Source organism: Balaenoptera borealis, assembly GCF_965194805.1.
Source record: "Balaenoptera borealis genome assembly, chromosome: X".
Lineage (NCBI taxonomy): Eukaryota > Metazoa > Chordata > Mammalia > Artiodactyla > Balaenopteridae > Balaenoptera > Balaenoptera borealis.
This window is the reverse complement of record NC_138881.1, coordinates 44719019-44791107: the sequence shown is the minus strand read 5'-3', so window position 1 is coordinate 44791107 and position 72089 is coordinate 44719019. Positions and strand designations below refer to the sequence as shown.

At 39.0% G+C, this 72089-nt stretch overlaps 1 long non-coding RNA gene across 1 annotated transcript; it reads left to right on the top strand.

Moving 5' to 3' along the window:
* The first annotated feature begins 32027 nt into the window (after positions 1 to 32027).
* Positions 32028 to 68267, top strand: LOC309620057. Its single transcript, XR_014239406.1, has 3 exons — positions 32028 to 32102; positions 59445 to 65939; positions 66155 to 68267. It is a non-coding gene; the product is annotated as an uncharacterized lncRNA (long non-coding RNA).
* Positions 68268 to 72089: the final 3822 nt, after the last annotated feature.

Below are 72089 nucleotides of genomic sequence, written 5' to 3'. Positions count from 1 at the left end.
AAACTTGTACTCAACTCTAAGAGATATTTGAATAAATCAAGAGGAACTTTAGCGAAGCTGGGAGATTGGGCTGGTGTCTGCAGGGAGGTGTGGACCAAACAGGCCCCAGCCACATGACAAGTCTGCTTCACAGTTACCAGGTACTATGTCCTTGTCTCACAAGAGGTGCCGTTTTATAGTCTGCTGCATCACTCCCACATCAGATTATGCCTATGCAATATGTCTGTGCCGGGGGTGGGGCATATTTATTGGAAGGGGGAGGAGAAGCAACATTATAATATGGAAGGAGGTAGCGACTGAGTTCCTCCTGGCAAAGTCATAGCATGTTTCTGGATAAAGAGATCCACAGGTTGTAGGTTTAGTGCAATGCCAAGGAAATTTTCAAATTAGTTTTTTTCCAAATTTCATAAAATAATTTTATTTTCCACCTGTTAAAACAATAGGGCAAGACAGTTTTAACTTTTTCTAAAGAAGAGTAGAAATCTTTTTTGGGAGACTAGCACTCTGCTGTCTGGTTTATCTATAGTTCATTGCTTCTCCGCTGATGAACAGGGTTGTTTCATGAGCCACTGTGGTAGCCGACTGTTACAGCAACAGCTGTGATAACGTGCATGCCTCCCACATTGTCCTTGGCCTTGGCATGGAGCTTGCTCTGTGCCATGGGACCACAGCAAGTGTGAAGCAAGCAGAGAATTGAAAAGTGCCTGTGCAATGGGGTTTGCCCTCTCTTGCTGCTCTTGAAACAAGATGACAACAATGTGAAGAAGCCTGGGCTAGGTGAATGATGAGAGATCCACAGTCCATGCATCGCCTTCACCCCACCTTACAGTGGATCCTTTGCCAGAAATGTAGGTGAGACCATCCTAGACCATCCAGCCCCCAGCAGAGCCAGTTAGCCGATAGAGCACCGACCACGGATGCATAAGTAAGCCTTCTGAGAAGAGCAGAAGGACCAGTCACCTGAGCCCAGCTGAAGTCGTTGAGCTGCAGAATTATGAGCAAAAGAATCAGTTGTTTAAAGCCACTAAAATTCGTGGTGGTTTCTTATACATCAAGAGCTAGCTGACACCACCATTAACTGCCATCCATCAAAGTCCAACCAAAAATAAAGTATGTTTCCCAGTAGAAATTCCACCTCTTCTTGAAGAGGTTGCCGTTGAACTTTCCCTGGAGTCAGAAGGAAAGGGATGAAGTTAAGACATGTAATGTTTGTACGTGTCAGTCTTTGTGCCGGACCCTGTGTTGAGCCCTGTATCCTGTGTAACTGACAGCCCGTTAAATCCTAAGGAGTCAGTTATTATTTCCGTTTCGTAGAAGAGAAGGCTTAGAGTGGAGTTAGTATTTGAATCCAAGTCCTCATGTCTCTATAGCTGTGCTCTGACAAAGTCACCATGTCTTGTCAAAAGGATTCTTTTTATCAAGAGCTACGGTTTGTTGGGGCATTTTTAAAAATTTATTTTATTGAAGTGTAGTTGATTTACAACGTTGTGTTCGTTTCTGCTGTGTAGCAAAGTGATTCAGTTATACATATGTATACATTCTTTTTCATGTTCTTTTCCATTATGGTTTATCACAGGATATTGAATATAGATCCCAGTGCTGTACAGTAGAACCTTGCTGTTTATCCATTCTACATATAATACTTTGCATCTGCTAATCCCAGACTCCCAATCCATCCCTCCCCCAGCCTCCTCCCCCTTGGCAACCACGAGGCTGCTCTCTATGTCTGTGAGTCCTTTTGTGTTTCGTAGATAAGTTCATTCGCGTCATATTTTAGATTCCACATATAAGTGATAGCATATGGTATTTGTCTTTCTGTTTCTGACTTACATCACTTCGTATGATAATCTCTAGGTCCATCCATGTTGCTGCAAGTGGCATTATTTCATTCTCTTTTGTGGCTGAGTAGTGTTCCATTGTATATAGGTACCACATCTTCTTTATCCATTCCTCTGTCGATGGACACGTAGGTTGTTTCCATGTCTTGGCTATTGTGAAGAGTGCTGCAGTGAACACTGGGGTGCACGTATCTTTTCAAGTTATGTTTTTCTCCGGATATATGCCCAGGAGTGGGATTGCAGGATCATATGGCAACTCTGTTTTTGGTTTTTTTGAGGAACCTCCATACCGTTTTCCATAGTGGCTCCGCCAGTTTACATTCTGTTGTGGCATTTTTGGATGACGTTCAGAGTTGGCTTCTTAGGTAAGGTGTTCACTTGCTAAGGGTCACTGAGTTCAAAGGAAGCTATTTCCGCTCTGGATGTTCTTCTCCTGAAAACTGTAGTGAAAAGCCCACCTGAGGGCCCATCTCACTCCCACCAATGAAGGGTGTCACCTTGACATGTTACTTCACAACTTGAAGTTCAGTTTCCCCTGCAAGCATAAAATGGAATTAGCGTTACAGAGAAGAAGACGTTCTATTTTGTCATCATCCTGGGCATTGATTTTGGTTTGTCGAGGGTCCGCTTTACGCGTGTAATATTTATTTACCAGCAAAATTGAAAAATGAGTATCAGAATCTTCTTTCAACAGATTAAGAGACAGGCTGAGATGGGTTTAAGTAAGTGAGGCAGCAAGTGATGGAGCTGAGTCACACGCTGGTCTGCCTGACACCAAAGGTAATCTTCACTGTGACAGATTTCGCGTGTGTTGAGAGTTGCTGAGATACACACACAGTACATGTCATTCCTTGTGGCACAGACTTCCTCCGCTCTCACTTTTTTCTGCCTGGGAGATCTGGGCACCCAGGAGAACACAGCTTCTCTGTAATGTTCTAAAACTGAGAGGGTCTGCTCTGAGCGCAACAAGTCTAGGATACACATTTCCGCATGTTTTCTGATTTAGGAAAGAGCAGGCAGATTGGAAAGTGACAGCAACATTAGAAGCATGGTCCTGGGAAGTTGGGTGCCTTTCTTGGTGAGATGGGCATGGAACCTAGAGCTGCCTCTTTTGCGATTAATTTTAAGTGAAATGCAATTCTAAGAGGGAGGAGCTCTCCAGAACAGCTGTCACTGCAGATGGAGAATGTTACAGACCTTCTGAGAGCCTTGTGGTCTTCACAGCTGGACCCAGCTTTCAGGAGAGTGACCACACATACCTGGGAGGATTTCTAGATGTACTAAAGGGAAGCAGAGTTGGGAAATTTGATTTTAGTAGTAGTCAGTGAGTGGGAAAGAATTGGTGTTTTGTAAACCGAATGCCCTAGAATTTAAATCTGGCTCTCTCAGTAGCTATGCAGCCTTAAGCAAGTGAGTATCTTGGACCTTGATAGTTCTCATCTGTAAAATGGGGATAATAAAAGTACCTACCTTATTAACTTCAACCCTCCCCCAAAGGCTTTCCCGACCATGTGTACTCACCCACCCCTTAGACTGCGATTAAATGACCCTCCTCCATTTTACCGGGCTCCCTTGACTTTAATTCTGTCATGGCTGTAATCAAGGAGTGTTGTGATGATCTGTCTGTATGTTTGTGAGAAATTGAAAGGCTAGGGTCCAGCCTGATACATACCTGTTCCCCCTGAGTCAGCACAGTGACCTGAACTTGGCATCCAGCAGGGGTTCAAAATACATTGATTGAGTGAAAGAGTGTGACAAAGCCTACATGGATCATAGAGGATGGTTCTCATTGCACCTAATAATTGTTTATTACAAATATAAAATGAAAGACGAGTGAAGAGAGGCAACTCCACACATAGCTTTTCACGTATGTGAAAAGGGAGGCTTCATCATGTTCCTTGGATAGTCTGTTTTTCCTTGAAGCACAACAAGGGCTTCAGAGTGGGGCTACAGTAGGTAGTTCAGTAGAAACTTCTCAAATACAAAGGGATTGGAACAAAAAACTACCTCCCCATTTTTTTTTTTTTTCTTTGCTTAACGGATGAACCATGGGGATGAATACGGGACTTGTAAGTTTGTGATTTTGTGAGTAACGGCACACGTGTGCACAGTCACGGGTGTGAGCCCAGCGGTCAACGGAGGTCAAATCCAGGTGAGTGTTTCCACTCTCTCGCAAAGAGGCAGCGCTCCTTGATTTCTCCTGCTTCTTTGATCACTCCCTCTGGTCCCCTGACTGCTGTATCCCCGCTTTTCAGTGATTTTGTCCTCTGTACAGACCTCTAATTCAGCAACTAAACCCTTCCTAGCGCTGTTCCGTTCATGCCTCAGAGTCAAATGTGAAACCCTCAGAAAGGTGTACGAGGCCCTACAAGATCTGGCCCCATTTCCTCTCTGGCTTTACGCCCCCAGCCTCCCTTCAGTCACTCAGGTCCAGGACTCTGCAGTTTCTGGGTCTTGTCAGCCAGGCTCCCTCCTCAGGGTCTTTGCTCTAGCTCTTCCCTTTGCCCGGATGCTCCTCACCCACATGTGCTTGGCTGACTTCCTCATTTCCCTGGAGGCCTTGCTCAGTTCTCGCCTTCTCAGTGAGGGCTAACCAGGCCACAGGACAGCATATTGCCAAGTGCACCCATCTTTCCCACCCTCCACCCTATCCCTGATCCCCTTTGCCTTGGCCTAAATTGTCCTTTTGTCATAACACTTGTCAACTGACAGACTCTGTTATTTACTTCTTTGTTAGGTTTGTTGCTTACCTCTGTCCTCCCCCAGAGCTCCCAGCTGTGAGGTCCTTGGTCTTAGGGATCTTTGTCTCTTGCTCACTGGTCAATCTCCAGCAGCCCAGAACTTTGCTGAGCACACACTGTAGTCATGCAGAGGATATCTGTTGATGTAATGAGTGTGTCTGCCTCCCTTGGTACATTGTGATACCCTTGAGGGCAAGGGCCATGTTTCATTGGTCTTTGTCAGTCCATGATCCAGGACACTTTCTGGTACAACTGGGAAGGCACTACTGAATGTTCATTGAATTAATCAATCAATTAATTAATTTGTGAAAGTGATACTAACAGGGAAGACATTTTGTTTTACAAACTGCAGTTATTCCAGTAGGTGCCATCTGTGTGAGCACCATGTCTGTATGAGCTGCCATGCAAACTCTGCTAGTCGGCGCGGCCAGATGTCTGACTCATTTTCTGTGGCTGCCTCCTAGGCCAGCCCTGTGCTGACTACACAGCATGACTTAGGGTGGCGTTTCCAGACCTCAGGCCTTCGTCACCTAAATAGACTTTGCCTTATCTGCGCAGAACACGTACTAAGTTACATAATATATTTTCTTCAAATAAAATTGTATCTTTGAGAATAAAAGATAATCATACAGTTAAACACGGTGAATGCAAAAGAATGTAATGAGCTAGTTGAGATGAAAGTTGAGAGTAATGTGAAGTAATAGTACACGCAATGATGGGCACCAAGCTAGGCTCGTCATTGATCTTCTGTCGTTGAATCCTAGGACTACGGGATTTGTAGTTGAATTCCTTCAAAGGAGATATTGTCATTCCCACTTCATAAGGCAGACTGTTGAGATGACGGACATTCTGTAAGTTGCCCACGATCTGGCAGTAGATAGCCCAAGTGAGCGGGAAACTCGGGGCTCATCGATGATAACACCCCAGAAAGAGTGCAGCATAGGCAGACCCCCGCTTAATTTGCTCCCAGCAGTCCTGTCGGGTTCCCTTCCTTTTTTCACTGATCCAGCTCTCCAAAGCTTTCATCCCATCTCCTAACACTTGCAGAAGCTCTTCATCCCAGAGCTCTCGCCCCAGCTGCTTTGGCCAGATGTTGGCACATTCAACACTGATTCCTGCTGCGGCAGATGGAAGGTGACTATTCTGAGTCCTTGTGAAGGAACAAAGTAATTGTTGTTTACACTCCCTCATGCCTTTTGATGACTGTGGATCCTGGGGAGGGTCCCTTGTTGCAGAGCTAGTTTCCTTGTGTGAGAATCCTGTTCTTGGCAGGATGCCCTTTCCTTCCACAAAGACATCAGACTGGCCCAGGAGGGAGGATCAGGAGTTTACTGATCGATGCTGCTGTGCACCCACAGGCCCAGGCACCGTGAGACCAGTTCCCTCAGAAGCAATACTACAGATTTCTCAGGGTTACCAAGCTGTTCTGCACATTTCGCAGGCTCCTTTGATGAAGACAACAAGTGCGGTGTGGAATCAAAATTGGGGTCAGGAAAACGGCCACATTCTCCCGGTACCCCCAGTAAAATCCACCTGTTCTGGGAAGGTGCACCATTAGTGAGCAGCATGGTAGGGTGGCCCTGACCAGGGGTTCTGAGCCGGGCATCATCCTCTGGAATTCGAGATTAGTAGGAAAACGGCTTTTCCTTTACTTCCCCCCCCCCACCCCATCTTCTCCTCGGGTGTTTATTATTTCAGGGCACATTGGAAAATCGGTGGTTTTGTTAGCAGTTCTCCCCAAATGCGAGATCTCCTAGGAGAGGACACCCATTAGACTCTTAGTTTCTAAACTTCGCTTTAACTTCGATCAAACGGCTTTTAGTACCAGCCTACATCTCAAAGGAAGTATCCTTGATTTGTTGCTTCGGATGAACTTGCTGCTGTGTGTAATTCCCAAAATTCTTGTAAAGGAATCCTTTTTTTCTGTTGTTGCTTTTTCCTAACTACGTATCAGAAGAGATGATAAAATCTCTTTGAGGGCCGACCGTGTGTCAGGTATTTACATATCTCACTGACAATTTTCATAAAATCCCTGTGGCATAAGTACCATTATTCCAGTTTCACAAATGAGGAAATCAAGGCCCAGGAGGGTAGATAACCTTGCTCATCACAGAGCTAGGAAGTGGCAGAGCTGGGATTTAGGAGAACTGCTGTCACAATCCATTGTCTGCATATCTCCACATTTTTAAAAAGTTTTTGAAAAAAATTCCTGTGTTCTTGAGAGTCACCAATGTAAATTTAAAAATTCCACACCGTTGCTGTGTCCTCATTGTATTTATTTTTCGAGGTTTTCTCATGACAAATAGTACCTTCCTTTACAGAAAACGTTAAGCTTATAACATTAGAGTTGGGGGTGGCAGGCATGGAAAGGCTTACACATGACTAAGTTCTGGGAATTGTTGCTTTTAGCCATACTGTGGGCTAAAGCCCGTGCCACGTGCTGTGTGGAGGCACATGGACAAATGAACCAGATCTCGTCCTCCAACACCTCCTAGGTTCTAGAAGAGTTTGCATGATACTCAAAAACCACACACATGCTACCTATATAGAATGCATCTACTGTCCTCCCAGATTGCAAGTGGATGTTTTTGCTGTCAGCGTTTCAGTATGAAAGAAATGCCTTCAGCAAACCTTCAGCAATGCCTACCATGTTTCATGCCGTGTACGTCGTACAGGATAAGCGAAGAGCAAAGAAAATATGGTCCCAGCCCTTAAGGATCTCACAGGAAAACAAACATAAAAAAGAATGTAATTTCTGAATTAGAAGTATCCACGGAGTACATACATTTACAGTGCAAGAGAGGAAAAGAGGAAGAAGAGACAAAGATTTGGGGGATAAAAAAATAGAGGCGGTAGGATCAGGAGTCAGATCAGGGGAACTGAGACCTTGTGACTGTGAACATGAAGGCCTCTAGCTGAAAATGCCACTGTCTGGGGGCTCATGGATGTGATTCCTTAATCCTGAATATTTGTGATTTTCAGCAAAACAATTAAATAATCAAATTATCAGTCTTATATTCACTAATTAATTTCTGCAGTTAAAGTTTTTAAAATGATTTTTGTGCTTCAGTCACTTTTTACTTGCAAAGCCTAGGGGATTGAAAAAGGCTCCCACCGTGAGGACATTTCAGAAACTGAGAGATTGTTAGAAAGGCCGGCACTGATCACGAAGCCAGGAAGTCAGCAGTGCACTGGTACTAGAAGCTGCTGCATACAGGGAGCCGGTATAAAAGTCAGAAAATGCGTGTGTTCCATGTGCCATGGTAGGCTCTGGGGTTAGAGGGATCAGGCAAGCTGATCCAGCTGTCTTAGTACAGAAAGTCACGCAGGCCGATCTTAAACCCAGTGGTCTGTAAAGATTTGTCAGGATTATCGAGGAGGTGTCTCACCTGCACACACACAGGAGCACGCGTGCGCGCGCGCACACACACACACACACACACACACACACACACACACACACTCACACACAGTTAATAAATTAGAATTCCGAAACACAGCTAGGATCACAGAGTGTTGGAGCCAGTCTGTCTACCTCTAAAGCCTCAAAGAATGTCTATGACATCAAACCCTTTTTCATAATAATTTATTTCCATTTAATTCAGAGCCACTACCTGCAGTTCCCCTGACTGCTTGCCTGCTGTTGCCCTGTAGAGAGCCTGGGAACTGAGTGTTCTGCTTTACCTGAAGTGCAGGGACTGAGTGGGCAGCTCCAGTGTCCAAGCCCTTCACACTGAGTATGGCCCTATCTTACCAGGACGTGCCCTCATGTTGCTGTCACACTGCAGGCTGTCTGTCCTTGCCTCTGTATTGCAGTTAATCTTCCAGTACACTAGCGTTAGAATTCTCTGCCCTGCGACTTTGGTGGCGCTTATTTTAATTTGCACCTTAGAGGTTCATGTGGTTATGGCTGGGCCAGAAATGATTCCTCACCCTCGCCAGTAGGTTGGATACTACAGAGAATTACCTTACGCACAACAGATTCAATATGCTAATGACCTGAATAGCGGCGTATCAGCTTTCTAGTGCTGCGTAACAAACTGCCGCAAATTTGGCAGCTTAAACCAGCACGTATTTATTATTTCACGGCTTCCACAGGTAACACGTGTGGCATGCATCAAGTGAGTTCTCTGCTTAGGGTCTCACAAGGCTGAAATCAAGGTGCCAGTGGGCCTGGGATCTTACCTGGAGGCTCCGGGGAAAAAGCAGCTGCCAAGCTCATTCATCCAGGTGAGTGGCAGAATCCAGCTCCTGTGGTGGCAGGACTGAACTATGTCCTTGCAGAATGTCGTCGGGGCTGCTCTCAGATCCTAGAGGCTGCCTGTATATGGTTCCCTCCATCTTTAAGCAAACAGTGGTGTGTCAGATCCTCCTTGGGCTTCAGATCTCTGTTGCTTCCCTCTGCTGCAAGCCAGAGAACACGGTCTGCTTTTAAAGGGCGCCTGTGGTTAGATTAGGCCCTTTTGGATAATCCAGGATAATCTCCTTATTCTAAGGTCAGGGGTTTAATAACCTCAATTACAACTGCAAAATCCTGTTAGCCACGCAGCATAGTGCAAATGTGCACGTGATTCCTCCTCTAATTCACGGTACCTGGGATTATGGTGGGATATGTTGGGAGACCAGTTTTAGAATTCTGCCTACCACAGCCTTTACTAACCGTCAGATGATTATTTGTTAAAACCCTGTTTTGTGACCCTGATGGGGTATCTGTAATTCCTGTGATCATACTGCCCACTCTTTACTGAGTTCCATCATGTCATCATGTAGTTTTACTTGCACCAGGAGCTTGTGCCTTCCCAAGTGTATTGGTCAGGGTTCCAGAGGAACAGGACCAATAGGATATTTAGAGAGAGAGAGAGAGAGAGAGAGAGAGAGAGAGAGAGAGATAGATTGAGAGATTTTTTATTAGGAATTGGCTCCCATGTTGTGGAGGCTGACAAGACCCAAGGTCTGCATTTGGCAAGGTGGAGACCCAGGAGAGCTGATGGTGTAGTTCCAGTCCGGGTCCAAAGGCCTGAGAACCAGGAGAGCCAGTGGTGTAAGTTCCAGTCGCAAAGCTGCTGGCATCGTCTCAAGAAGATGCGCTTTTTCAGTTCAAGTCCGCAGGCAGGGAAAGACCAGTGTCCCACCTCAAGCAGTCAGGCTTCAGTCCCTCCTGCTTGAGGGAAGGTCAGCTTTTTTTGTCCTGTTCAGGCTTTCAAGTGATTGCTATGGGACACCCCCATTAGAGGGCCACCTGCTTTACTCAGTCTACCTATCCAAATGGTGATCTCATCTAAAACTCCCTCACAGACACACTCACAATAATGGTCGACCTAATATCTGGGCATCCTCCGTGGGCCAGTCACGTCGACACATAATATTACACATCACTCCAGGCACCTTGACACAGTCCATGAGTTAACATTGATTTTAAAATCCCTATTCTATCTCAATTAACCGTTCGGTTTCCCAGCTTCCTCGCCTACAAGACGGAGTTGTGAATAATTTCGCTTTGTTAGTTGCATTTAAACTAATTACCTTTAAGGTTATATGTGTGAAAGGGAAAAACGGATCAGGAAGCAGCTTACATTCTTTACCGTAAAGGAGAATTCTGCATCATGTGGCATGCAGATTTAATAATACCTAATATTTATGAAATATTTACCATATTTAGCAAGTCCTCTTGTAAGCTGTTTAAATGCTTTACCTCATTTGTTCAGCAAAACACCATGAGATACATGCCATTGTTAGTCCCCTTTCCATATGAAGAAACTGAAGCACAGAAGTTAAGAAATTTGTCCAAGATGACGGCTGGTAAGTGGCAGGCCCAGGATTGGAATCTATGGCTTCAGAACCAATGTCCCTAACTAATTAGTGTGACCATATAATTTGTCATCCACACCAGAATGAGAGCACTATTAAAAATTATACCTCAGTGGGCATAAAACAGGAAAGACTTAGATGTATGAAGACACTGCTCACTCTGTTAGTGAACATTCTTTGGGTTGCAAGTAGCAGAAACTTCTTTTCTAGATTGGCTCAATCCAAAAGGAAGTTCATGATCTCAGAGTATTTGTGACATCAGCATCACTTTTCCTCCCTCTGCTCGATGATTCCTGTCAGCATACAAACTGGTGTTGTTATTTCTTTTGATTATTATTATTTTAGAAAAACAAACACAAAACAGACAAAAAGACGTTCTTTTTGCCTCACTCCCTCTTACCTCCTGTGGGGCCATTTCTCCTCCCCTTGGTAGCAGACCTCCCATAAGGAGTGTCTACACTCGCTGTCTCCAGTTCCCCTCCTCCCATTCTGTCTTAATCTCACTCTGACCAAACGAGTGCACCTTCACCTAAACTGCAACCGTTCCGGTCAACGTAAGAATGGCATCGATATTTCTAAGTCAATGGCTGTGTCACAGTCCCCTCCTTAAGTGACCTGTCCATAATTTTGGACCCAGTTGATCCCTCCCTCCACCTGGAACTACTTTCTCCCCTGGTGTATTATTCAGCATTCTCTAGAGACGTGGAAACAATAGGATATGTATACGGGAAGTGATTTATTAAAAGGAATTGTCTCACGCAATTTTGGAGGCTGAGAAGTCTCCCAATCTGGTGTCTGCAAGCTGGAGTCCCAGAAGAGCTGGTGGCCTAATTCAGTTTGACTCCAGTGGCCCAAGAACCAAGAGAACCAACGATGTAGATTCCAGTCGGGGTCTGAAGACCTGAGAAACTGTAGTGCCGAGGACAGAAGAAGATCAGTGTCCCAGTTCATTCATTCAGTCAGGCAGGAAAGGCTCAGTTTTTCCTTCCTCCACGTTTTGGTTCTGTTCAGGCCTCGAGGGATTGTTTGATGTCCACGCGTGCTGGGAAGGGCACACTGCTTTCCTGAGTCCACAGATTCAAATGTTAGTTTCACCTGGAAAGAGCCTTACGGACATACCCAGAGATGATGTTTAGCCAAATATTTGGACACCCCGTGATCCAGTCAAGTTGACACATACACACCTGCGTTCCAGGACCGTACTTTCCTGGTTGTTCTCTGATGTCATGTAGCTGTAGCTCCTCAGTCTTCTTGGCTGTTTCTCCTCCTTTTCCTGTGATCTCTTGATACCGACAAAGCTCAGAACTGAATCCTTGTCCTCTTCTCCTCTCTACCTACGCTCATTCCTTTCGTGATCTCATCCAGTACTGGGGCTTTCTATGCCATCTGTACCCTCTTCTCTCCCCACTTTAGATAGCCAACTTAGACTGCAGAGTCTGTTGCCACTGTCCCCTTGGAAGTCCACATGGATGTCTAATAGGCATTAGATTTTAGCCATGTAAAAACTGAACTTACTTCAAACAGTCGACTTCTGTTCTTTGTCATCTCAGTTAACATTAACATTATCCTTCTAACGACAGCCTCTTCAATAAGTGGTGCTGGGAAAACTGGACAGCTACATGGAAAAGAATGAAATGAGAACACTGCCTAACACCATACACAAAAATAAACTCAAAATGTATTGAAGACCTAAAGGTAAGGCCAGACACTATCAAACTCTTAGAGGAAAGCCTAGGCAGAACACTCTATGACATCAATCACAGCAGGTTCCTTTTTGACCCACCTCCTAGAGGAATGGAAATAAAACCAAAAGTAAACACATGGGACCTAATGAAACTTAAAAGCTTTTGCACAGCAAAGGAAACCATAAAGAAGACGAAAAGACAACCCTCAGAATAGGAGAAAGTATTTGCAAACGAAGCAACGGACAAAGGATTCATCTTCAAAACATACAAGCAGCTCATGCAGCTCAATATCAAAAAAACAAACAACCCAATCCAAAAAATGGGAGGAAGACCTAAATAGACGTTTCTCCAAAGAAGATATACAGATGGCCAACAAACACATGAAAGGATGCTCACCATCACTAATCATTAGAGAAATGCAAATCAAAACTACAATGAGGTATCACCTCACACCAGTCAGAATGGCCGTCATCAAAATATCTTCAAACAACAAATGCTGGAGAGGGTGTGGAGAAAAGGGAACCCTCTTGCCCTGTTGGCGGGAATGTAAACTGATACAGCCACTATGGAGGACAGTATGGAGGTTCCTTAAAAAACTAAAAATAGAACTACCATACGACCTAGCAATCCCACTCCTGGGCGTATACCCTGAGAAAACCATCATTCAAAAAGAGTCATGGCCCACAATGTTCATTGCAGCTCTATTTACATTAGCCAGGACATGGAAGCAGCCTAAGTGTCCATCGACAGATGAATGGATAAAGAAGATGTGGCACATATATACAATGGAATATTACTCAGCCATAAAAAGAAACGAAACTGAGTTATTTGTAGTGAGGTGGTTGTACCTAGAGACTGTCATACAGAGTGAAGTAAGTCAGAAAGAAAAACAAATACCGTAGGCTAACACGTATATATGGAATCTAAAAAAAAAAAAAACAAACAAAAAAAGAAATGGTTCTGAAGAACCTAGGGGCCGGAAAGGAATAAAGACACAGACGTAGAGCATGGACTTGAGGATACGGGGAAGGGGAAGGGTAAGCTGGGACGAAGTGAGAGAGTAGCATTGACATATACACACTACCACATGTAAAATAGATAGCTAGTGGGAAGCAGCTGCATAGCACGGGGAGATCAGCTCGGTGCTTTGTGACCACCTAGAGGGGAAGGATAGGGAGGGTGAGAGGGAGACGCAAGAGGGAGGAGATATGGGGATATATGTATTATGTATAGCCGATTCACTTTGTTATACAGCAGCAACTAACACACCATTGTAAAGCAATTATGCTCCTCTAAAGATGTTGAAAACAAGCAACAACAACAAAAGAAACAAACAGAAAAACACATTATCCTTCTAGATGCTCACCTAGAAAGATTGGGGTCAGTCTTGCCATTATATCCATCCAGAAATCCTGTTGCTTCCATGGTCTAATGCCTCCTCCCGTGCTACCACTTGATTCTAAGCCACTACACTTTATTGCCTTAGAACAGCAACAACTTGCAACACCTTCGAAGTATTTACGTGGTCTACAGTTTTCTACAAGATTTGCTCTTGTGTTATTTCTCTGAAATCCAACTACACTACCACTAGATCCCTCCACATCTACCTTAACCCTAGTAGTTACACTTTAACTGAAGCCTCTTGCACTGGCTGTTCTCTGTGTTGCAAATGTTCTTCCTCCACATATTTAATGGCTCGCCCCCTCAACTCCTTCAAGACTTTACTCAAATAATCACTTTCTGAGGAAGGCCTATCCTGACCACTTCACAAAATTTCCAGTTTCTCAGCATTCCAGACCTAGTTTGCTTTTCATAACAGTGTAATCTTCCTACTTAGAGTATAATTTAATCATTTATTTGATTTATTGTTTATACAGTTACCCCAAAATATGCGTTCTGTGAGGGCAGAGACAGATGTCTGTTTGTTGACTACAGTCTCTTCAGGGTCAACAGGAGTGCCTGGCAGTTAGCTGTCAGTCACTACCGTTTGGTCCACTTCCCAAATAGCCTGCAAGTGCAAAGTAGGGTGGGTTGTAGCCATGGCGAAGTCTAGCTCAGGGATGTCATCAAGGGTTCAGATACTTTCCCTCTCGTTTTCTCAGCCACCTCAGTGTCCTCATCATTCTGGTCCCCAGATGTCTGAGGCAGTTCAGGGCTCGTATCTAGGAATGGTAATATTTAGGCAAAAAGGGAAAATATCTTCCAGGGTTCCTTTTCAAAGAGAAAGAAAACTGACATGATACTTTCCGGAAGGTATCCACCCGCATCGACCCAAACATGTGAGACTGAATCTGGTCACATGACCAACCTAAAATCAGAGATTGTCAAGGATATTGGATGCGTCCTGACCGGCTTAGATGAACATGAGATGATGAGGAGTTTATCACAGTGTTCCCTGAAGCACATCTGTGCACTGGTGTGATAAGATGAGAGCGGGGTCGGGGGCGGGGCGGGGAGAGAGAGAGAGGAGAGAGAGAGAGAGAGAGAGAGGTTTTGTGTGTGTACTTGATAGGGGGCGGAATTCTGGTACTCAGTGGTTTCAGATTGTAAAGAAACAGATGATGGTAATTCAGGAGGCAGAAGATGGGGGAAAGTTGTCGTCTTGCATAGAGACTCCTGGTCTGTTAACGGCATGAGGCTAACATCATCTGATATGTCCATCTCATACTAGGTAATGCTTTGACAGAGGCACCAGAAATACTCACAGTCAAGTTGGTAGAGACACTTTTACCCACACAGTGTTTAGATAGGCATTAAAAGTGTTTTATTTCATGGATGAGTAACCAACCCCTTCTGACTGATAACATCTTCTTCACGTAGCCATGTTAATACCTTTATTCAAATCTCAAGGTTTCCCTGTCTTGGGACCTTCCTATTCTCTTTTGTTGGGTTCAGTTTTGAAATAACATATACCTGCATACAAAAGAAGCATAAAACATATATACAGAGATTTATAATGAACAGTTAAAATGTGAAAACCTATGTGACCACCACTCAAAGCAATGAATCAAATAGTATTAAAACCGCAGAGCCCCTGAGGCTTCCCTCCCTGACCACGACCGTGTGTCTCCTCAGTAGAGAAATCTGCCATCCTAATCGTTGTTCAGTATCTCTTTTTTTTTAATATTAATTAATTAATTTATTCATTTTGGGCTGTGTTGGGTCTTCGTTGCTGCGTGTGGGCTTTCTCTAGTTGCGGCGAGCGGGGGCCACTGTTGGTTGCGGTGCACGGGCCTCTCATTGCGGTGGCTCCTCTTGTTGCGGAGCATGGGCTCTAGGCACACGGGCTTCAGTAATGGTGGCACGCGGGCTCAGTAGTTGTGGCTCACGGGCTCCAGAGCGCAGGCTCAGTAGTTGTGGCGTGCGGGCTGAGTTGCTCCGCGGCATGTGAGATCTTCCCGGACCAGGGCTCGAACCCACGTCCCCTGACTTGGCAGGCAGATTCTTAACCACTGTGCCACCACGGAAGTCCCCAGTATCTCTTCTTGTTGCTCATTGTAGCTTCACGTACCACCTATGTAAACTACACTAAACTATCTAGTTTGATTAAAAAACAAAAACAAAAAGCCTTATGGCATCAGGCATCCCTTGTCTGCTTTGAGTTTTTAGTGTACACTCAGAAAACCACCTCATGCAACTTGTTTCTAGAGGCTCCTTGAAATGTGTAAAGAAATCCCTCTTCCCAGGTTAAAGGGACAAACCGTCTTCCCAAATATGTGCTTGGGGGTGAGTTCAATGCCAGGGTATACATGAGAGCTAAACGGTGTTCTCTACCTCCAGTGAGTCTATAGTCTAGGTAGGAAGATGGTGCTTACCGATGCTGTGCACTGGCAGAGCTGAAGACAGCTCAGGTTAGCAGGAAGGCCATGGGTGAGATATTCTATGTGCCGCCTCTCCCTAGTTTGTGATTTGGGGCGAGTCTCGCTACCTCTCTGAGCCTGTGTACTTACTTCTTAAAGAGAGATTTAAAACCTGCTCCCCAGGGTTGCCATGTGTGGAAGCTTGTAGCTCTCTGCAGTAACCCACTGCACTGGTCCGAAGGAAGGGTGAACAATATTTCAGTTCTCCCTCAACAGTCTACACGGCATACATACGAGTCTAGTGACTTTAGTACCTACTAGGTGTTAATGTGAGGATTTCTTTGGCCCCAGGAGCACACCAAGGCAGCCAGGTGGAGTGGTAGGAGGCTGGGCATTAAGATCAGAAATATCGGGCTTAATGATCATAATCATGGTGAAAGCGAACTTGTACTGTGCCCTGTAAGCCCCCACAGGCACAGAGAGTCTGCCTCCTAGCGGGCACCGCAGTGACACAGTAAGATCTGAGTACTGAGACCAGAAGCGTCTAGGTTACTGATGTACTTTCCTTTTTAAAGAATCAAAAACGTTAGAGAGCCTGAAGTTCTGTTGAGTATTCCCTGCATCCAGTCTGTTGCTCAAAACATACTATATGCATCATCTCATTTAATCCTTACCATGGCCTGGGGAGGTAGGTGCGCTCAGTGATTACCCCTATTTACCAGTCAAAAACCTTGACTTCAGAGATTAAGTAACTTTTCTGTGATCACACAGTTAATAATGAAGGACACAGGAAATGATCCCAGTCGCTATCTAGAGCCCACGTTACTTTTTGTGAGGGAGATAACTTTTTTGGGGAAATAATTTCAAACTTAGAGAAAAGTTTCAAAAATAGTGCAAGGAACTCCCATTTCTACTTCACCCAAATTCCTCAATAGGTAATAGTTCCCATATTTGTTCTCTCTCTTTCTCTCTCTCCTCCACCTTTCTCTTTCTGTCTGTCTCACTGTCTTGTTTTCCTGTCCATACACACACCACACGCAGGTGCACATACATACAAACTTTTTCTAAGTCGTTTGAGAGTAAGCTGCAGACATGTCCTTTGACCCCTAAACACTGCAGTGTTACTTCCTGAGAACTAGGGCATCCTTTGGGGTAAGCACTGTACGATTATCAAAGTCAGGAAACTAACATTGACAGAGTACTGTTATGTATCTGATCACAGACCTTATTCAAATGTGGCAATTATCTCAACCATGTCATTTATAGAAAGTTTTATAATTTTCTGTTCTACTCTCCAGTCTAGAATCACGCTTGTATGTATTTGTTGTTTCACTTAAGTCTTCTTCAGTCTGGAACAAGTCCTCAGACTTACTGTCTTGAACGACCGTAACAGTTTTGAAAAGTATGAACCATGCCCCTCAATGTGGGTTTGCCTGATTTTCGATTCTCATGACTAGATTCAGCTTGTGTATCTTTGCCAGGGAAACGACAAGAGTGATAGTATATTCCTTCTTAGTGCATTATATCAGTCAGCACATGCTATTTATTTACTCTGTACTGGTGAGGTTAAATTTGATCACTTGGTTAAGGTTGTATTCACCAGGTTACCCCAAAGTGAAGTTATTATTTTCCCTTTGTCCACTTAAATATATTGTGGGGGGATACTTGGAGACTACGGAAATATCCTGTTCTACCATCATTGATGATTCTTCCCTAAACCCACTAATATATGATGGTTGAAAAATCATGCGTTTCCAACTCCATCATTTCCCCCCATTTACTAGTTGGGATTCTTCTGCAATGAAGAGCTTTTCTCTGACCCTCATTTGTGAATTATTCATGTCTTCACTGATATCCTATGAGCTCATGGACATATATTTTATTCACTGGGTATGTCAACCCATTACCATCGCGATTCAGTTTGACGCTCCAGTTTGCCCAGATTTGGTCAGTGGAACAATGGAAGCCCCGTAAATCTTGTTCCTGTATCCTTTTAGATGTACCCCTATATTTTTCTTTGAAAATTTCTTTTGGTACAGCAAGATATTCCTGGCTCTTCTTGTACTTTCCCTGTTCCGGCCCTGGAATCAGCCATTTCCCAAGGAGCTCTGGTTTCTTTTGTGTAGAATGGTATTTAGAATCAAGTCTGTGCTTTTAACTGTTGTTCTCTTACTGGCAGTATGAATTTACACCCCCGTACATTTCCCTTAACTTCGTTACCCAATATGTGGAATTGGCATAAAAATAGGAATTTTTTTTTTTTTTTGGCCGTGTTGCGCAGCTCGTGAGATCTTAGTTCCCTGACCAGGGGTCAAACCCAGGCCCCAGCAGTGAAAGCGCTGAGTCCTAACCCATGGACCGCCGGGGAATTCCCCAAAACAGGGTTTTTTGTTACTGGTATGTTGTAAGGTTTAGATACAGTAATGAAGCATGTAGTACAGTGCTTGGCACACAGGTAGTTTTAAACAAATAGCATAATTTCAGCATCAAAAAGAATAATAATAACGGTTTATCACCCAATGAATAAAATAAGAATCTATAAGTCCATTTGAAAATGTGTGGTAGCTATTTTCATCATCATTTTTGTTACTACCAAGTACTTCTGACTGTCAATAAGAGATACCTCTGGGAAAGACCTCAGGTTTACAATAGTAGCCTTGTCAAGTCAAGGCCAACTCAATAGCATCACAGAGCTTGCAAAAATAGAAGCATGAAGAATGATTGCAGAAGCAGGCCTCAGGCCTCGGTGACTGACACCACTTGAGTATTAGAAACAAGGGACATGAAGTGAAGGGCACCAGCTACTCCTACAGCCTGCTTCTGGCACCCAGGACCTCCCTTATCATGGCCCTAAGAGCACTGTGCTGTAAACAGTTGTTTGTCTGCTTCATTCATTAGACTGTGAGCTGATGATGGATGTAACTTGTTTATGACTTATTCTCGGCACCTAAAACAGTACCTGTCAGATAGGAGACATTCGGCAAATGTTTGCCGACTGAATGAATGGAAGTGTTGAGCAGTTTCGAATATCTCATTAGGATAACTAAGGAGAGGAGGAAACTAAGGCTCAAGAAGGTAGAGAAGTATCCCCAAGGTCATACAACTAGTAAGAGATAGAGGTGGAATTCCATCCTGGTCTGACTCTAGAAGCCTGAAGTCTTAGTTGTATTGGCCTCTTTGGGCAGTGGGCCTTCCCAGAAAGATTAACTTGTCCAGTTTCCATGTTTCCCAGAGTCAGGTGGGAGACCCCTAGGCCCCAGATTGCATATCCGAGACTGGTTCAAGGATCAGGCATTTAACTCAACAAATATTTATGGATCACTTACTATAGGCCTTTCCATCTCGGGGGACAGAGCTCTGAGCACAATAGTCAGATCCCCTTTGTTCAGCTATATTTCATTCTAGTGTGAAAAGACAGACAGTGAAGATAGGGATAGATAAGAGTTAATATGGTGGATAAGTTATAGCTTGATTATCAAATAAGTAATTATCCATCATGTGTGTGTACAGAAGAGAGAGTGGATGTGGAGGTGAGAGAGAGCTTGCTGGGGTCAGGGAAGTAGGAGTAGTGTGTAATGGCTGGAGGTAGAATGAGATGTAGACTGGGGGCTGAGGTGGGAAATTGGAAAGCAGAATCCACAAGAAAGTGAGTCACTTAACTTCCCTGAGATGAAGTGTTCTTTTCAAGAAAATGGGGATTTGAATATCTGAGAAAATGCATGGAAATGTCTAAGGCTGAAATCTAAAAACAGTAATGTTATTTAATTATTAGCCAATAAAGACAGTAATACTAGCTCGTTAGTTGGAATCTACGGTATGTAGCCTTTTCAGTTTGGCTTATTTTATGAAGTAATATTCATTTGAAGTTCCTCCATGTCTTTCCATAGCTTGATAGTTCACTTCCTTTTAGCGCTAAATATTTCGTTGTTTGAATGTACCACAGCTTATTTATCTATTCACCTACTGAAGGCCATTTATTTCTTCCAAGTTATGGCAATTGTGAATTAAGTTGGTATAAACATTTGCATGCAGATGTTTGTGTGGATATAAGTTTTCATTTCATTTGGGTAAATACCAAGGAGCATGCTTGTTGCATCATATGGTAAAAATATGTTTAGTTTTGTAAGAACTGCCAAACTGTTTTCCAAACTGCACCAGTTTGCATTCCCATCAGTAATGAATGAGAGTTCCTGTTGTTTGACATCCTTGCCAGCATATGATGTTTGTCAGCATTTTGGATTTGGCCATCCTAATAGGTGTGTAATGCTTATTTGCCTTCTGTACATCTTCTTTGGTGAGGTGTCTCTTCCGATCTTTTTTTGTTTTAAATTGGGCTGTTTTCAAGCTTTATTGAGGTATAATTGATATAGAAAAATTGCACATATTTAATGTATATATTTTGATGAGTTTGGACACATGCATACACCTGTTATATCATCATCACAATCAATGTATTAAATATCATATCCATCACATCCAAAAATTTCCTTGTGCTCTTTTCTGGTTTTTTTGATGTGTGTGGGGTAAGAACACTTAACATGAGATGTATCCTCTTAACATATTTTAAAGTACAATATTATATTGTTAACTATAGGTACTATGTTGTACAACAGATCTCTTGTTGAGTTTTAAGAATGCTTTGTATATTTTGGATAACAATTTTTTATCAGATGTGTCTTTTGCGAATATTTTCTCCTAGTCTGTGTCTTGTCTTCTCATTCTCCTGACATCGTCTTTTGCACAGCCAAAGTTTTTTATTTTAATGAAATCTAGCTTATATCAATTATTTCTTTCAATTGTTCATCAATTATTTATTTCTTTTGTTTTCTATCTAAAAAGTCATCATCATATCCAAAGTCCTCTAGATTTTCTCCTATATTATCTTCTAAGAGTTTTATAGTTTTGCATTTTACTTTTAGGTCTGTGATCCATTTTGAGTTAATTTTTGTGAAGTGTGTAAATTCTGTGTCTAGATTTATTTATTTTTCATGTGAGTGTTCAGTTGTTCCGGCACCATTTGTTGAAAAGGCTATTCTTCCTCTATTGAGTTGTCTTTGCTGCCTTGAGGATCACTTCTATTTATTTGTGAGAATCTATTTCTGGGCTTTCTATTCTGTTCCATTGATCTATTTGTCTTTTCTTTCACCAGTACCACATTCTATTGATTGCTGTAGCTTTATAGTAAGCCTTAAATTAGAATAGTGTCAATACTCTGATTTTTTCCTTCTCTTTCAATAGTAAGTTAGCTATGTTGGATCTTTTCCCTCTCCATATAAACTGGATCACTTAGTCAATAACCATAAAATAACCTGCTGGGATTTTGATTGGTATTGTATTGAATCTTTAAGCCAAATTGAGAAGAACTGCCATCCTGACAATATTGAGTCTTCTTATCCATGAACATGGAACATCTTTTCATTTATTTAGTTCTTCGTTGATGTCTTTCATCAGAGCTTTGTAGTTTTTCTTAGATAGGACTTGTATATATTTTGTTAGATTTATATGTAAATATTTCATTTTTGTGTGCTAATATAAATAGTATTGTGTTAATTCCACTTACACTTGCTCATTACTTGCATATAGGAATTATTGACTTTGGCATATTAACCCATATCTTGCAGACTTGCTATAATCACTTGTTAGTCCCAGGAGATTTTTGTTGATTCTTTCAGGTTTTTTGTTGTTTCTTTCTACATAGATGATTATGTCTTCTGACAACAAAGATAGTTTTATTTCTTCCTTCCCAGTGTATATACATTTTGTTCCCTTTTCTTATTGCATTAGCTAGGACTTCTAGTACAATGTTGAAAAGTAGTGGTGAGAGGGGACTTCCTTGCCTTGTTCCTAATCTTAGCAGGAAAACTTGTAGTTTCTCACCATTAAGTATGATGTTCGCTGTAGGGTTTTTGTACATGTTCTTTATCAAGTTGAGGAAGTGCCCCTTTATTCCTAGTTTCTGAGACTTTTTAGCATGAATGAGTGTTGGACTTTGACAGATGCTTTTTCTGCACCTATTGATATAATCATACGATTTTTCATTATTTGCCTATTAATGTGAAGGTTTACCTTAATTGATTATTGGATGTTGAACCTGTCTTGCATGCCTAGGATAAATTCCACATGATTGTGGTGTATAATTCTTTTTATACATTGTTGGATTTGATTTGCTAATATTTTTCTGAGGATTTTTATATTTATATTCCTGAGAGATATTGGTCTGTAGTTTTCTTTTCTCCTCTAATGTCTGTGTAGTTTTTATATTAGCATAATGCTGGCCTCATAGATGGGTTAGGAAGTATTCCCTCAGTTTCTATCTTCTGGAATAGATTATAGAGAACTGATATAATTTCATACTTAAATGTTTGGTAGAATTCACTAATAACCTATCTGGGCCTGTCACTTTCTATTTTGGAAGGTTATTAATTATTCATTCAAGTTTTTATTGATAGAGGCCTATTCAGATTGTCTATTCTTGTGTGAGTTTTGGCAGATTATGTCTTTCAAGGAACTGGACCATTTTATCTAGGTTATCAAATTTGTGGACTTAGAGTTGTTCTTTTTTTTTTTTTAACAACTTTATTGAAGTATAATTGCCTTACAATGGTGTGTTAGCTTCTGCTTTATAACAAAGTGAATCAGTTATACATATACAATATGTTCCCATATCTCTTCCCTCTTGCATCTCCCTCCCTCCCACCCTCCCCATCCCAGCCCTCTAGGTGGTCACAAAGCACCGAGCTGATCTCCCTGTGCTATGCGGCTGCTTCCCACTAGCTATCTATTTTACATTTGGTAGTGTATATATGTCCATGACACTCTCTTACCCTGTCACATCTCACCCCACCCCCTCCCCATATCCTCAAGTCCATTCTCTAGTAGGTCTGTGTCTTTATTCCCGTCTTGCCACTAGGTTCTTCATGGCCTTTTTTTTTTTCCTTAGATTCCGTATATATGTGTTAGCATACTGTATTTGTTTTTCTCTTTCTGACTTACTTCACTCTGTATGACAGACTCTAACTCCATCCACCTCATTACAAATACCTCCATTTCATTTCTTTTTATGGCTGAGTAATATTCCATTGTATATATGTGCCACATCTTTATCCATTCATCTGTCGATGGACATTTAGGTTGCTTCCATGTCCTGGCTATTGTAAATAGAGCTGCAATGAACATTTTGGTACATGACTCTTTTTGAACTATGGTTTTCTCAGGGTATGTGCCCAGTAGTGGGATTGCTGGGTCGTATGGTAGTTCTATTTGTAGTTTTTTAAGGAACCTCCATACTGTTCTCCATAGTGGCTGTATCAATTTACATTCCCACCAACAGTGCAAGAGTGTTCCCTTTCCTCCACACCCTCTCCAGCATTTATTGTTTCTAGATTTTTTGATGATGGCCATTCTGACCGGCGTGAGATGATATCTCATTGTAGTTTTGATTTGCATTTCTCTAATGATTAATGACGTTGAGCATTCTTTCATGTGTCTGTTGGCAATCTGTATATCTTCTTTGGAGAAATGTCTATTTAGGTCTTCTGCCCATTTTTGGATTGGGTTGTTCGTTTTTTTGTTATTGAGCTGCATGAGCTGCTTGTAAATCTTGGAGATTAATCCTTTGTCAGTTGCTTCATTTGCAAATATTTTCTCCCATTCTGATGGTTGTCTTTTGGTCTTGTTTATGGTTTCCTTTGCTGTGCAAAAGCTTTTAAGTTTCATTAGGTCCCATTTGTTTATTTGTGTTCTTATTTCCATTTCTCTGGGAGCTGGGTCAAAAGAATCTTGCTGTGATGTATGTCATAGAGTGTTCTGCCTATGTTTTCCTCTAAGAGTTGTTCTTAATATTACTTTCAATTTTATTTTCAATGTCCATGGGATTTATAGTGAAATAAAAATTGCAACTGTATAATGGAGAAACCTGGCAAACTCTACCTGAGCCAAGTGATCAAGGTTAACTTTATCAGTTACAAGTCAAGTTGATAGCATATACCCCGGATATGTTGTATTGAGAATGTCACTTCATGTCTGTGGTCTTCCTCCCCAAAATCCATAACCTCAGTCTAACCATGAGAAAAACATCAAACAAACACAATTGAGGTGCATTCTAAAAATTACTTGACCAGTATTACTCTACACTGTCAAGGTTATCAAAAACAAGGAAAGTCTGAGAAACTGTCACAGCAATGGAATACTATTCAGCCTTTAAAAAGAAGGAAATCCTGCCTTTTGTGACAACATGGATGAATATGAGGGCATTATGATAAGTGAAATAAGCCAGACACAAATACAGCATGATCTCACTTGTATGTGGAATCTAAAAAAAGTCAAACTCATAAAAGCAGAGAGTAGAATGGTGATTGTCCGGGACCGGGCAGTGGGAGAAATGGGGAGATGTTAGTCAAAGGGTATAAAAGTTCAGTTATGCAGGATGAATAATTTCTGGAGACCTAATGAACAGCATGGTGACTGTAGTTAATAATACTATATTAGATACTTGAAACTTGCTAAGATAGTTGATCTTAAGTGTTCTTACCACACACGTACAAAATTGGAACTATGTGATATGATGGATATGTTAATTAGCTTGATTGTGGTAATCATTTCACAACGTATACATGTATCAAAACATCATTTTGTAAGCCTTAAATATATACAATTCTTTTTTTTTTTAAACATCTTTATTGAAGTATAATTGCCTTACAATGGTGTGTTAGCTTCTGCTTTATAACAAAGTGAATCAGTTATACATATACAATATGTTCCCATTTCTCTTCCCTCTTGCACCTCCCTCCCTCCCACCCTCCCCATCCCACCCCTCTAGGTGGTCACAAAGCACCGAGCTGATCTTCCTGTGCTATGCGGCTGCTTCCCACTAGCTATCTATTTTACATTTGATAGTGTATATATGTCCATGACACTCTCTTACCCTGTCACATCTCACCCCACCCCCTCCCCATATCCTCAAGTCCATTCTCTAGTAGGTCTGTGTCTTTATTTCCGTCTTGCCACTAGGTTCTTCATGGCCTTTTTTTTTTTTTCCTTAGATTCCGTATATATGTGTTAGCATACTGTATTTGTTTTTCTCTTTCTGACTTACTTCACTCTGTATGACAGACTCTAACTCCATCCACCTCATTACAAATACCTCCATTTCATTTCTTTTTATGGCTGAGTAATATTCCATTATAATTCTTATTTGTCAAGTATATCTCAGCAAGGCTGGAAAAAAGAAAATTAATAACCATTACCCCCCCCAATAAAGAAGAGCCTAGGGAGACATGATGACTAAATGTAATGTAGTGTCTTAGATGAGGTCTTGGAACAGAAAAAGAACATTCGATAAAAATTGAACAAATATGAATAAAGTATGGACTTTAGTTAATAATGTGTCAGTGTTGCTTCATTATTTCTGACAAATGTACCATACTAATGGAAGATGTTAACAACTGGGGAAACTGATTTCTGTAAATCTAAAATTGTTTTAAAATAAAATTTCATTAAAAAAAGACTAACCACACTAAGTGTTAGTCAGGATGTGGAAGAGCTGGCATTCTTATACACTGCTGTGGGAATATATAATGGTACAACACTTGGAAAACAGTTTAGAAATTTCTTTTTAAAAACCCTGGGCCTATGTCTACCATGTGATCCAGCCATTCTAGTCCTAAGCATTTAGCCGAGAGAGAAGAAAGCATACGTCCAAAGGGATCAAGTATACTTCAATAAAATGTTTTTAAAAAGCTAAGGATAATTTCAGTTTGTGATTATTAAAATTACTTGATTCTGAAAAAGAGAGAAAGCATATGTCCATATGAGGAATTGGGAATCATTGGGAGGCGGGGAGCATAGAAGGCTTCCTGGAGAATATACATATCAACTGAGTGTTGATATGAAATAAAATCCCTAAATGACTGAGATGTTAAAAATGTCTCCTTAGTTTATGTTGGTGCCAAGAACTGTGCTAACTGCTATATCAGAAGCTGTATGAGTTTTCTAGGGCTGCCATTATAAAGTTATGACTTAAACAACAGAAATTTATTGTTTCACAATTCTGGAGGCTAGAAATCTGAAATTCGAAATAAATGTGTCAGCATGGTTGATTACTGCTGAGGACTGTACGGGAAAGACTGGTTCCAGGCCTCTCTCCTTGGCTTGTAAATTCATCATCCTGATCTCTGGCTTCATTCTCCCTTTGTGTTTGTCTATTTCTTTACATGGTGTTCTTTTATAAGGACACCAGTTGTATTGGATTAGGGACTAAGTACCTCTGCAATGACCCAGTTTCCAAATAAGATCATATTCTGAGGCAGTGGATGTTAGGATTTCAACATATGAATTTTGAGGGGACAAAATTAAACCCATAACAGATGACAGAAATGGAGCAGAGTTCTGGATCTCCGAAACCTCAGATTTCTTGTACAAATTAAATGGCATCTAATACACAGAAGCTATTCGTACAGTGTCTTGGAAAGATAACATCTATTATACCAACACCAGTTTAGAATAGGAATTTTTTCCTTACAGTATATTTACAAAATGTTTGTTAAATCAAAACCTCTTCAGGGAGTCCTACCATATTTCAGGCAGTTTCAGGTGCTAGACATGAAAGCATAATGAAACATGGTTCCTACCTTGAAGGATCTCACAGTCTAATGAGGAAGTCAGAAACATACTTTTAAAAGTAGAACCAAAGGTTGTAGTTGTTGAATTCAATATCTGTATTTGTACAGTAGCAGGACAAAGACCATGGGAAGTAAAATAGAAAAGCAGTGTCGAAATGTATAGGAAGAAAATAAAGGCAGTTGTGTCCTCTAGATTGTAAGAGAGCTCACCTGGATGTGACGACTCCATTGTGTATTCATTTCACACTTTTGAGTCTTACTATGTGAGCTTGAAGGAAAACCATGCTTTTCACCTAAAAAATCCAATTAACATATTTGTATTTGTTCAACAGTTCATCCATATAGACATAATTTACTAAGGGCCTCATATGTGTGCTTAATAGCATTGCATTTGGGAAACCTTCAGTGAACGTTCAATTTAATTTGAAGATGAGGCCAGCTCTGAGACAGAATGTAATGGGGAGGCTGGAGTCTTTCATAAATCTACAATGTCAGGATACCAGAAGTCCCATTCTAGAAGTTTTAGAAGTTTAGAGATACAATGGAGAGTGAAGAGGAAACTGAATTCTAGGATATCAGCTATTCACTAATTTTTCATGTACATTCTCAAGTGACCAAATAACTAAATACAATAATAGTGATCTGTGATTCCCTGACCACTTGTGAGTATCTAGACTGGGACTCTGCCATGCTCTGGGGAATACACATGGCAGGTCTTATCCCTTAGAAACCTTACCATCTGTGTTTGCTTAACACAGACAAGCCGACAGATAATTGCAGGATTACCATCGGAAGAGCACAACTGAACCCTAGGACCACACAAGAGGATATCTTATCAAAAGTTGTCAGGAAAGACTTCTCAGATACTGTGGTATTTAATAATGAAACAGATCTGATTATCCCCATTTTACAGATAAGGAATCTGAGGATAAGACAAGTTGTTGGCCAAGTTCACACACCTGGTAAATCTGTGGAGCCAGTTTTCACTCTTGGTCTGTTTAACTCTTAAACCACTATGTGCTTTAAATGGTAGCCACCAAGTAGAAGTCCTATGAATTTTTTGGCTTAAAAATTACTAAAACTGCTAAGTCTAGAGTAGTTTTGGATCAGGAGGCATCTTCCAGGGAGAGATTACTGTAAATGTCTCTGTATTTTCGTGGTGTCTCACCACAGGGTAATTGGCTTGGCCAAGCTGTGAGTATTGCAGGACTCTGAAGCAGGCCTTCCACTTTGCCTTTTCTAGTTAACAGCTGTTTCTGTGGAACTGCTCCCTCTTAGGATTAGACATGACTTCTTTTTTAAAATTGAAGTATTGTTGATTTACAGTATTTCAGGTATACAGCATAGTGATTCAGTATTTTTACAGATTATACTTCATTAAAAGTTATTACAAGATGATGGCTATAATTCCCTGTGCTGTACAATATATCCTTGTTGCTTATTTATTTTATGCATAGTAGTTTGTATCTCTTAGTCCCTACCCCTATCTTCTCCCCTCCCCTTCCCTCTCCCCACTGGTAACCACTAGTTTGTTTCCTATATCTGTGAGTCTGTTTCTGTTCTGCTGTATACATTCATTTTATGTTTTCGATTCCACATATAAGTGATATCATGTAGTATTTGTCCTTCTGCCTGACTTATTTCACTAAGCATAATATTCTCTAGGTCCATCCACGTTGCTGCAAATGGCAGAATTTCATTCTTTTTTATGGCTGAGTAATATTCCATTGTATATGTGATATATATATCACATATTCTTTATTCATTTGTCTGTTGATGGGCACTTGGGTTGCTTCCATATCTTGGCTATTGTAAATAATGCTGGTATGAACATTGGGGTGCATGTATTTTTTCGAATTAGTGTTTTTGATTTTTTTGAATATATACCCAGGAGTGGAATTGCTGGATCATATGGTGGTTCTAATTTTAGTTTTTTGAGGAGCTTCCATACTTTTTTCCATAGTCCTTGACACAATAGAACAGTTGGACTTATCTACAGATATCTACAGGACAGTATATCCAAAAACAGTAGAATATACAGTCTTTTCAAGTGCACATGGAACATTCTCCAGGATAGATTACATACTAGGCCACAAAACAAGTCTCAACAAATTTAAGTGGACACTACTTTAAGTGACAAGGACAGAAGTTGTATATCCAGTTTCCAAGCCCTTTCACTGGATAAGACACCTATCTTCCCCAGAAGGAAACTTTAATGTTGCTGTTTTCTTCCAAGATGCCTGCTTCTTCCTGATCTCACAAAAAATGTGAGGAAAAAAAAAAGCAGATCTGTGGTTTCCATACAAATTTGATAGGGTGTCTTAATGCAATATATAATATGCAAATCTCTTTTAGACTTTCTATTTTGAAGTAATTGCTGACTCACAGGAAGTTCAGAAATGGTACGTAGATTCCTATGTGCCCTTCAGCCAACTTCCCACAATGGAGACATCTTATATTTAGAGTACAGTATCACAACCAGGAAATTGACATCGGCAGAATATTATTAACTAGACTTTTACAAAGCATTCAATTTCACTGTTTTTTGCAGGCATTAAAAATTGTGTATGTATAGCTTTATACAGTTTTATCCCATGTTTAGATTCATGAAATCATCACCACAGTCATGATACAGAACTATTTCATCATTGCAAAGGAAGTTCCTCATATTGCCTCTCATTTAGCAACAACTCTCCCCCATCTCCATTCCCTGGCAACCAGTAATCTGTTCTCCATCTTTATAGCTTTGTCATTTTGAGAATGTTATATAAATAGAATCATACAGTATGTAACCTTTAGAGTATTTTTTTCATTGAGTGTAATGTCTATGACATACATACAGGACGTTGCATTTATCGATAATTCAATTATTTCTTTTTGCTAAATAGTATTCAGTTGTAGGGACGCACTAGAATTTGTTTAACTACTGAAAGATATTTAGGTTGTTTCCAGTATTTTTCTTGTTATGAATAAAGCTGCTATGAACATTCACATGAAGATTTTTGTGTAAAGATAAGTTTTCATTTCTCTGGAATAAATTCTCAAGAGTGTGATTGCTGGGTTATATGGTAAGTACAGGTATAGTTCTATAAGAAAATGCCAAATTACTTTCCAGAGTAGTTGTCCCATTTTACATTACCACTAAAAATGTATGAAAGATCTAGTTTCCTAATTCTCACTAGCATTTGGTATTGTCACTATATTTTATTTTAGCCAATCTGCTATCTGTGTAGTGATATTACATCGTGGCATTAATTGGCAATTCCCTGATGGCTAAAAATGTTGAACATCTTTTCATGTGCTTATTTTCCATCCATATGACTGACTTCAGTAAGATGTCAGTTCATGTCTTTTACTTCTCTTCTAACTGAATATTGTTTTACTGTTAAGTTTTGCGACTTCATTGTATATTGTAAATATAAGATCATGTTTGATATGTAATTTGCAAAACGTTTTCTCCCAGTCTGTAGCTTGTCTTTTCATCATCTTAACAGAGTGTTTAGCAGCACAAATGTTTTTGATTTTAATTTTGATAAAATCCAATTTATGTTTTTTTTTAAATGGATCATGTTATTGTGTCATGTCTAAGGACTTTTCATCTATCCCCAGGTCATCAAGATTTTCTCCTGTTTTTTTTTTTCTTAAATTTTTAAAAGTTTACTCTTGACATTTAAATCCACTATCCATCTTGCATTTGACTTTTGTATATGATGTAAGTTTTATGTTGAGGTTCTTTTTTTTTTTTCCTATAGATGTCTAATTGTTCCAGTACAATTTTTTAAAGAGGTATCATTCTTCCACTGAATTGCTTTTGCCCTTTGTCCAAAATCAGTTTGGCATATTTGTGTGAATCTATTTCTGTGTTCTCTATGCTGCTCAGTTTACATGTGTGCCTATTCCTCTGCAATACCACATTGTCTTCATTATTGTAGCTATATAGTAAGTCTTAACATTAGCAGAGTGATTTCTCCCACTTTATTTTTCTTTCTCAGAATCGTTTTAGTTATTCTAGTTTATTTGTCTTTCCATAGTAAGTCCCCTATATATGAATGAGCTCTGTTCCAAGAACGTGTTTGTAAGTCCAACAAAGTTAGCCTAGGTACCCAACTAACACAATCGGCTATATAGTACTGTACTGTAATAGATTTAAAATACTTTTCATACATATAAAAAACAAACACAAAGGGGCTTCCCTCGTAGCGCAGTGGTTAAGAATCCACCTGCCAGTGCAGGAGACACAGGTTCGATCCCTGGTCTGGGAAGATCCCACGTGCCACGGAGCAACTAAGCCCTTGCGCCACAACTACCGAGCCTGCGCTCTGGAGCCCACGAGCCACAGCTACTGAGCCCGCGAGCCACAACTATGGAAGCCCACGTGCCGAGAGCCTGTGCTCCGCGACAAGAGAAGCCACCACAGTGAGAAGCCCGTGCACCACAACGAAGAGCAGCCCCCATTTGCCACAACCAGAGAAAAGCCCACGTGCAGCAACGAAGACCCAATGCAGCCAAAAAAAAAAAAAACCACAAAAATTAAAGAAAACGGTTTTAATCTTACAGTACAGCACCTTGAAAAGTACAGTAGTACAGTACAACAGCTGGCATACCGGGGCTGGCATCGAGTGAACAGGCAAGAAGAGTTACTGACTGGAGGAGGAAGAGGAGGTGGGAGATGGTAGAGCTGAAGGATCATCAGCAATAGGAGACGGAAGGCAAGCTGCAATTTCACTCACGCCTGACGTTGATGGCACAGATTCTGGTTCCTTGCTGGATTCAATTCTATCGACCCTCTTGGAAAAAGGATCCAGTGATGTCTGGGTAGTAGCTCTTTTTTCTCGTCATAGATGACACAGTAGCAGTGGGTTGCATTCTGAACGGCTGCTGCAACCATCATGTACCATTCTATGTTCAGGTCCTGTGCCTCAAAAACTAACAGTGCCTCCTCAAATAAAGAGAATCCCCTTGCCATTTCCTGTGTCATGAATATCTTCGGTTCTTCAGTTACTTCTTCCTCATATCTCTCTTCATCCTTTCTCTGGGCATCCAACTCCATCAAGTCTTCATTAGTAAGCTCCTCGTGTTGCACAGCAATGGTACTGTACAGTAAAGTACACAAAAGCACAATCACTTGTAGAGGATGCATGCATGTGACAATGTATACCAGACATGCGAACTAACTTACGTGATTGGACATGTGAAGGTATGTTCACATCTTTGAAAGTTTGCAATTTGAAGGTTTGTATGTAGGGGACTTACTGTATAAATTTTAGTACTAACTTGTCTGTATCTATAAATAATCTTGCTGGGATTTTTGATGAGAATTGTGTTCATCCTATAGATCAATGTGAGAAAATTGACATAGTTTCTCTTTTCATTCTTCCAGTCCATGGAAATGTTATGTATCTTCATTTATTTAGTTCTTATTTTATTTATTTAATCAGCATTTTAATTGGCTGCAGTCATAGATGGTGAAATTGCCCCTGACAGTGTTTCATCCATTGATCTTCACAGACATCTTGCCAGCTATGTGGTTTGGAATAGATCAAGGGAGACATGGACGGGATCTCCATTGACATCAGAAGCTGTGATATCAAGACCTCTTGCTCATCTTCATGTAAGAGATCAACGTACAGATGCTTTACAAGTCTTACTATTAAAATTACACCTAGTATTTCTTTTTTAGGAGTGATTGTAAATGGTATTTAGTTTTTGATTTGGTTCCACATACTCTTTGCTAATATAGAGAAATAGGGTTGGTTTTTGGCTGATGATCTTGTAGCCTGTAACGTTGCTGAATTCTCTTATTCTAGAAGTTTTCTGTGTTTTTTTTTTTTTTTGTAGACTCCTTGGGGCTTTGTACATAGATAACAATGTTATCTGCCATTAAGGATAATTTAATTTTTCCTTTCCAATCTGTATCCCTTTTATTTCCTTTTCTGGCCTTACTGTATCAATACTTGCTAAAACATCCAGTAATATGTTGAATAAGAGTGGTGGGACTGGACATACATTCCATGTTTCTAATCTTAAAGAAAAAGCATTCACTCTTTCACCACTAAGTATGATCTTAGCTCTAGGGTGTTTATAGATGTTCTTTTTCAAGTTGAGGAAGTCCCCCTCTCTTCCTGATTTGCTGAGAGTTTTTTTTTTTTATCCTGCTTGGGTTTTGAATTTTTTCAAATGCTTTTTCTTTATCAATTGATATGATTTTTCTTCTTTAAGCTATTGTTACAGTTTTTATTTTAAAATATTGAACCAGCCTTGTATTCTTGGAATAAACCCCACTTGGTCATAGTATATAATTATTTTGATATATTACTAAATAAAATTTGCTAGTATTTTTAGGGTTTTTGCTTTTATGCTCATGAGAGATACTGGTTTTTAGTTTTCTTTTGTTGTACTGTCTTTATCTGTTTTTGGTATAACACAGGTCTCATAAAAGTAGTTGGGAATTGTACTCTCCTATATTGCAGAAGAGATTTGCAGAATTGGTGTTAATTCTTCTTTAAAATTTTGGTAGAATTCTCCAGTGAAAACCTTCTGGGTCTAGATGATTTTTTGAAGCTTTTAAATTACAGATTCAATTTATCTTATAGATATAGGACTCAATATTATCTGTTTCATATGGGGTGAGTTATGGTAATATGCGGTTTTAAAGGAATTGTTCCAGACTTGTGGTTGCCAAGGGGGAGTGGGGTGGGGGGGAGGGAAGGACTGGGAGTTTGGGATTAGCAAATGTGAACTATAATATATAGGATGGATAAACAAGGTCCTACTGTATAGCACAGGGAACCGTATTCAATATCCTGTGACAAACCGTAAGGGGAAAGAATATTTAAAAAAAGAATCTCTCTATATAACTGAGTCACTTTGCTGTACAGCAGAGATTGACACAACATTGTAAATCAACTATACTTCACTAAAAAAGTAAATTAAAAAAAGGAATTGTTCTATTTTATTTACATTGTCGAATTTGTGTTTGTACACTTGTTTATAATCATCCCTAAGTATCCTTTTAAAGGATCTATAATTATATTCCCTAGTTCAAACTTGATATTAGTAATTTTTGTTTTCTTTCATGTTATTTTTTGTCAAACTCATTAAAGGTTTGTCAATTTTATTGCTATTTTCAAAGAAAGAGCTTTTGGCTTTATTGATAATAGGTTTTCAATTTTATTGATGCCTGGTTTTATCTTAATTATTTCCATTCTTCTGATTGCTTGGGATTCGTTTTACACTGCTACGTTTTACCTCATTCCACTAGCTGGGGTAGGGTAGTTAAGCTCCCCTCTTGGCCTTCCTGACATCAGTCGAGATAATTTTACCATTGGTGCTGGCTTGGAGTAGGACAGGTATTGTCAAAAGTTTTCTGTTTTGCTAGGTTGCCCTATTCCAATACCTTTGGCTAAAGGGCTTATTTAAACATCTTCTTGTTTGTATGTTTTTATTTTTTAAATTTTTTTACAGCTTTATTGGAGTATAATTGCTTTCCAATGTTGTGTTAGTTTCTGCTATATAACAAAGTGAATCAGCTATATGTATACATATATCCCCATACCCTCTCCCTCTTGAGCCTCCCTCTCACCTTCCCTATCCCACCCCTCTAGGTGGTCACAAAGCACCAAGCTGATCTCCCTGCGCTATGCAGCTGCTTTGCACTAGCTATCTATTTTACGTTTGGTAGTGTATATATGTCAATGCTACTCTCTCACTTCATCCCAGCCTACCCTTCCCCCTCCCCGTGTCCTCAAGTCCATTCGCTATGTCTGCGTCTTTATTCCTGTCCTGCCCCTAGGTTCATCAGAACCATTTTTTTTTCAGATTCCATATATATGTGTTAGCATACGGTATTTGTTTTTCGCATTCTGACTTACTTCACTGTGTATGACAGACTCTAGGTCCATCCACCTCACTACAAATAACAATTTTGTTTCTTTTTATGGCTGAGTAATATTCCATTGTATATATGTGCCACATCTTCTTTATCCATTCATCTGTTGATGGACACTTAGGTTGCTTCCATGTCCTGGCTATCGTAAATAGTGCTGCAATGAACATTGTGGTACATGTCTCTTTTTGAATTATGGTTTTCTCAGGGTATATGCCCAGTAGTGGGATTACTGGGTCATATGGTAGTTCTATTTTTAGTTTTTTGAGGAACCTCTATACTGTTCTGCATAGTGGCTGTATCAATTTACATTCCCACCAACAGGGCAGGAGGGTTCCCTTTTCTCCACACCCTCTCCAGCATTTATTGTTTGTAGATTTTTTTTAAATGTATGTATTTATTTTTGGCTGTGTTGGGTCTTCGTTTCTGTGCAAGGGCTTTCTCTAGTTGTGGCAAGCGGGGGCCACTCTTCATCGCGGTGCGCAGGCCTCTCACTATCACGGCCTCTCTTGTTGCGGAGCACAGGCTCCAGACGCGCAGGCTCAGTAGTTGTGGCTCATGGGCTTAGTGGCTCCGCGGCATGTGGGATCTTCCCAGACCAGGGCTTGAACCCGTGTCCCCTGCATTGGCAGGCAGATTCTCAACCACTGCACCACCAGGGAAACCCTGTTTGTAGATTTTTAATGATGGCCATTCTGACCAGTGTGAGGTGATACCACATTGTAGTTTTGATTTGCATTTTTCTAATGATTAGTGATGTTGGGTTTCATGGGTTTGTTGGCAATCTGTATGTCTTCTTTGGAGAAATGTCTGTTTAGGTCTTCCTCCCATTTTTGGATTGGGTTGTTTGTTTTTTTGCAATTGAGCTGCATGAGCTGCTTGTATATTTTGGAGATTAATCCTTTGTCAGTTGCTTCGTTTGCAAATATTTTCTCCCATTCTGAGGGCTGTCTTTTCGTCTTGTATATGGTTTCCTTTCCTGTGCAAAAGCTTTTAAGTTTCATTAGATCCCATTTGTTTATTTTTGTTTTTATTTCCATTACTCTAGGAGGTGGTTCAAAAAGGATCTTGCTGTGATTTATGTCAAAGAGTGTTCTGCCTATGTTTTCCTATATTTAGGTCTTTAATCCATTTTGAGTTTATTTTTGTGTATGCTGTTAGGAAGTGTTCTAATTTCATTCTTTTACACGTAGCTGTCCAGTTTTCCCAGCACCACTTATTGAAGAGGCTGTCTTTTCTCCATTGTATATTCTTGCCTCCTTTGTCAAAGATAAGGTGACCATATGTGCATGGGTTTATCTCTGGGCTTTCTATCCTGTTCCATTGATCTATGTTTCTGTTTTTGTGCCAGTACCAAACTGTCTTGATTACTGTAGCTTTGTAGTATAGTCTGAAGTCAGGGAGCCTGATTCCTCCAGCTCTGTTTTTCTTTCTCAAGTTTGCTTTGGCTATTCGGGATCTTTTGTGTTTCCATACAAATTGTAAAATTGTTTGTTCTAGTTCTGTGAAAAATGCCATTGGTAGTTTGATAAGGATTGCATTGAATTTGTAGATTGCTTTGGGTAGTATAGTCATTTTCACAATGTTCATTCTTCCAATCCAAGAACATGGTATATCTCTCCATCTATTTGTATCATCTTTAATTTCTTTCATCAGTGTCTTATAGTTTTCTGCATACAGGTCTTTTGTCTCCTCAGGTAGGTTTTTTCCTATGTATTTTAATCTTTTTGTTGCAATGGTAAATTCTATCAAACATTTAGAGAAGATCTAACACCTCTTCTTCTGAAACTCTTCCAAAATATAGCAGAGGGAGGAACACTCCCAAACTCATTCTGTGAGGCCACCATCATCCTGATACCAAAACCAGACAAAGATGTCACCAAAAAAGAATACTACAGGCCAATATCACTGATGAACATAGATGCAAATACCAGCAAACAGAATCCAACAGCACATTAAAATGATCTTACACCATGATCAAGTGGAGTTTATCCCAGGAATGCAAGGATTCTTCAATATATGCAAATCAATCAATGTGATACACCATATTAAGAAATTGAAGGATAAAAACCATATGATCATCTCAATAGATGCAGAAAAAGCTTTTGACAAAATTCAACAGCGATTTATGATAAAAACTCTCCAGAAAGTGGGCATAGAGGGACCCTAACTCAACATAATAAAGGCCATATATGACAGACTTGCAGCCAACATCATTCTCGATGGTGAAAAACTGAAACCATTTCCTCTAAGATCAGGGACAAGACAAAGGTGCCCATTCTCACCACTATTATTCAACATAGTTTTGGAAGTTTTAGCCACGGCAATCAGAGAAGAAAAAGAAATAAATGGAATCCAAATCGGAAAAGAAGAAGTAAAACTGTCACTGTTGCAGATGACATGATACTATATATAGAGAATCCTAAAGATGCCACCAGAAAACTACTAGAGCTGATCAGTGAATTTGGTAAAGTAGCAGGATACAAAATTAATGCACAGAAATCTCTTGCATTCCTATATACTAACAATGAAAAATCAGAAAGAGAAATTAAGGAAACACTCCCATTTACCATTGTTTTTAATTTTATAATAAAAATTGTTATCTGCAACTGTTGGCATTTCCAGATGGCAGGTTTCTCCAGCACTCTGTCTGGGATATATGGCATGCAAAAGGAAAACCCAGGGACCTCACCACTGTCTTGTACCTCAAGTCCTGAGGTTCTGAGGCAGTCTGCTTTCTTATTTCCATCTTTCAGAATCTTCCTATGCTTGTTTTATCTTTGGATTTTTATTTGTAAGAGGTAGAACCAGGAAGTAATGGGGCTATTGCATTTTGGCCAGAACTAGAGGTACAAATATATGTTAAAAATTTTTAAATTCAGCATTATGAGCAAAAAAAGATCTGAACTTGTTGAGAATGCTTTAACTCATTCAGCACACAAATGATTTATACATACCTCAAAATAGTCTCTGGATCATATTTCATTACATAGAAAACAAAATTTTCACTTTAAATGAAAAAAGTTACACATTTTTATATAGAAATACTGCCATTTTTCAACAGTAAACCTCAACTAGCATGCTCTTGGAACATTCTTTGGTTATCTCTTGATAAACTGCATATCACTGAAAATTTTGCAGTTCTACCCATGAAAGCAAGTTTATTTTAAAGCCACACACACACCCTATTAAAATCCCTGTCCTTACAACGAGGGGTGTTAAGACCCCAAGAAGACTAGACTTCCCTTTGATCCTAGCATGGATGCTTAGTGTGATAGGCTAGTTAAGCCATTTATTTATTTATTTTTAAAATTTTTTCAAGGAAAAGTAAAATTTGTGTCGGTTTATATGCAGGAATTCACTCTATATAAACTTCACCTATAATCTAACCTGCTCCTATAAATATAGCCATTTATAACTATATAAATTTTTAAAATACAACTATTTAAATTTATCATGTATTTGTTTTTAAATATGTAAAACAATGTCCATGGCAAAGACTCAATGCATGTTCTATGTATATCTGAGCAGATACTGATAGTTGGATGAAGAGTTGCTACTTGGATAGGTAAGTAAGTTGTCCCCAGTGGTAGCAAAATACATATTCAGTGGACAGCCTGGGGAGGGGAGGTTTTGGAAGATGTTGGTTTCTGTTAACATGAACTTTTCAGTACTTGTCATGGAGTCAGATGAGGGCAGACTAGAAAGGCTAATATTTCTTGTCTGTCCAGGCTCTCAGACTATGACCTTGGGCAAGTTATTTGAATTTCTTGTAGGTGGATGTTGTTACCTATAAGATGTAGCCAATAATAGTACCTACCATATAAAGATTATTCTGAGTAATTAAAGTGCTTAAAATAGTGCACGAACATGATGTATTATCATATGTATATATAAGAATGCTTGCATCTGTATTCATGAAATATTTGGTCTGTAGTTTTCTTTTCTTGAAACATCATTGCTTGGTTTTGGTACCATTGTATTGCTGGCCTCAGAGAATGAGTAGGGAAGTATTACCTCCTCTTCAAGTTTCTAGAAAAGCTTGTAAAAAATTGGTATTATTTCTTCTTTAAATATTTGGTAGAATTCCCCAGTAAAGTGATCTGAGCTGAAAGAGTTCTTTCTTGGAAGGTTTTTAAAAAAATGTTACTTATCATAATCAACCTTTAAATAATACTGTACTGCTTCATGTATGAAATAAAAACCGTGCAATATTCTACTTTCATTTCTTTTGCCTCCAACTTTATGCTAATATTGCTATGTTCTACTTCTACATGTGACATAAAACCTAAAATATGTTATTATGATCTTTGTTTTACATAGTTGATTACTATTTTTTATAGGTAAGGATTTTTCCAAGAGGGGGAAAAGAGACTATTGCATAGGGAAAATTCTCTGACCGTGAGATCTGCAAGCATCTCAAAAGTTAGGGAGAAAGAGCTTTTCTTTTTTTTTGACTTTTGTATTTTGGGACAATGTGACTTATTTTAAAAAATTGTGGTAACATAAGGTAAAATTAACCATTCTAACTAGTTGTAAATGTACAGTTCAGCGGCATTAAGTTCATTAACATTGTTGTGCAAACATCACCACCATCCATCTCCAGAAATTTTTCATCTTTCCAAACGGAAATTCTGTAGTCGTTAAACAACTATGCATTCCCCTCTCCCTCAGCCCCTGTAAACCACCATTCTACTTTCTGTTTCTATGAATCTGACTACACTAGTAAATCATATAAGTGTAAACATACAAAATGTCATTTTCTGACTAGTTCTTTCACTTAGCATAATGTCTTCAAGATTTATCCATGTTGTAGCATGTGTCAGAATTTTCTATCTTTTTAAGGCTGAATAATATTCCATTGTCTGTATATACCACCTTTTATTTATCCATTCATATGTTGATAGACAACACTGAGGGTTACATCAACCTTTTGGCCATTGTGAATAATGCTGCTATGTTCATGAGTGTACAATAATCTGTTCAAGCCTTTCCTTTCAGTTCTTTTTGGTAAATACTCAGAAGTGGAATTAATGGATCATACACTAATTCTATTTTTAATTTTTTGAGGAACAGCCAAACTGTTTTCCGCAGCAGCTGCACCATTTTACGGTCCCACAAGCAATGCACAAGGGTTGCACTTTCTCCACATCCTTACCAAATTTGTTTTCTCGATTAAAATTTTTAAATTAAATAACTAAAATAATTTTAATAATTAAAATAATTTTCATTGAGGTAACATTGGTTTTAACATTATATGTTTCATGTGTATACCATTATATTTTGACTTCTGTATATACTACAGTATGCTAACCACGAAAAGTTTAGTTTCTATCCATCACCATACAATTGACCCCCTTTACCCATTTTGCCCTCCCCCTACACCCCCTCCCCTCTGGTAAACACTACTTTGTTCTCTGTATCTATGTTTTAGTTTTTGTTTTGTTTGATTTGTTCATTTATTTGTATTTGTTCATTTAAAAATTTTTATGTTCCGCATATGAGTGAAATCATATGGCATTTGTCTTTCTCTGTCTGACTTATTTCACTTAGTGTAATACCCTCAAGGTCCATCCATGTCATTGTAGATGGCAAGATTTAATCTTTTTTTATGGTTGACTAGTACTCCATTGTGTGTATATATGTGTGTGTGTGTGTGTGTGTGTATAAATCCCGTCTTCTTTATTCATTCATCATCAGTGGGTACTTAGGTTGTTTCCATATCTTAGGTATTGTAAATAATGCTGTGATAAACATAAGGGTGTTTTTCAAATTAGTGATTTTGTTTTCTTGGGATAAACACCCAGAAGTAGAATTGCTGGATCATGTGGTAGTTGTTATTTTTAATTGTTTGAGGAATATCCATACTGTTTTCCATAGTGGCTGCACCAATTTACATTCCCACCAACAGTGCACAAAGTTTCCCTTTTCCACACATCCTTGCCAACAATTGTCATTTATAACCTTTTTGGTAATAGCCATCCTAACAGGTATGAGGTGATATCTCACTGTGATTTTCATTTGCATTGCCCTAATAATTGGTGATGCTGAATGTCTTTTCATGTGCCTGTTGTCCATCTGTATGTCTCCTTTGGAAAAATGTCTATATTCAGCTCCTATGCCCATTTTTTAAATTAAGTTGTTCGTTTTTTTGTTATTGTTGAGCTGTATGAGTTCTTTATATATTTTAGATATTAACCCCTTATTGGACATATAATTTGCAAATATCTTCCCCCATTTGGTAGGTTGTCTTTTTATTTTGGTGATGGTTTCCTTTGCTGTGCACATGATTTTTAGTCTTGTGTATTTCCATTTGTTTACTTTTTTGCTTTTGTTTCCCTTGCCTGAGGAGACATCCAGAAAGATACTGTTAAGACCAATGTAAACGAGCATGCTGCCTATGTTTTCTCCTAGGAGTTTTACTGTTTCAGGTCTTACATTCAAGTCTTTAATATATTTTAAGTTGACTTTTGTGTATGGTGTAAGATAGTGGTCTAGTTTCATTCTTTTGCATGTGGCTGTACAGTTTTCCCAACACCATTTATTAAAGAGACTATCCTTTCTTCATTGTATGTTCTTTGCTCCTTTGTTATAAATTAATTGACCATACATGTGTGGGTTTATCTGGGGTCTCAATTCTGTTCCATTGATCTGTGTGTTTATTTTTCTGTCAATGCCATGCTGTTTTGATTACTGTAGCTTTGTAGTATGATTTGAAACCAGGGAGTGTGATATCTCCAGCTTTGTTCTTTTTTATCAGGATTGCTTTGGCGTTGGTTATTGCATAAATTTTAGGATTTTTTGTTTTATTTCTGTGAAAAATGTCATTGTGCTTTTGATAGGCATTTGATTGAATCTGTAGATTGTTTTAGGTAATATGGACATTGTAACAATGTTAATTTTTCTAATCCATGAGCACAGATATTTCCATTTCTTAGTGTCTTCTGCCATTTCTTTCAATGATGTCTTATATTTATTAGTGTACAGGTCTTTTGCCTCCTTGTTTAAATTTATTCCTAGGTATTTTATTCTTTTTGTTGCAATTGTATCAATAAATGGGTTTGTTTTCTTAATTTCTCTTTCTGCTAGCTTGTTGTTAGTGTATAGAAACACACAGATTTTTGTATATTGATTTTGTACCCTGCAACATTACTATATTCATTTATTATTTCAAATAGATTTTTTGGTGGAGTCTTTAGGGTTTTCTATATATAAAATCATGCAATTCACAAATAGTGACAGTTTTACTTCTTCCCTTCCAATTTGGATACCTTTTATTTCTTTTTCTTGCCTAATTGCTCTGGCTAGGACTTCCAATACTATGTTGAATTGGGACATAGAGTGGGCATCCATGTCTTGTTCCTGATTTTAGAGGGATAGCTTTCAGTTTTTCACCATTGAGTATGAAGTTACTCAATGTGGGTTTGTCATATTTGTCCTTTATTGAGGTATGTTCCTTCTATACCCATTTTATTGAGAGTGTTCATCACAAATGGGTGTTGAATCTTATCAATTGCTCTTTTGCATCTATCGAGATACTCATATGATTTTTTATCTTTCATTTTTGCTAATGTGATGTATCACATTGATTGAATTGTGGATCTTAAACCATCCTTGCATCCCTGAAATGAATCTCATTTGATCATGACATATTATCCTTTTAATGGATTTTATTCAGTTTGCTAATATTTTGTTGAGAATTTTTACATCTGTGTTCATCAGAGATATTGACCTATAATTTTCTCTTTTTTGTGGTATCTTTGTCTGGTTTTGGTATCGGGGTAATGTTGGCTACATAAAATGAATTGAGAAATGTTCCCTCTTCAATTTTTAGAAGCGTTTGAGAAGGATAGGTATTAAATCTTCTTTGAATGTTTGCTAGAATTCTCCTATGAAGCCATCTGTTCCTGGACTTTTGTTTTGGGGGAGGTTTTTGATTATTGTTTCAATCTCCTTACTAGTGATCAGTCTATTTAGAATGTCTGTTTCTTTGTAATTCAGTCTTGTATGGTTGAATGTTTCTATGAAATAATCCATTTCTTCTAGGTTGTCCAGTTTGTTGACATATAGCTGTTTATAGTATTCTTTTATAATACTTTGTATTTCTGTGTTATATGTTGTAATTTCTGTTTCATTTCTGATTTTATTTATATGAGCCTTCTCTCTTTTTTTCCTTAGTGAATCTAGATAAAGGTTTGTCAATTTTGTTTATCCTTTCAATGAACTATCTCTTAGATTCATGGATATTTTCTGTTGTCTTTTTAGTCTCTATTTCATTTATTTACACTCTAATCATTATTGTTTTCTTCCTTCTACTAACTTTGGGTTTTGCTTGTTCTTTTTCTAGCTCCTTTAGTTGTAAGGTTAGATTGTTTGTTTAAGATTTTTCGTGTTTCTTGAGATAGGCCTCTATAAATTCCATCTTAGTAGCACTGCTATAAAATCCCTCTTAGTAGCACTTTTGCAGCATCCCATAGATTTTGGTATGCCATATTTTCATTTTCATTTCGTTTTCATTTTCATTCTTCAGGTATTTTTTTATTTCTCCTTTGATTTCTTCATTGTACCCAATAGTTGTTCAGTAGTATGGTGTTTAGTCTCCACATATTTGTGATTTTTTCAACTTTCTTCTTGTAGTTGATTTCTAATTTCATACCATTGTGGTTGGAAAGGATGCTTGACATGATTTCAGTATTCTTAAATTTATTGAGACTTGTTTTATGTCCCAATATTTGGTCTATCCTCGAGAATGTTCCATGTGTACTTGACAAGAATGTGTGTTCTGCTGCATTTGGATGGAATGTTCTCTACAAATCTATGAAGTCCATCTGGCCTATTGTTTCATTTAAAGGTACTATTTCCAGACTTCCTTGGTGGCACAGCAGTTAAGAATCTTCCTGCCGGGCTTCCTTGGTGGCACAGTGGTTGAGACTCTGCCTGCCAATGCAGGGGACACGGGTTCGAGCCCTGGTCTGGGAAGATCCCACATGCCGCGGAGCAACTGGGCCCGTGAACCACAAATACTGAGCCTGAGCGTCTGGAGCTTCTGCTCCGCAACAAGAGAGGCCGCGATAGTGAGAGGCCCGTGCACCGCGATGAAGAGTGGCCCCCACTCGCCGCAACTGGAGAAAGCCCTCACGCAGAAACGAAGACCCAACACAGCCAAAAATAAAAATAATTAATAAATAATAATAAAAAAAAAGAATCTTCCTGCCAATGCAGGGGACACAGGTGCGGTCCCTGGTCTGGGAAGATTCCACATGCCATGGAGCAACTAACCCTGTGAGCCACAACTACTGAACCTGCACTCCAGAGCCCACAAGACACAACTACTGAGCCTATGCACCACAACTACTGAAGCCTGTGTGCCCTAGAGCCCACACGCCACAACTACTGAGCCCACATGCCACAACTACTGAAGCCCGCGTACTCTAGGGCCCGTGTGCTGCAACTACTGAAGCCCGCATGCCTAGAGCCCATGCTCCGCAGCAAGAGAAGCCACTGCAATGAGAAGCCCTCACACCACAATGAAGAGTAGCCCCCGCTCGCCACAACTAGAGAAAGCCAGCACGCAGCAACAAAGACCCAACACAGCCATAAATAAGTAAAATTTAAAAAAATAAAGGTACTATTTCCTTCTTGACTTTTTGTCTGGATAATCTTTCCATTGGGTGTTAAAGCCCCCTACTGTTATTGTGTTGCTGTCATTTTCTCACTTTAGGGGTCTGTTAATAATTGCTGTTTATATTTTGGTGCTCTGATGTTGGCTGCACATATATTAATAATTTTTATGTCCTCTTAATGAATTGTCCCATTTATCATTATATAGTGTCCATCTTTGTGTCTTGTTGCCATTTTTGGCTTGAAGTCTATTTATTCTGATATGAATATGGCTACGCTTGCTTTCTCTTGGCAGTCATTTGCTTGGAGTATCATTTTCCATCTCTTCCCATTGAACCTGTGTTTGACTTTAGAGCTGAGTCTCCTGGAGGCAGCATATAGTTGGGTCTTGTTTTTTAATCCTTCCAGCCACTCTGTGTCTTTTGACTGGTGAATTAAATCCATTTACATTTAGGGTGATTATTGATACATGAGGGCTTAATACTGCCATTTTATCTTTTGTTTCCTGGTTATTCTATATCTCCATTGTTTATTTTTCCTTGTGTTTCTCTCTTCCATTTTAGTTTAGTGGTTTTCTCCAATATTTTTCTCAGTTTACTTTTTTTTTATGTCTTGTGTCTTTGCTCTAGATTTATGTTTCATCGTTACCATGGGGTTTGTATAAAACATATCATAGATAAAATAGTCGTTTTTCTGTTGATAGCATCTTATTTTCACTTGCCTATGTGGCTTCCTTCATTTTCCTCTTTCCCTTTTATATTTCTGTTGCCTCAAATTATCTCTTTTTATGGTGTGAGTTAGTTGCCAAATTGAATTAGCTATAGTTATTTTTATTGCTTTTTCTCCTTTAAACTTTATGCTATAATTGTTTAAGAACATATTTTTATATAGAGTTGCAACTTTCTGATTCTATTTATCATTTTACTCAAAATTTTGTGTACTCTTGCCCTTTCATTTCAGGTAGAAGAACTCCTTTCAACAATTCTTGTAAAGCAGGTCTAGTGGTTATGAACTCCCTCCATTTTGGTTGTCTGGGAAAGCCTTTATTTCTCTTTCATATCTGGAGGATAACTTTGCTGGATAGAGTATTCTTGGATGACAGCTTTTATCCTTTTGTATTTTGAGTATGTCATTCCACTCTCTCCTGGCCTGTAGAGTTTCTGAGAAATCTGCTGGTAGCCTAATGGCAGTTCCTTTGTAGATTACCTTTCTTTTTTCCCTGGCTGTCCTTAAAATTCTTTCTTTGTCATTGACTTTTGACAGTTTTAAAATAATGTCTTGGAGAAGGTCTGTTTGTGTTGTGGTAATTAGGTATTCTATTAGCTTCATGGACTTGAATACCCGATTCCTTCCCCAGGTTTGGAAAGTTCTCAGCTATTATTTCTTTAAATAATCTCTTTGTTCCCTTCTCCCTCTCTTCTCCTTCTGGGATACCAATTATCCTTATGTTGACCTTTCTAATGAAGTCAGATAGTCTCATAGAATTTCTTTCTTTCTTTCTTTCTTTCTTTCTTTCTTTCTTTCTTTCTTTCTTTCTTTCTTTCTTTCTTTCTTCCTTTCTTTCTTACTTTCTTTTCTTCCTTTCTTCCTTTCTTTCTTTCCTTTCTTTCTTTCTTTCCTTTCTTTCTTTCTTCTTTTTTTTAGTTCTTAGTTCTTTCTCCTTTTATACCTGTATCATTTCTAGATTTCTGTCTTCAAGCTCACTAATTCTCTCTTCCATACTGTTGGCATTATTTCCAATGATTTCTAGTGCAGTCTTCATTTCATTTATTGAGTTCTTCAGCTCCAGAATTTCTATTTGGTTCTTTTTAGTTTCAATCTCTTTGGTAAGGTATTCATTCTGTTTGTTAATTTTACTCCTTAGCTCATTGAACTGCCTTTCTGAGTTTTGTTGTAGCTCATTGAGTTTCTTCATGACAGCTATTTTGAATTCTCTCTCAGTTAGATTGCAATATTCCATGATATTAAGTTTGGTTTCTGGAGTTTTGTCTTTTTTTTGTGATACCATGTTACTGTGGTTTTTCATGGTGTTTGATGAGTGGTTCCTCTACTGGTACATTTGAAATAACAAACACCTATCTTCTTTACATAGTTCTTTTTTTTTTTTTTACTTGATTCTAACAATTCAAGAGATTAGTGATTAGAGGGCTTTCTTTTGTTTTTCAGTAGGTGGCGCTAAAGCACAAGTTTTTGGTTTCTCCTACCTGAGCTGCCTCTGGGTATATTTGAGAATCTACACTTTCTACACTCTACTACCTCTGACAGAGGTGTCATCTGATGCCCTCTTTGTCACTGCTTGTGCCTCTGGGGTTGCTGGTGCCTTGTTGCTGCCAGTGTCACTGCTGTTGATGGCATTGCCGCCTGGGGCACTGGGTTGGTGGGTGCTTCCACTGTGTCTGGGTTGCCTGGGTTGCAGGCTCCACTGCCTCAGGGAGAGGGGGAGGTTCAGGGGCATGCCTTTGCCACATCTGGAGTTGTCAAGTTTGAAGGTACAGCCACTGTGGGCTGGGGGGCTGGAGTGGCAGGTGCCTCTGTGGCTGGGAGGATGGGGTTGCAGGCTGTGCTGCCACTGCTGTTTGGTTCCTGTGGTAGAGAGCACTGCTGTCACTGGGAGGCTGGAGTCATGTGTGCTGTCTCTGCTACTGCTACCAGGTTCTCTGGGGCTGGGGGGCCCATCACTGTGCCTGAGGGGCTGGGATTGCAGGCACAGCCTCCCCTGTTCACCCTGGTTCCGCCTCCTCTATGTATTCTAGTCCACCCACCTTTAGATCTACAGATGTGTAGAACTTTCTGGCTTCTGGTGTGTTGGGCAGAGGAACCTTTGTTGAATTATGGATGATTTACTGGTTGTAGATTGAAGGGGAGAGACAAAGGAAGTGTTTCATTCTCCATTTTTTTTTGGTAATAGCCATCCTAATAAATGTTGACTGCTATCTCATTGTGGAATTCATTTACATTTCCTTAATGATTAGTGATGCTGAGCATCTTTTCATGTGCTTATTGGCCATTAATCCATCTTCTCAGGATAAGTGTCTATTCAAGTTCTTTGCCTATTTTTAGTTGTTTTTGTTTTTGCTGTTGAGTTGTAGGAGATCTTTACATATTCTATTAATCCCTTATTAGATACATTTGTAAGTATTTTCTTCTGTTCTGTGGGTTCCCTTTTCATTCTGTTGATAGCATCCTTTAATGCACAAAAGGTTTTAATTTTCATGAAGTCCAATTTATCTGGTTTTTGTTCTTTTGTTGCCTGTGCATTTGGTGTCATATCCAAAAAAATGACCAAATCCAATGACATGAAGCTGTCCCCTTATATTTGCTTCTAAGAGTTTTACAGTTGCAGCTCTTATGTTTAGGTCTGTGATCCATTTTGATGGATATAGTGTAAAGTAAGGGTTCATTCTTTTGCTTGTGGATATCCAGTTTTCCCAAAACCAATGGTAGAAAAGGCTGTTCTCTCTGCATTGAATGCTCTTGGCACACTTGTCAAAAATAATTTGATGATATACAGACAACATAATGCTATTAAACCAAAAGATTCTATAAAAAAAAATCTGTTAGGACTAATAAATTCAGCAAAGTTACAGGATACAAATTCAACACACAAATATCAGTTGTATTTCTATATACTAAGAATAAACAATCCTAAAAGTAAATTAAGAAGACAATTCCATTTACAATAGAATCAAAAACAACAAAATACTTAGGAATAAACTTAACCAAGCAGGTGAAAGGCTTGCTCACTGAAAACTATAAAACATCACTGAAAGAAATTAAAGACACAAATAAATGGAAAGACATCCTGTGTTCATGAATTAGAAGACTTAATATTGTTAGAAATCAGTACTACCGAGTGTGATTGATAGATTCAATGCAATTCCTATCAAAATCCCAATATTTTTTGTAGAAATAGAAAAATAAATCTAAAAATTCATGTGGAATCTCAAGGGACTTCAAATTGCCAAAACAATCTTGAAAAACAAGGACAAAGTTGGAGGTCTCACATTTGCCAATTTCAAAACTTAAAACAAGCCTACAGAAATTAAAACAGTATAGTACTGGCATAAAGACAGACATATAGACCAATGGAATAGTATAGAGAGCCTAGAAATAAATACTTCTGTATACCAAAGTGATATCAAAGTCTTGTGATGAGGACTTTTAACATCTAATCTCTTAGGAACATTCAAATACACAGTACAAGATTGCTAACTATAGTCACCATGCTGTAATTTCAGCCCCAGGACTTAATTATCTTATAACTAGAAGTTTGTACATTTTGACCACCTTCACTCATCTCCCCCACTCCTCACTCCCCACCTCTGGCAACCACCAATCTGTTCTCTCTTTCCCTGAGTTCAGTTGTTTCTGTTTTTGTTTTTAGATCCCACATATGAATGAGGTCATTCATTATTGGTCTTTCTCTGTCTAACTTATTTCACTTAGCATAACGAACTCAAGTTCCATCTATGTTGTTGCAAGTGGCAGGATTACCTTCTGTTTTATGGCTGTATAATATTCCATTGTAAATATATACCACATTTTCTTTACCCATGCAGTCATCAGTGGACATGTAGGTTGTTTTCATGTCTTGGCTATGGTAAATAATGCTGCAATGAACACAGAATGCAGATATCTCTTCAAGATAGTGATTTCATGTCCTCAGGTATATAACCATAAGTGGGATTGCTGGATTATATGGTAGTTCTATTTTTAATTTTTTGAGGAACATTTCCAATGGCTTCCAGTTTTCCCAGCACCATTTTTTAAAGAAACTATCCTTTCCTTTCTTCATTACATATTCCAGGTTCCTTTGTTGGAGATTAATTGACCATGTATACATGGGTTTATTTCTGGGCTTTCTATTCTGTTCCCTTGATCTATGTGTCTGTTTTTAAGATGATACCATACTGTTTTGAATACTATAATTTTTTAATATAGTTTCAAATTAGGAAGTGTGATGCCTTCAGCTTTGTTGTTCTTTCTCAAGACTGCTTTGGCTATTTGGGATCTTTTGTGATTCCATACAAATTTTTAGGATTTTTTTTTCTATTTTTATGAAAAATGTCATTGGAAGTTTAATAGAGATCTCATTGAATCTGTAGTTGGCTTTGTGTGGTGTGGATATTAATTCTTCTGTTCCATGAGCATGGAATATCTTTCAATTTATTTGTGTCTTCCGTTTTTTTCATCAAAGTCTTATAGTTTTCAGTGTAAAAATTTATTCCCAAGTATTTTATTTAAATTTATTCCCAAGTATTTTATTCCTTTTGATGCCGTTGGAAATGGGATTGCTTTCTTAATTTCTCTTTCTGATAGTTTGCTATTAGTGTATAGAAATGCAAGTGATGCTTGTATATTGATTTTGTATCCTGTAGCTTCACTGAAATAATTTGTTAGTTCTATCAGTTTTTTGTAGAGTCTTTAGGGCTTTCTATATATAATATCATGTCATCTGCAAATAGTGACAGTTTTACCTCTTCCTTTCCAATTTGGATGGCTTTTCCTTCTTTTTATTGCCTAATTTCTCTGACTAGGACTTCTGCTACTATATTGAGTAAAAGTGGCAAGAGTGGGCATCCTTGTCTTTTTCCTGATCTTAGAGGAAAGCTTTCAGCTTTTCACCATTGAATATGATGTATTTGTGGGCTTGTCATATGTGGCCTTTATTATAATTATTTTTATTTCTGTAAAATTGGTTGTAATAGCTCCACTTTCATTTCAGGTTTATTTATTTCAGTCTTTTTTCTTTTTTCTTAGTATAGCTAAAACTTCATCAATTTTGTTGATCTTTGGACAAATCAACTATTGGTTTCATTAATTTTCTCTATTGTTCTTCTATTTCTATCTTATTTATCAATGCTCTAGTCTTTGTTATTTCCATCCTCTGCTAGCTTTGGATTTAGTGTGTTCTTTTTAAATTCCTTATGGTGTAAAGTTAGGTTGTTGATTAGAGATCTTTCTTCTTTTTAATGTAAGCATTTACAGTTATAAACTTCCCTGTTAGCACTGCTTTCACTACATGCTATAAGTTTGGGGGTTGTGTTTTTATTTTCATTTGTCTCAAAATATTTTATAATTTCACTTGTGTTTTCTTCTTCAACCCATGGTTGTTTAAGAGTGTGGTGTTTAATTTCCTCATATATGTGAATTTTCCAGTTTTCCTTCTGCTTCTGATTTCTACTTTGATTCTATTGTAATCAGAAAAGGTACTTGGTATGATTTCAGTCTATTAAATTTATTAAGATTTGTTTTGTGTCCTAACATATGCATCTATTATGGAGAATATTCCATGTACACTTGAGAAAAATGTTTATTATGCTGTTGTTGGGTGGTGTAGCCTTCATATGTCTGTAGGTTCAATTAATTTACAGTGTTGCTCAAGTCTTCTATTTCCTTTTTGATTTTCTGTCTGGGTGTTCTATCCATTATTGAAAGTGGGGTACTAAAGTCTCCTACTACTTTTGCAGAGCTCTCTATTTCTCTCTTCAATTCTGTCTATGTTTACTTTGCCTATTTTGGGACTCTGATGTTTGGTGCATATATGTTTATAATTGTTACATCTGGCAAAATTGACCCTTTTATCTATGCATAATGTCCCTCTTTGCCTCTTGTAACAGTTTTAAATTTTTAACTTAGAGTCTATCTTGTCTGATATTAGTATAAACTCTCTGCTCTCTTTTGTTTACTCTTTGTATGTAATATCTTTTTTCATCCTTTAATTTTAAACCGATAGGTGTCCTTATAGCTAAAGTGTCTTTGTGTGTATTGATCTAAGATATAAAAATGAGAACTCCTTTTGTCCCTCATTTCTTCCATTACTGTCTTCTTTTTTGTTTAGTTAGTTTTTAGTAGTGACATATTTGATCCCTTCTCATTTCTTTTTGTGTATTTCTATAGATATTTTCTTTGAGGTTCCCATGGGATTTCATATAACATCCCATCCTAAAATTATAACAGTCTTTTAAAAATTAATATCAACTCCTCTTCAATCACATACAAAAACACTACTCCTTTACAGCTCCACCTCCCCCATTTTATGTTATTGATGTGACAAATTACATCATTATTTAGTGTGTAACCATTAACATCAATTTATAATTATTTTATGCATTTCCCTTCTACATCCTATAGGATATAAAAACTGTACATAAAAAACAAATTACAATACTACTGTCTTTCATATTTGCTCATGTATTTACCTTTAATGAAGAACTTTATTCCTTCAAAAATGGCTTTGAGTTACTATGTAGTGTCCTTTCATTTCAATGTGATAGACCCCCTTTTACATTTCTTGTAGGGCAGGTCTACACATAATGAACTCCTTCAGCACTTGTGTATCTGGGAGTGTCATAATTCCTCCTTCATGTTTGAAGGATAGTTTTGCTGGATGTAGAATTTTTGTCAGTTTTTTCCGTTCAGCATTTTAAGTGTCATCCCACTGCCTTCTGTCCTCCATGGCTTCTGATGAGAAATCATAAATTTATCTTATTGAGAATATCCTTTATGTGAAGAGTCATATCTCTCTTGCTACACTCACAATTCTTTGTTCATATTTGTCTTTTGACAGTTTGCTTAAAATGTATTTCAGTGTGGATCTCTTTGAGTATATCCTACTGGGAGTTTTTTGAGCTTTTTAATACGTAGATTCATGTATTCCATTAAACTTCTTAAGTTTTTGGCTAGTATTTTTTTCAAATATTCTTTCTGTCCTTTTCTCCCTCTCTTCCTCCTTGGACTCCTATAATGTGTATGTTGCTCTGCTTGATAATACCCCACAGGTTCCTTAGGCTCTCTTCACTGTTCTTCATTATTTTTCACTCTTCTTTTAGACTGGACAATTTGAATTGTTCTGTCTTCAAATTTGCTGATTCTTTATTCTGCCTACTCAGATCTACTGCTGAATTGCTCTAGTGAATATTTTCATGAATCCACTGCTGTACCTTTCAGCTCCTGAATTTCTATTTGTTTCCTTTATACAATTTCTATCTCTTCATAGATTTTCTCATTTTGTTCATATATTGTTTTCCTGATTTCCTTTAGTTCATTGTCTATGGTTTCCCTTAACTCTTTGATCATATTTAATACAGTTGATATGAAGTATTTGTCTTTTTAGTAATTCAAAAGTCTGGAATTTCTCAGGGATTGTTCTTTGAATTTAGGGTTTTTTTTTTTCTTTTCCTGTAAATGGGCCATAGTTTTCTGGGGTTTTTTTGTTTGTTTGTTTGTTTTTTATACCTTGTGGGTTTTTGTTGAAAACTTAACATTTGAATAATATGATGTACTAAGTGTTGAAGTCAGATTCTCCTCTTTCCCCAAGGTTTTCTATTTATGATTGTTGAAGGCTGAAATCATTCATTTATTTAGTGACTTTCCAAACATTTTTTTAAACATCTTTATTGGAGTATAATTGCTTTACAATGGTGTGTTAGTTTCTGCTTTATAAAAAAGTGAATCAGCTATACGTATACATATATTCCCATATCTCCTCCCTCTTGCGTCTCCCTCCCACCCTCCCTACCCCACCCCTCTAGGTGGTCACAAAGCACTGAGCTGATCTCCTTGTGCTATGCAGCTGCTTCCCACTAGCTATCTATTTTACATTTGGTAGTATATATAAGTCCATGCCACTCTCTCACTTCATCCCAGCTTACCCTTCCCCCTCCCTGTGTCCTCAAGTCCATTCTGTACGTCTGCGTCTTTATTAATATGCTTGGATTTACGTCTAAATTTAAACGTTTTCTCTTTCTTCCCTCGATCTATATTCCTCTGTTTCCTCATATTGCCTTCTTTTGTTTAAACATTTATTAGTATTCCATTTTAATTTACCTGTTATGTTTTTTACTTTATATCTTTGTATAAATATTTCAGTGATTGTTCTAGGGATTTCCGTATAGATACTTAACTTTTTACAATCTACTTACAATCCATATTTTTCATTTCAAGTGGAGTATAGAGTCTTTAACACCTTATGAATCCATTTATTTCTCCCTTTGTTATATTTGTCTTATATATTACATATGAATACACTGAAAATCCCTTTGAACAATGTCACAATTTTTTCTTTCAACCATCAAACATATTTTAAAGAATAGTAGATGAGAAGATTAGTTCATTTTATTTACCCAAATATTTATCATTTCTCTTGCTCTTTATTTTCAATATTCCAAGTTTCCTTTTGGTTTTATTTCTCTTCAGTCTAAACTTCCTTTAATATTTCTTTCAGAGAATGTCTATTGGCAGTGAATCCTCTTAGTTTTCCTTCTTCATGGAATGTCTATATTTATTGCTCATTCATTAAAGATATTTTTTCTGGATATAGAATTTTGGGTTGACAGTTCTTTAACACTTGAAAAGATTTTTGCTTCCTTTTAGCCACTGTGGTTTCTGATGAGAAATACACAGCTATTCAAATTATTGTTCTCCTATTGGTAATGTATCATTTTTTGTTCTGTCTGCTTCAATGTTTTTTATTTGTGTTGTTTTTCAGCAGTTTGATTATGTTGAATGTGGGCATGTATTCCTATGAGGTATTTTGTTTGAGGTTTCCTGATCTTAAATTGGTTGGTTTGTGATTGTTACCAATTTGGAGAAGCTTTTAGTAATTGATATATCTAATAATGTTTTAACAGTAGGCTCTTTTTCTGTATTTCTGAGACTCAGTTGACACAAATGTTAGGCCTTTGATATTATATCTGAGTCTTTGTTCATTTTTAAATATTTTTTATATTTGTTTACTTTATTTTCTTTATCTTTTTGGCTGTGTCGGGTCTTAGTTGTGGCATGCGGGATCTTTCATTGCAGTGCACGGGCTGTTCGTTGTGGCGCTTGGGCTTCTCTCTAGTTGTGGCATGCAGGCTTTCCCTCTAGTTGTGGCGTGTGGGTTTTCTCTCTCTAGTTGTGCCTCGCGGGCTCCAGGGTGTGTGGGCTCTGTAGTTGTGCCTCACGGGCTCCAGAGCATGTGGGCTCTGTAGTTTGCGGCACTCGGGCTCTCTTGCTGAGGCGCGCGAGCTCAGTAGTTGTGGCATGTGGGCTTAGTTGCCCCATGGCATGTGGGATCTTAGTTCCCCCCCACCAGGGATCGAACCCCTTTCCCCTGCATTGGAAGGCGTATTCTTTACCACTGTACCTACCACCAGGGAAGTCCCTCTGTTCATTTTCAAATGACATTTCTTCCTGAAAATTAATTGACCACCTATTAAACAACACTTGAGTGAGAGAATAAATAGAAATGATAATTATGGAATTTTTTAAAAGATAGTGAAATTAGTATATATCAGGATCTTTGTTATACATGAAAAGCATGGTTAGAGGAAAATTCAAAGTCTTACACTTTTTATCAATTAAATAACATTTAAAATAATTTAAAATTATAAATAACAACTAAAAATAATAAAAATGAATTAAATTTATAGTTCAAACAGTTAAAGAAACAAGGTAAGTCAAAAGGAAGTATGAAGAAGGACATACTATGGGCTTCCCTGGTGGCGCAGTGGTTGAGAGTCTGCCTGCCAATGCGGGGGACACGGGTTCGAGCCCTGGCCTGGGAAGATCCCACGTGCCGTGGAGCAACTAGGCCCGTGAGCCACAATTACTGAGCCTGCGCGTCTGGAGCCTGGGCTCCGCAACAAGAGAGGCCGCTATAATGAGAGGCCCGCGCACCGCGATGAAGAGTGGCCCCCACTTGCCGCAACTAGAGAAAGCCCTTGCACAGAAACGAAGACCCAACACAGCCATAAAATAAATAAACAAATTAAAAAAATTAAAAAAAAAAGGACATACTAAATGTAAAATTAGCAAGTAGAATGTAGTAATGATGTAGAAAAGAGAAAAACATGTTTTTTGGTTTCTTGAAAAATATTAATAGACATACCACTAGCTAACATAATCAAGAAAAAAAGGAGAAAGCAAAGACATACAATACAAAATAAGAAATTATAAGGGAAAAGAACTATTATTTTTTTAATTTTTGAATTTTATTTTATTTATTTTTTTATACAGCAGGTTCTTATTAGTAGTCATCAGTTTTATACACATCAGTGTATACATGTTAATCCCAATCGCCCAATTCATCACACCACCACCCCCACCACCCCACTGCTTTCCCCAGTTGGTGTCCTTACGTTTGTTCACTACATCCGTGTCTCAATTTCTGCCCTGCAAACTGGTTCATCTGTACCATTTTTCTAGGTTCCACATATATGCATTAATATACGATATTTGTTTTTCTCTTTCTGACTTACTTCACTCTGTATGACAGTCTCTAGATCCATCCACGTCTCAACAAATGACCCAGTTTCGTTCCTCTTTGTGGCTGAGTAATATTCCATTGTATATATGTACCACATCTTCTTTATCCATTCGTCTGTCGATGGGCATTTAGGTTGCTTCCATGACCTGGCTATTGTAAATAGTGCTGCAGTGGACATTGGGGTGCATGTGTCTTTATGAATTATGGTTTTCTCTGGGTATATGCCCAGTAGTGGGATTGCTGGATCATATGGTAATTCTATTTTTAGTTTTTTAAGGAACCTCCATATTGTTCTCCATAGTGGCTGTATCAATTTACATTCCCACCAAGAGTGCAAGAGGGTTTCCTTTTCTCCACATCCTCTCCAGCATTTGTTGTCTGTAGATTTTCTGATGATGCCCATTCTAACTGGTGTGAGGTGATACCTCATTGTAGTTTTGATTTGCATTTCTCTAATAATTAGTGATGTTGAGCAGCTTTTCATGTGCTTCTTGGCCATCTGTGTGTCTTCTTTGGAGAAATGTCTATTTAGGTCTTCTGCCCATTTTTGGATTGGGGGAAAAGAACTATTGAATCTGAAGAAATGTCAGAAAATCATTCAACCTAGTTCACAGGCTTCTATCAAAGTAAATTTTAAAACTTTATGAGATGAATAATTTCCTAAGGAAATATTTGTTACCAAAATTGATACTATTAGAGTTAGAAAGCCTAAATAGACCAATTTTCCTAAAAGAAAGAGAAAAGGTTATTGACTGGTCTACCAGAAAAGCTCAAGGCCCAGATGGCTTCACAGGGGAATTCTACCAAACTTTCAAAGACCTGATTGTTCCATTGATCTGTAAATTGTTTTACAGTATTGAAAAGCAAGGAAAACTACTTAATTTTTTAGGTAAAGCAAGTATAAGTTTTTAACATAAACCTTATAAAAACAGTATGAAGAATAAAAGCATAGAATATGATCACTTATTAATATATTAGTGAACAGATCCAGCATATTAAGAAAATAATAGTCCATGACCAGGAAGATTTTATGCTAATAATTCAAAGTTGGTTGAATATTATTAATCCCATAAAGAAAATATATAATACCGATAGTTCTAAAAAGAAAACTCATATGATTCTTTCTGTAGATACCTATAAAAGACCTTTGAAAAAAGTGAACACTCATTCTTAATACAGTAGAAATTGATAGTTTTTTAATGGAAGAAACACTAGAGGCACTTCCACTAATATCAGGAACTAGTTAAAGTTGTCTACTCTCTCCACTGTTATTCAACATTTTACCAGAAGTATTAGCCAATGCAATGACAAGAGAAGTTCATTTATGGCATAGGAATTGGAAAAGAGGATATACTGTTATCTCTATTTGCATATTACATGAAAGTGTACCTGGAAAACTTAGAGAATCAATCGTAAAAATAACTCAAGTAATAAAATTTTTTATTAGAGGAGCAGGCTATAAAATTGACATAAATAAATCAATAATCTTCATTTACACAAATAAATAATAACCAATTAGAGGACACGATGGTAGAAAAAAACCCATTAACCATAACAACAAAGAGGATAAAATACTTAGGAATACATTTAACCAAAAAATGTGAAAAACTTATATGAGATAAACTTTCAAATCCTCATAAAAGGCAAAAACAGAGACTCTAACAAATGGCAAGATATCCCTTGTTTATGACAGGAAGAGTCAACATCATAAAGATGTCAGTTCTTCCTAAATTAATTTTAATTTGATGCAATCTCAATAAAAATACCAACATAGATCTCTATGGAACTAGACAAGTTGATAACTAAACTTCATATGGAAAAATAATCATTCAAGAATCTCCAGGAAAACACTAAAGAAGAAAAGCTACAAGGGGAGGGGGGACTATCCCTACCATACATTAAAACACACTATAGAGCCTCTGTAATTAAAACAGTGTGGAACTGGCTTATGAATAGACATACCAGTGGAATAGAATAGAAAATCCAGATAAAGAAGATCTGGTACATATATACAATGCAATATTACTTAGCTATAAAAAAGAATGAAATAATATCATTTGCAGCAACATGGATGGACCTATAGATTGTCATACTGAGTGAAGTAAGTCAGACAAAGACAAATATCATTTGATATTGCTTATATGTGGAATCTTAAAAAGTGGTACAAATGAACTCATTTACAAAACAGAAATAGAGTCACAGATGTAGAAAACAAACTTATGGTTACTGGGGGGAAGGGGGGGCAGGATAAATTGGGAGATTGGGATTGACATATACACACTACTATATATAAAATAGATAACTAATAAGGATCTACTGTACAGGACAGGGAACTCTACTCAATACTCTATAATGACCTATATGGGAAGAAAAGAATGGATATATGTATATGTATAACTGATTCACTTTACTGTACAGCAGAAACTAACATAATATTGTAAATAAGTACACTCCAATAGAAATTTTAAAAAATAATAAAAAGTTATGTTTACACTGTAGGAAAAAAACAAAAAGAATCGAAAATCCAGAGATAGACCCAAATAAAAATGGAATAGAATTTTGGTATATGATAAAGGTGGGATCTCAATACATTGGGACAAAAATGGACTTGTAAAATAAATGGTACTTGGACAACTGGATAGCAGTTTGGGAAAAAATAAGATAAAATTAGATATACACTTCATACCATATAGAGAGTAAACTTCAAATAGATCAGGAATCTAAATATTAAAAATACCATAAAAGTGCTAGAAGCAAATATGGACGAATTCCTCTTTAGCCTGGGTATAGGAAAAAGTTTTTAAACTATGACTCAAAATCCAGATGCAATGAAAGAAAAGGTTGAGAAATTTGACTGCATAAAAATTTTAAACGATAGCTTCTGCATTGCCAAAAAATCCCCCACATCATAAATAAAATCAAAATTCAACTAGCAAATTGGGAGAATATATTTGCAACATAAATAACAGACAAAAGGCCAAAATCCCTAATGTTTAAAGAACTCTTAAAAATTTAGGGGCAGAAGATGAGAGTTTTTGTTTCAGAAGTCACACTTATGTTTCTGCAGTTTTCTTTTTTTTTTCTCTCTCTTAACAGTAAGGTTTAGGGTTTTATTACTGTCAAATACAAATAGAACTACTTCATTCTGTTTAATTCCTTCATAGTAGAACATTCCACAGTGTGGCGCAATTAATGAACCATTTAGCTTTTGAGGGTATTAATTGATTCAGCACATGTCTATTAAGCACCTACTGTGTCTCAGTCAGCACTGGATACCCTAAAGATAATAAGGAAAGAAACAGCCCGTGCTCTCATAGAGCTGATAGTTTAATACTGGAGACAGACAGGAGAGAAGTGCATAATCTAGTATAAGAATCCTCTCCTGACCTTCACATCCCACCCTAGCTGCTCTTCTATATCTCCTTCAAGATTGAGATAGCAGGTTACCCTACCTGCCTCCACCCACATTTCTGGTAGTCATTCCATACCCCCTGCCCAATCAGATGGTTTCTGACCTACTGTGTTTGGTCATCACCAGTCACGTCCAATGTGAACATCCCAATGAGTGTTGATTAGTCCTCATCTCATCTTAGTTAAAGTCTGCAATCATTGACACCTGGTGATATTTTCCACTTCCTTATTTTTTAATTCTGTCTCAGGCCACTATTCTTCAGTATTCCTTGATGAAGACTGAGCAGCAAAATTGTTCTCACCAACTCCAACCCCATATATCCAATTGACTGCTAGACTCAAGTTCAGTGAGAATATAAATGAACTCATCTTCTTTCATGTACCAAGTTTCTCTTAGTTCTCAGTCCCCTATTTGTGCTAATGAGTTTCCAAAGATGGCTTCTGATGAATGTTGACTCAGTATTCACAACTTTGTATAGTCATTTTCCACACTGAATATGGGCTAGCTCTGTGACTAAAGAATAAAGAAGTGATGATATGCCATTTCCAGGCCTAAGCTTTAAGAGAACCTGACAGCTTCCCATTTCACACCACAGTGAGTCCTGATATACCCTGTAAGAAGATCAGCTATCTTCTTGTAAGGAACAATTAAAAAGCTAGTGTAGTGAGGGAGAGGCTCTGAGGCTACTTGAAGAGAGAGAGAGAGGCCTAGCAGTCTCAGTTGAGTCTGGCTTTCCAACTGTCCCCTTCCAAGGATCCAGATATATCTACATAAACTGTCATAGATTTTCCAGACTGGTCAAGCCCTTGGATGACTGCTGACCCAGCCAATATCAAGTGGAGCAGAAGAAACAACCAGCATATAATCTAAGAGGTAATAAAACAGTGGTTATTTGAAGCCACTGTCTATGCACCATCTTACCCAATACCAACCACCATATAACCCAAACAACGATACAACAAAATCCTTCTCTCCATAAAGACTACCATCTGCTCAGCCCTGCCTATACCAGGGTCTTCTCATCACATTAGGTGGGATACTCTACACATTCCTGCTCCTACCATGGAGGTTCTCTTCCTTGTAGGTAGGCTTCTAGCCATTCTTACCCACACCTCACTCTTCAACACCACTACATTGCAGTGTCATGGTTCAGTTCCATCATTAATCTCTGTCACATGTGTGTTCCTTTTTTATTTAAGTTCTATTATATCACTCCTCTGTCATACATAGGGATTCCACAGATACCTATATAATAAAATTTTCCATATGTGTGGTGCTAGAACCTATACTTGGATTTAGAATATACATTACAATTATTACATTATGGTTTTTCCCATGGTTTTCATATGCTCTGTGTGTCTGTGTGTATACCCTCATTTCCTCCATTCAAGTGACTCTGAATGGGCCAGTGGGCACTGGGCCAATTGTCCAAGTTGTAGTACACAAACTGATGCAGCTATTTCACTATTTACAGTATTTCAGAGACCCGTCCCAGACTCTACTTTTAACTCTTAGACCCTGTATTCTATGCCCAGTTGTTCCTCAGTTAGTTTCCTATTGCTGCTGTAATGAATTTCCACAAACTTAGTGGCTTAAAAATCCTACAAATTTATTCTGTTACATTTTTGGGAGGTCAGGAGTCAGAATTGGTCTTACTGGGCTAAAAATCAAAGGATCAGCAGGGATGTGTTCCTTTTGGAGGCTCTGAGAGAGAATTCGTTCTTCTGCCTTTTCCAGCTTCTAGAGCTGCCTGTGTTCCTTAGCTCATGGCCCCTTCCTCCATCTTCAAAGCCAGCATAGTAGCATCTTCAAGTCCCTCTCTTCCATGACCCCTGCTTCCGTGATCTCCTTTTCTGACCCTGGATTTGACCCTCCTGCCTCCCTCTTGTGATGACATTGGGCCTGTCTAGATAATCCAGGATAATCTCCCCATCCTAAGGTCCTTAACCACACCTGCAAAGTCCATGTTGTCATGTAAGAAAATATATTCACAGGTTCTGGGAATCAGAATGTGGATCTCTTTGGGAGTCCATTCAGCCTATCATGGCCCTCAATCCCAATTCTCTCACCTCAATGGCCTCACCTTTCAAATGGGTCATTGACAGAACTGTTTGACACCAACACAGCATTGCTGTTGAACAAAGGACTTCAGATTCTCCCAATATTCATGCTCTGCAACTGGTGTTACAATTTCCAAAATCTTTCTAATCCTTCCCAGACTCAACTGTACCTTCCGACACCCTAGCCCAGTTACAGTTCCACATGTCTAGAAAGGGAATTTGGACAGGTTGAGTGGTGGGTAAAATAACTAGGGTGGAGGTCCCTACCCAAAGAAGAAACATTTGAGAAACATAGGGATGAGTGCACAGATGAGAGTCACCTCAAACTGCTTGAGGGAATCAGGGAATCTTCCATGGAGACAAAAATTAGGATCTGCAAGGTGAATGGGATATTGACAAGCAAAGAAGCGGCAGAGAGCAAGAAGGAGTTCTGAGATGAAAGAATAGCATGTACAAAGATGAAGAAATAAAAGAGAGTGTATCTGATTTAAGAATCCTACAAAGTAGTTCAATAGAGCTGAAGGGAGAAAAAGAAAGGTTGGGGTGAGATGGGAAATAAGGGAGAGTGGAGACAATAGGAATGACAAACATTTAATGCATGTTGGGCAATATGCTAGTTGATTTATGTGCATTTCCTTCACTGAATCTTCACTAGTAGCCTGAGTGAGCATTTTTGTAGATATTACAGAATTGGATGGCATTAGGTGGCAGACTTGAAATTCCAGTGCAGCTCTGCCTAGAATCAAAGATCATGGTCTTTTCACAAAGTCACTGCTGCCTCAAATGTGGCATGCAAGCCATGGATGGTGCCCAACAGGTCATTACTGGTACATGGACAAAGTTGTTGTGTTTGTTGTTTAATTATAATATATTTATGATTTTAAAAATAAGATTTAATCAACACGCAGGCCTTTATGGGAAATGAACAAGAGCATTTCCAGGGTGTAAACTAAGGGGCAAACTTCCTTAAATCCCCTCTAAATATGACACTTCCTTTTCAGATGTTCCTCATGGGGCAACAGTTGCCCAATCAAAATCCTACATGCTCTGGTACTTCACGTCTACACACAACATTTGTAAGTCTCTCTTCTTTCCCCACCGCTTACTAAATGTGTATTCTTTTTTTTTTTAATTTTTATTTTATTTATTTATGGCTGTGTTGGGTCTTCGTTTCTGTGCGAGGGCTTTCTCTAGTTGTGGCAAGCGGGGGCCACTCTTCATCACGGTGCGCGGGCCTCTCACTATCGCGGCCTCTCTTCTTGCGGAGCACAGGCTCCAGACGCGCAGGCTCAGTAATTGTGGCTCATGGGCCCAGTTGCTCCGCGGCATGTGGGATCTTCCCAGACCAGGGCTTGAATCCGCATCCCCTGCACTGGCAGGCAGACTCCCAACCACTGCACCACCAGGGAAGCCCTAAATGTGTGTTCTTCATTTTACTAACTGCTCTCTGCCTCAGTTTCCTCATCTATATAATGAAGGTGATAATAGGAGCTAACATGTTAGATTATAATTAGGACTAAATGACTTAAAGTTCTTAGATAAGTGCTTGACATATGGTAAACACCATACAAATATACTTTTAAAAACTTCAATAGACAAATCAATCTCTTCCATAAAGATCTTCCCTTGTATACCACCCCATGTTGGGTCCAAAGCTTCATTGCCTGCTGGCCACCTGCTCTAACTCCAGTCGCCTCTCCAACTTCCTGCCTCTAGCCATCATCCCTCATATTGTTTCATTAAGGTGACAGTATGGTTTCTCAGCTCTTATTTATATTTTCTGTCTAAGTTATCAGCTTTGCACCACAAATTCTCCTCATAAACCACAATTCTTAGTGAATATCAGAAAAATATAAATACCAATTATCTCTTCATCTCAAAAATACTTAAAAGCAAAGTTGTTTGTTACAAAGGGTTAGTTTCAGGGAAGATACTCTACCCTGTAGAAGATGACATGGGGTAACAAGATTCCAAAGGAGATAACTAAGCAAGCAATCAGGTTGGCTTGCCAAAAGTTGGTAAGTGCTGAGAGTAGATAATGAGACAATGAATCAGAGCAAGACAGTTTATTACAGCACAGCAATAGCAGGAACATCAGTATGGTAGCACTGGTTTCCCTGTCCCCAAGTCCCACAGGGCCCAGAAGGTGGCTTCACACACAGTGGATTGCACCACGGCTGAGGAACCAAAGGGCAAGGGCTCTGCACCTTTTGTAGCAAGCAGCAAGCAGGTAAGTTCTATTTCCCAAGGAGTAAGCAGTCACATAGTAGTTAAGGTAAGGTCACCTTGACCTATTTAATTGCCTATATGACCAGCTACAGAAACTGCTCAGTGTTAAGGGACAATTAGGCACTGCAGTTTGGATGTGCAGACACTCAGGGCCCATGGTGGACTGCTTTTCCCAACAGGTAGAAAATCCATGTACACTATTGTAATATATCACAGAGGGTGAAAAAAGAAGTCAATGTTGGCTGTGCACAGCAGTTAGCCACTGGATCTGGAGGGAAGGCTCAGGAATGAGGAGCATCTGAAACTGTTAGAAGATAGGATGAAAATTGTGAAGAGCTGTAACAGAGAGGAAGGGCAAAGGAAGGAGTGGGAATTGCCAGATCATTAGTAAATTGGGGATTTCCTAAATTACAGGCCACTGGGACTTTAGAATAAAATAGTCATAGGATTGAATTCTGGCTCTGTCACAGGTATATTAGGGAATAATAATACATGCATTGAGAAAACAATGAGAAGAGCAATTTAAATAGCTTATATGAGACACAATTAAATTTAAAATCCCCTGCATTTCTTATAATTTAAGTTTCCAAAATCTTCCTATGTTTTGGTTTCATTGTAATTATATCTTTATGTCAATTAATCTTACATAAAAATATTAGGCATATAATTAAATGAGCTGTGTAACTGACAAAAACCCTAGGGGTAGTATAAGAATGAGGTATAAAAAAATGTTGTTCAAGTCATGGTGTATATGGGCAATTTTGCTAGTGTGTGTATAGGTTGATGTAGAAAAATATGTGAGAATTCCACATTCCCTGGTACACAAAGATCTCACATATAGTTACATATGGCAGATAGGATCTACTGTACTGACTCTTAATTGGAAAGAGGGCTATTTCTCTATCGAGTGTTATTACCGTAAATTAATTTTTCAGTTAAGCATTTATTAATGTCTACTAGACTTCAAGAAGTGTACTTTGCTGGATATGCAAAGACCAATCACTCAAGGCCCTACCTTTCAAAGATCAAACATCTTAGTGAAAGAAGCAATCATGTAAGTATATAGGTCTTAAAGGATAAGTTACTGAAGGTCACAGAACTAGTAGTGGTAGTAATAAATTGTCTGCTCTAGTTCTGCCAGTCTATGGTCCCATGAAATTGTTCTCTTATGATCTCCATTTTTACTTATCTCACTTTCCCTGGCTCTGCTTGCCCATAAATTATTAAAATATGCACACTAAGTTAATAGACTTGGATCAGGAGGCAGCTTCCAAGAAGAGATTGCTGGACACCTCTCTGTATTTTCTTGGTGGTTCCCCAGAGAAGAATTCTGGAAATAAAGCTCTGCCCATCTGTGAGTGGTACAGGGATCTAAGGAAGGCCTTTCACCCTCCTTTTCCTAAGTAATAGCTGTTCCAGGGGAACTGCTTTCTCATAGTCATTTAAGGAGTAATGATAAAAGGGACAGCTCCAGCTCCCAACCTTCTTAAATTATCCTCAGAGACGGCCCTTAGCGGGGCTTCTTTCATTGTCCAAATTGCCTAATCCTTTCTGATGTATAAAAATGTCAGGTAGTTGGACGCCAGGCTGGTTGGTTTCAGCATAGATCTCTGAACTTTGACCTAGGCTTTTGAAGGATGCTACAACCTTGGGAGTTCCTGGATTTTCCAAGTGTCCTCCTGTGTTGGCAGGAATATGACTTTGTTGTCGGGAATGACATCTACATCTCAGCAACTGTAACATAAGCAGGGTTTCCGTGGTGAATGGAGAAAGGCCCACTTTTGGAGTTCAGCAGGCCTGGATGTGAATCTGAGTTCCACCACTTAACTACCTAATTTACCTAACTCATAGCCTATTTCTTCAACTGTAGAAGGGGAATAATAATATATTTCTCACAGGTCTTTGAAAAATAACAAGTGTCAAAAGTTGAGTATGCAGTTGATATTCAATATAGGTTATCACAGAAATATGTTTGTTGTTCTTTTATATTGTTGAGCTCCTCAAGGTATGGCCCCTGTGTGAGTCATCTCTGTGTCCTTTAAACTCCTAGCACAACTCTTGATTTTTTTACAGTTCTGTATACAGGCACACCCCCGTTTTATTGCACTTTGCAGATACTGCGTTTTCTACAAATTGAAGATTTGTAGCAACCCTGCGTCGAGCCAAGTCTCTCAGTACCATTTTCCATCATTTGTTGGTTTCATGTCTCAGTGTCACATTTTGGTAATTCTTGCAATATTTCAAACTTTTTCATTATTATTATATTTGTTATGGTGATTGATAATCAGTGATCTTTGATGTTATTTCTACAACTTGCTGAAGGCCCAGACGATGGTTAGTGTATTTTAAGCAATAAAGTATTTTTAATTAAGGTATGTACATTACTTTTTTAGACATAATGTTATTGCACACAATAGACTATAGCATAATGTAAACATAACTTTTATGTACACTGGGAAACCAGAAAATTCGTGTGACTCACTTTGTTGTGATGTTTGCTTTATTGTGGTTGTCTGGAATTGAACCCCCAATATCTCCGAGGTATGCCTGTAAACTACTTATATGCCAGCGTTGTTGATACTGATCTCTGTTATAATAAAGTAAAATGTTGCTTCCTGTAACTCTCTTGCCATGATGATTTTCATTTGTGCTGTTGAGCTACATGGGACTAGGGCTTGACTACAGCATTTCTCTTCCTCAAATCCAGACAGGGCAATATGCAAAGGCTGAAAGATTTGGTCTCTCACCTCATATGCTCTTTTTTAAGAGCAGAGAAGTGTATCCAAGAATCACCTCAGCAGACTTCCCCTCAGGGAGCATTGCCCAGCACTGGGCCACACGCACAATCTAAATCAAATGTAAGGAAGGTCTTGTAAAAGAGGTGTGTGTGTATGCAGGTGTCTGGGGCAGGAAGGATGCAGTTGTGCATGTGTATGTATGTGTCCACGCCCAATGAATGGCTCATACCTGGGTCCATCAAGATGGTGCAGGCCGCATAGCACAGGGAGATCAGCTCTGTGCTTTGTGACCACCTAGAGGGGTGGGATGGGGAGGGTGGGAGGGAGGGAGATGCAAGAGGGAAGAGATATGGGAACATATGTATATGTATAACTGATTCACTTTGTTATAAAGCAGAAGCTAACACACCATTGTAAGGCAATTATACTTCAATAAAGATGTTTAAAAAAAAAAAAAGATGGTGCAGAGTGAAAATAGTCCCATAGTTTACAGATTTCAAGGAATAGGGGACAGCCAACATGAAATTTGCATATAATTTTACCTGTTTAATGGCATCAGGATAAGATAGCCCATTGTATCTATCTAGTAATTGTTAAAGCCTTGCAAATGGGATCTGACATATGCATAATCCCCCGGGTAAGACTTCTTCTACCCTGGACAGTGCTGGAGCGGGCACTATGATTGTTTCCATGGCTGACTAAATATTTACCTTCTGATTGATCATTTTTTTCTGTAACTGTTATAACATTTGAATGGTTTTATGCTTAAGTTTTTAAAGACTCTTTGCAAATATCTTCCCTGATTTTATAGTTCAAACTTAGAGAACAAATATATTTACCTGGAGTCTCAATGTTGCCACCACCCACCATGAACACCCATTGGAAAGCTTTTACATTCTGGGTTTTTCTCTCAGGCTTCTATATCGGTACATGTTCATGTAAGGAGCTCTTTCCCATGGGGTAATTCTGGCTTCAGATAACAAGTGTAAGGTCTGAATGAACTAGTAGTCACTTGTCACATAAATCCCAAGAGGCATGGAGATGCTACTGCAAAATTGAGTTCTCTGAAATATGACAGATTTGAGACATGTTCTCCAGTGGCACAGTGATAGCTAATGTTTATTAAACGCTTATGAGATACTTTTCTGAATGCTTTAATCATATTAATTAATTTAATGATCAAAGCAAGGTCCCTATTAGTTTAGGTATAGGCATTATCCAATTTTATCAATAAAGATATTGATAGAGAGGTTCAGTGACATACTGACAGTCATTCAGCACACAATAGTAGAAGCAAGATTTTTACCCAGTCAGTCTCCCTCCAAAGTCCAACCTTGTAACCACTATGGCACAGGGCTTCCACTCCAAAGGCTAGTTCAGGAGAGATGCTCAGATTTGTTTATTATTTGGGGGAGGTCAGTGAGACACAGTGCAAAGGGCATGGATAATGTGAGTAATAATGTGCCTTCTGATTTTCTCTGAGGATGAATGAGAGAAAATATCATGCTTAGCACCTGGAATGTATGTAGAAGCCCAATGAATGATAAATGGGATATACAGAAAAAAGGCAAAAGAAGAAAACAATCATTTTTGTGTGTTCAGAGTGGTAATAACCTAACTATGGGAAAATAGACTGTCAGATTATTTTGTAACTCTTTTCCCAGACCACCCCCTAGGGTCTGAATGAGGTTTCTTCTGAAAAAGAAAAATGGTCTGCTGTTACACACTCTAAATGAAGGTGAGTCCTGGGGCTTAAAATCAGGGTACTTTAGAATTCCCCCTTCTTAGACTGAGATGAGGGAAAAGTTTTCCAACACTCCCCTTCGGGCTGGGAGTAAGTTTGGCCATGATTGCGAGGTTGAAAGGCTAGTAGAAAATACTGGTGTTGGAGGTGATGAACTGCTCCTGGCCATTTGGAAGCAGTCTGGGAGCAAGGTAGGACCCTGGCATAGTGAGAAATCCCAGAATGGATCAGAGGTCTATAAATGGTTGTAAGTCCTAGTATTTGTGTTACACTTTTCTCCCACAGCCCAAGAAGTCTCAATAAAATCTCATTAAATATTACAGCCTGGATTCTGCTGTGAGATGGGAAATCTGTTAAAGCCCCAAATCCATGCCTGGGTAGAGGTCAGAGAGCAGGATCCCCTCCACTGAAGCCTGAGTGCTGATGGCTAGAGGCAGTCACCAGCCTGGAATCAAAATGCCCTATGGAAGAACATCATGAGGGTCAAAAGTGTCAGAGCTAGAGTGGTGTGGCAGTAAAGGCAAGAAGTCCAGAGTAGACGGGACTCCAGGGGACTTTTTCACATCACGGGGAAAGAAGCAGCAGAACCACCTCTAGCAAATCTGATTCATGAAACCAAATTATAAAAAGGACTCCTCATCTCTTTGATCAGGAAGATGGCCTTGGTTTTCTTGCTTTTGTCATTTTAACAAGGAGAGGATTACCATCAGTACAGATAAACACTGTACAAAGGCTGAAAACTGTTTTACCTTTTAGTTTTGTTTTGATTTTGCTCTGTTAATCCCAAACCTAGATAGATCATGAAAAAAGAGATGAGGTATTGAAATAAAGAGCAAGTCTAGGTCTTCAGGGTAGCAAGGTTTGATGATACCCAAGATTTCAGTGAAGGTCACAGGCTCTGGAGAGAAACATTTCTATGCTGAAAAGTATGGTTCCACCATTAACCAGCTGAGTGACCTGGTGATTGTTACCAAACCTCTAGAAGCCTTACTTTCGTCACCTGTGGAAAGGAGCTGATGATGGCACCTATGTGAAATTTTTAAACTGGTATAGATTTGGTGAAACAGTCACTCTCATAAACTTCTGGTAGTACTGTGAGATCATTCAGTGTTTATGGAAGTCAGGCTGCATCTAAAGATTAAATACGCAGAACCATTGAATCAACAACGTCCCTTCAACAGTTTATTCTGAAGGAAATAAATGGACATATGTACAAACATGAGAGTAAAAGAGCATTCACTTCTGCACTGTCATTCACATAAAAAAATGCCTTAAATGTACATTGTCTCAGTTTAGACTTCATTACCTTCCTCTGGGATACATTTTTGGGCTACACTTAAAAAAGCTTATTTTCTTCCCTTCCTAGGAAGGTATGAGGCCCTTCCTGGGGTCAGTTCTGAGTTGGTCTCCTAGGGCCTGGAGGCGGCTTCTGGATGGTCTGCAGAACGTGTTGTGCCTGGGGAATGAGAGTGTTGTGGGGTGGGAACCTTGGGCTCTGGGGCGTGCAGTTCTCCTCAAACCCTAGCACTCACAACCTCCAGTCAGCACCTCCCTACATTTCCACTGCCTCCGTGGCTCCATTCCTGTAGCTATGCATCAGCTATGGCCTCTGCAGGAATGCCCTTTTTAGACAAAGTGCTCAGAAAGGCTTTCATGGGATGTGCTCCTGTGTAGCAGCCCCACGCTTGCCGGCTTGCCCCTTCACGGGGATCCATGCACTTAGGGACATGAAACCCTACCTTCTCTGTTTCCATGTTTCTGACTTTGCCTCCCTCCTCCTTCCCTGGACTCCATACCTCTTCTTTACTGACCCCTTCTTCTGCAGCGATGTGAGTTTCTGAGAGGAACTGTATATCCAGCTTCTCCATCTCTGCCATCATCCTGGACACAGGGGGAGACGGAAGAGGAGGAAGAAGGAGATGAAGGTTAGACAAGGAAGAGAAGAAAAGAAGAGGAAAAGAAGAGAGGATGGGGTGAGGAGAAGAGAGAGGAGGAGGAAAGGAGAAAGGGGGAAGGAAGGAGAGGAGGAGAGAGAAAGAGGAAGGAGGGGAAATAGGAGGAGGTGGAAGACGGGGAGGGCGGAGTTGATGGACAAGGTAGGGAGAGGAGGGAAGGAGGGTGGAAGGAAAGGAATATAGAGAAAGACTGGGGGAAGGTAGAGCATTGGGAGATAGAGGAGAAGGAGTGGAGGAGCAAGTGAGGGAAGAGGGGGAAGACTAGAGGGAGGATTTTGTGTAGAGGGGGAGGGGGAGAAGGATAGGGAAGGAGAAAGAAGAGCTCAGAGGAGGATGAAGAGAAGGATAAGAGAGGCAGAAAGGAAGAGTTTAAAAAAAGAGAAAGAGAAGAGGGTTGTATGGGGGTATGGGGGGATTTGTATGTCTGAGGATCTCAATTCGTGCTCCCCAGGGACAGCTTTCCCAGGTGGGGTATGAGTCCAGCCCTTCCCTGCTTCACCCACAGGCAGCCCCTTATGAGGGTGCTCCCTGCCCACCTCTGGCGCTGGCGCTGCAGTTGCTGGTGTTGCTTGGAAGCTGCCTCCAGGAACTCCTTTGTCTTCCTGTTCTCTTCCTCAAGCAGCTGCCTGGAGGGCTGGCCACAAGGGTTGGGGGTCATCAGTCCATCCCCCAACTCCTCCCTTCAGCCTCCTTCCATTCTGCTATGGAAGAAGAGCCTTTTCGCTGAGTACAGTGGCCCTTCCCATAGAACAGATGGCTCAGCTGATGCTGCTAATCCTCCTTCACCTGTATGAGTTTCTCTGTGGAAGGAAGCAAGGCAGGGCGGGGACCTCTTACCTCTGAACCTCACTTTCCATTCCCTTGCATTGCATCAGGAAGATCTTCAGTGTCTCTGTGGGGAGAGGAACCGAGGAGGCCCTGTGAGAGTTCACAGGAGGAATCGAAGTTGGGCAATTAGGTGGAAGATTCCAAACTAATTTAAAGGAATTCCGCTTCTGTGCCTCCATGTCCCACCTCCAGAGTCCCTATTGTATAGATTGGGCCCCTAGAAGACAAACCTGCATTTAATTAATCCATCCTGTTGGCCTTGGCACATAGTAAGGGCCCTGGCACAATTGCCACATATTTGCATGAACTGAACAGAATCCTTAGGTGTCATAGCAGTCTGTACCTGTGTGTGTACCTGTAGGTGTTGCTCTCTTCCACCAGCTGGCAGAGCGGGAACTCCATAAATGTCTATCAGAAATGGGCAGTTTGTTCTGCGATCATTTAACCTGGCCACTGAGGCATCAGGTTTTACACACCACACACACAGATACACACACATACACATAAATATATACAGCAAAGGTAGGCTTCTGAGAAAAGTCTGGGGTTCCCATGACCTTTGCCTCTATTCCTGGATGATTCTTCTTTTCTCCAGGAAATGATGGATGGAAGTTGGAAGGATTTATGAGTGTACAGGTGGATGACTAAATGACTGGATGGATATATGAAGAGAGAAAAACACATGGTTGGATGAATGGATGGAACGTCAGACAGTTTAATAAACAGATGAAAAATAAATAGTGGAAGGATTATGGATGAATAAGTAAATGATTGGATGGATGGTTGAAAGGAATGGGAAATGGCTGGTTGGATGATGGTATGAATTTTTGTGTGGATGAATGATGGATAATTGGATGGTGGTTATTATATAGATGTATGCTTGAATGGATAGATGAACATCTGTTTGGATGACTGAATTGATAGATGGTAGGTAGATGGGTGGATGATGAAATGGATGAATGGATGGGTGGATGGATAGATGGTTGCATCAATTGCTGGTTAGAGGAATAGATGGATGGGTAGATAGATGGATGGACGGTTAGATGCAAAGGGTGGAAGAATGGAAGAGTGGATACACTGGATAATTTGGACGGATAGATAGATGGATGGATGAAGGCTGGGTGAATCAATAGCTGGTAGGATGACTGGATGGTTAAATGGATGGAGAGATGGTTAGTTGAATTGGATAGTACTGCTTTTAAGTTCTTGCATGGTTTTGGCCTGTTTGGCTCCCTGTGTATTTTCTTTCTTACCCTGGTTTCCTCTTGCAGTTTCCTTAAGAGAGTCTTGGTTAAAAATAATAATCTTTCATCCTACTAGGAATTTATTCCATTCATTTGTTCCATAAACATTTATCCAATGCCTATACTATGTGTCAGACTTTGGTAAAAATTCAATGAACAACAAAAAAAGGGTGATTAATTACCACTAGGGAATCAACAGACTATAGGAGGCAAATATTAAGTTCATTATGATACAAATAACTGTCATTATTTATGAAAATTATAACTATCAGTGAGTGGAGTGTTCCAGGCAAAAGGAATGGCAGAATTAAAAGTTCTGAGGTTTTGAAATATGCCTAGTGAATGTCTGGGAATAGTGAGGAAATAGAATGACTGGAATGAACTTAGCCAAGGGAAGTAGTAAAATGGAGAGCTAGAGGGGCCAGATAATATCTAGGCTGCAGCTCATTGAGAGGACACCTGTGTTTACTATGAGTGAGGTGGGAGGTAGGAAGGGGTTTTATTATAGGAGAGGTGTGAATTGAGTTACATTTGAACAGGATTAATCTGTCTACTATAGGCAAAGTAGCTTTTGTGGCTAGGGCAGAAGCACAGAGAGGAAGAGAGAGAGAGAGAGGAGACAGGGAGAGAG